General features: G+C 46.5%; 4 protein-coding genes and 1 pseudogene across 5 annotated transcripts in view; 1 reads left to right on the forward strand and 4 right to left on the reverse strand.

Annotated features, from left to right (window-relative positions):
• Positions 1-1616: 1616 nt before the first annotated feature.
• On the reverse strand, positions 1617-2643 carry EI90DRAFT_3135624 (uncharacterized protein; the record flags this gene model as incomplete). Its single annotated transcript, XM_039064736.1, has 4 exons — positions 1617-1937; positions 1988-2125; positions 2178-2330; positions 2377-2643. 4 exons carry the CDS (start codon positions 2641-2643, stop codon positions 1617-1619), a joined length of 879 nt encoding a protein of 292 aa, XP_038908766.1.
• A 23134-nt stretch (positions 2644-25777) lies between these two features.
• EI90DRAFT_t274 lies at positions 25778-25847 on the forward strand (annotated as a pseudogene). Its single transcript has one exon. The product of its transcript is annotated as a tRNA-OTHER (tRNA).
• Positions 25848-64415: 38568 nt separating this feature from the next.
• Positions 64416-64809, reverse strand: EI90DRAFT_3022152 (uncharacterized protein; the record flags this gene model as incomplete). Its single annotated transcript, XM_039057742.1, has 3 exons — positions 64416-64526; positions 64566-64666; positions 64692-64809. 3 exons carry the CDS (start codon positions 64807-64809, stop codon positions 64416-64418), a joined length of 330 nt encoding a protein of 109 aa, XP_038908767.1.
• A 2815-nt stretch (positions 64810-67624) lies between these two features.
• EI90DRAFT_3294112 (uncharacterized protein) lies at positions 67625-68022 on the reverse strand (the record flags this gene model as incomplete). The annotated part of the gene is made up of 2 exons (XM_039067412.1): positions 67625-67801; positions 67841-68022. 2 exons carry the CDS (start codon positions 68020-68022, stop codon positions 67627-67629), a joined length of 357 nt encoding a protein of 118 aa, XP_038908768.1.
• Positions 68023-70476: 2454 nt separating this feature from the next.
• EI90DRAFT_3159342 (uncharacterized protein) overlaps positions 70477-72089 on the reverse strand; it is a 2579-nt gene continuing 966 nt past the window's right edge. The window contains exons 4-9 of the mRNA XM_039066226.1: positions 71664-72089; positions 71467-71608; positions 71239-71410; positions 71085-71182; positions 70991-71031; positions 70477-70931 (exon numbers count right to left, since the gene is read on the reverse strand). The exon at positions 71664-72089 is cut by the window's right edge and continues 30 nt beyond it. Coding sequence (XP_038908769.1) covers positions 70658-70931; positions 70991-71031; positions 71085-71182; positions 71239-71410; positions 71467-71608; positions 71664-72089 — 1153 coding nt within the window. The 3' untranslated portion in view covers positions 70477-70657. The remainder of the gene's footprint in view (positions 70932-70990; positions 71032-71084; positions 71183-71238; positions 71411-71466; positions 71609-71663) is intronic.

Below are 72089 nucleotides of genomic sequence, written 5' to 3' on the forward strand. Positions count from 1 at the left end.
CGCATATTCTAACACAATCAACCCTTTTCAGTTATAAAATCGGAAACATGTATGGCACATCCATTCCACTTCTTCCAGAGTGGCTGCTGACCATCTTTGATCCATACATGTCGTCGATACTCATTGACATGAAATATACTTTCATCTTGATATACTGGTATATGTTCTTTCCCTGGGCAGGCCCACACCACGGATTCCATGTTGGGGCCATTATATTGAATAAATCTGAAATATTCAACATTCAATTGTGTCAGGGATTTGAAATCGTTTTCTTCCACTCACTGCCCAACACCCTTCTCACAGGACATTGCATCAATAAAAGTTTTGTGGTATGCAAGGACATCTGGACGTTCATGTCCATCAGTATTGTTAGAACGGGCAGATTTGGACGACTCCGGAGTGGAATCGGAGACTTAGCATGGAAGGACCTTGGCCTCAGCAACTCAGGTGGAGCGCTGTGCCATTGCTGGTTGTCCTGGGGGTCCCTAATTTCGCATCTAGCAGAGGGGAAGTCTCTTGGGGGAATTCAAGTCGATTTCGGACTGAGGTTACAAGTTACTATGTACATTGTATATAAGGAGGGGTCCGGAATCAAAAGGAACAAGGGTAGGACGAAAGGAGACAAAGGGAGATGGAAAGAGTAACAACACCGAGGGTCAAGGGTTTGACTCAATGGTGTTTCTCAAAGGAGGGATGAAGGGCCAAGGCCCAAGGCAGAAGGAAGGAGGATGGGAGTGGGGAATGGCCAGCTGACTGAATAGAAAGGAAGTAGCAGCCAAAATAGGAATGAGGGAGTATAGCGGAATTGAATGGAGCAATGCAATAGTTGCAAGGTCCGACATAAGTCTGGAAAGTCCGAACTTGGAAGTTAAACTCCGGAATATTGGCAAAGGTAATTAAATGGAATGAGCTAACCAATACAATGGGTATAAGTGGAGGTGGGGTCAAAGTCCGAGGTCAGAGCTAAGACCGGAGGTTCCGGAGTCAGGAGCATAGGTGTTGCGCACTTGTCTGGAAGGTGTTGAGGTTGAGGTCGGACCCGGGATGTTCCAGAGTTGGACCAAAGGTGGTGTCGGAGCTGGAGGTGGGATAACCTCTTGGGAGTCAGCAAGGAGAAGGTGACGGAAGGGAAGTAGGGCTCCAGAATCAGTTTTGGAGTTCCGGGAGCCCGGAGCGGAGGTTGGGATTGTATGGATATGACAAGTATATACACCCTTTTTTGACTCAGTGCTTCGGAATCCAAGCTTCCATAACCAGCGTCGCTCTGTGATTCTGTCCGGTCTCAAACTGGGGATGAGGATTTCATTAACATGTTTGGTAAGAAGGTGCGGAGTTATCTGACAAAATACCATTATTGTTAACTCTGGTAATGGGTTTCAGTACAATGAACTCACTTCTCCAAGCTTTTGTTCTGCCAGATAACGTCGAACACCCAAAACAACAGCCTCATTATCAAGAAAGCTCCCTGCCCCTATTTTCTTAAGTTTTGCCCTCTCAGGGAGTCGCCAATACTTCTGGATGTAAGGGATTGCTTCTCAAATCTTGCGTGCAAAAAATGGCCCTTTCCCCATGCGTGCCGCTATTGCCAGACTTGCAGTCTTTGCCGGCTGCTTCCTTCATCGTGCTCCAGTGTTTTTCCAAATTTGACACAGCTTCTCATATGAGATAATTGCAGTGGGCATCATGATGCTCTTTAAGGTCTTCTTTGTTGGGACCTTTGTCATGTGTTTCAGTAACTTGGTTGCAATAGCCAAAATGTCTTCATCTGGCTCATCTTCCATTAAAAACCCTTCAACAGACTCTATCACATTCTCTGTATTATTGACACATTGGTCTGGAATGGTTGCTTCCTCTGGCTCTGGAGCATCTGTGACATTTGCTGTGCCGATTGGCGCATATTCTGCATCAAAGTCTTCATCGCTGCTGATCTCTGTTGTCTGACATGGAGGTTATCATACTGCTCTTATTGTTAGTTGATCCGACATACATCTGGTTCTTCAATTGCAGATAAATCCAATGTATCGATCCCCTTGATGATTTTCTCCAACTTTTCCTCAAATTTGCATGCTTGAAGTTTGCGAGTTTCCTCCTGGGCATTCTTGCTGTCAGTATCTCCATGATTTCGCTTTGGCCAGGGAAATTTATTATCAGTATGTGCTCATTTTTGCACAGTTCACAGAGAAGCTTAACTGACGGCCTTTGGGCAAAGGCCTCAAATACATCACGGTTGCATTGGCAGCAGCTTCTTCAAGCTCTCTCTTGCACTGCCTTCTGTGACACTCTGATCGCTTGGACCTCCCAGTGGGAGGTGCACGGCCAGGGAACTTGGCCTATGGATATGTCAGTTTAATCAACAAAGTGCCCAACCCCACTTACATCCCAGATGCGTTCTTCAAGAGTTGATTGACTCTCTGGTCCCATGAAGATGTTGTAAAATCTCTCCAAGCTCTTGGCCGCATCTTCTTCCTGGAAATCATCAGTGGAATGGTTGCTGTTTGCTTCAGTTGCGGAGTCTGAGGTGTATTGATAATCGGAATCGGAGTCAGGAGTGACATCTTCAAGTCTAATGCGTTTCCCAAAGACCCTGGATCCATTTTTTAGCTGCTCCTTCACCTGTTGCTGGCGCGCATTTTTGGCAGGCATTCTGACTGCGACGTTGGTTTCACACCATGTGATTTCACTGCTGTCCGTGATGCTCAATGTCCAATATCACAATATAAGTCCCACCACCAAAGATGCTTTATTGGCATCATTTACTCACTCCTTCACCTTAAGAACACTCCATATCATGGTATTCTAGGACTTTCCTAATTAGGCAATCAACGTGGCCATCGTGTCGGTCAGAATCTTTTTTCAAAGTTCAATTAAGAAAATATTACTCTGATAAGTCAAAGGGGTGCTAGTAAAGGACCTACTTCCACTAGTTCAAGAGCCAGATAGTGGTGATGTGCGGGCAGTGAAGGCAAAGTTTGTCGGAAGCAAAAATAGGTGCCGGAATTTAGCATCCCACACTATAATAAAATAATTCCATAATAAATGTTACTCAATACAGGAGTGACCAAACTGCTCTTTCTATCGCTTAGAGTGTGTGCTAGTTATCTAGCAGGTTCAGGATCACTCACTTTTCTCCTGTGGTGTGATAACCAAATATTACTGAGAGATTATTCAATTAAGAAGTCCCTCCACCAAATTCTCACTAATTCTCACTATGACACTTTTGTTCAGCTGTGTCTAACTGACCCTAACTCACACTTAGAGTGACGTGTTAGTTTTATATTAGCTAACAACTAATATTTGCTTTTATCTTTTGGAGCAAATGAACCAACCACTGGTGAGGAGAATTAAACTTATATTTCTACCTGAGGTTTGAGAGGGGCCAGAAGCAGTGGCCTTTTATGCTTTTCAGAGGCCTCTCTACTCCCACACCTCGCACTAGTTACATGTGCTACATTTGTATTATAGATAGTTCTAGAATGATATAGGGGCTTGGTGTGAGAGACTGGAATTATTGTCAGAGACTGAAATACTGTCGGAATCTGGAATATTGTCAGAGTCGGGCAGACTGTCAGAAGATGGATGGAAGATGGTTTGGGTTTCTGTCTGAGTTGGGGTCAGAGATTGTGGCAGAGTTCTGTTGGAGCGTGCATGCGCAGATATGCAGGCGGAAATGTGCGGCATGTCCAGAAGCGCTGTTCAAGGTTAGCAGAGTGGGATTGCGGCCTCAGCGACTCAGGTGGAGCGCTGTGCCCTGAGCTTGACATTTGGGGGAGATCCCATATTTACAGACTGACACTTACAGCGGACTTCAAACAAGACTTGCGGGCAGAGTGGACCTGTAGGAGGAGCGCAGACTCCACGAGCACAGACTCAGAGGGGGGGAAGCTGTTAAAAACCCGGGTTATGGGAGAGGGGGATAAATGCGTGAGTCCGAATGCGGGCGGGGCTCAACTAGAGGGGGTCCGAGGGCTCCGGTAGTGAACCGAAGCTTCTCAGGGAGCCCGGTTCTGCTGGATGGTACAAGAGGCTCTAAGAAGGACGTGGCCTCAGCGACTCGGAGGGAGCGCTGTGCCTCCATTACGTCTCAGTTAGTCCTTGTATTTCTTATGTCTGAGGTATCTTGTAGAACGGGAGCGGAATTCACTCAGAGGGACTTTGGGTGGCATTTTAGTCGAGATTAGAACTGAGGAACTACAGGTTCTAATCTACGGGTATTTATAAGGGGGACGGGGAGGACCTAGTCAAAGTCCGAACCGACAAATGGGAAAACACCGAAAGGTACCGAATGATACCAAGAGGTACCGAAAGGTAACGAAAGGTCCCGAACGATATTAGAACGGGGAACCGAGGTGTCGGGCCAAGGAGGGTGGAGTTGAAGGCCAGAAAATGAATGTGGAAGACAAATGGACAAAGGGGGTTAGCCGACTGGATGGTAGTAAAAAGGTAGTCGTGCTAAGAATGGAAGGTGACTAATAAATGATAACGTGAGGGAGATCACCGAAGGATGCGGGTAGCTCCGAAAGCAGAGTTGCATATCCGAAGGATGTTAGGTGACTCAAATAAATGAAATGGGTGGAGGAAGGGTTCAAGGGCATGTCACGGGATATCGGAGGTCCGTCGGGGTATTGGAGCAAATCCGGGATCTCCGAATGTTCCGACTCGGGACTGAGGTTCCGGGATGGGAGTGGCCAAGGTTCGGTGTGCCGCAACCAGACTGGAGCTGAGACAGTCAGGAGGGAAGGTGACTTGGAGAGTGGGGAGGCATGGTGTAGGGGATGGTGAAGTTGTTAGGAAGGTGTGATGTGGTGGGAGTGCGCGGGGTCGGGATTCCGGGATATGACAGAAGCCCCCTTTGCAGAAGGAGGGACTCAGACCAGACAGGGGGGTACTCTAGTTGATTTCAGACTGAGGTCCCCAAAAGTATTTACAAGGTATAAGTAGGTAAGAGAAATCAAAAGAGGGACCGGTCGGTCCAGTGCAGAAATAAGCAGAAATGAGTGGGGACTTGCCAAACTAAACCAAGGATGAGAACCTGGGAAATGGGAGGCAAGGAATGAATAAAGTCAAAGCAGATCAAGTACCAATATTGACAGATTAAATGAATGAATAGGAAAGTGCAATAGCACATGGATCAAGTGCCAATATTGGCAAGTTAAGCAAATGAAATGGGTGAACATAATAGGCACTCGGCAAGGAATGAATGAATGCTGCCGAGTGGCAAAAGGCCAAAGGAAAAGCGGGGTCGGTGTGCGGCACCAACACAAGTCTGCGAAACGGGATGCGGGAATCAGTGCAGCGCTGATAAGTCTGCAACAGAGGGTGGTCCATCAGTGCTGTCACAAATGAGGACAGCATGATGGCCAGCAAAGGTATGGAGGGAAGTGTTGACCTGACTACAGGGTGTGGAGGTCAACCAGGAGTGGCAAGGGTGCAGAGGGTGCAGAGGGTGCAGAGGGTGCAGAGGTGGGCAGGGGTCCGGATGTGGGAGATGCATGGAATATGGAAGATGCAAAATATGCGGAGGATGCGGAGGCAGGGATGTGAGACTGAGTTGTGCTGTAGGCCTAGGAGGAACCAGAGGGACTGGATGCCAGGAGCCCAAAGGCTCAGGAACTGGAAGTGAAGTCAGAATGCCAGCAGGGTCTAGGGTCTGATTGTTGGCAAAGTCTCACTTGATAGGGCAGGGGGCCAGACATCGGATTGAGGGCTGGTTGGATTGGCTTTCAGGTCGGCAGATTCGCCTATCGGCACTGATTCGCTGCTGACGGAGCCCCAGGATTTGTCGGTCATGACACTTGGGCTGTGTAAGCTTAATAATGGACTTAGGACATGACTCAGCAATAAGTAATTCAGTTCTTTGTCTGTCAGGCCGATCTCAGCGGGGTCTTGCAGTGCTAAAGCTATGCTCTACACCGCCTTAATTACAAACGGTTATCTTTAGAAATGACTCAGCTATAAAGGAACTTTCTAGACTGTTCTCTAATTCACCCCCTTCTGTGAAGCTGCATCATTACCAATGTTCTAGAGCTTTCCCAATTAATTAACTGATCCGCAGACTTCTGAATCACTTTATGCTTATGATCCGAGATCCAGATCATCAATCATTCCTTTGTTCCGATTTATTTGAGCTTAAAATCAAAAAGTTTGGATGAATCATGGGAAAATACACAAGATCTGGTTTTTTAGCATTTTCTCCTCTTCTGATGCGATCAAAAAGTGTCCGTCTATGCCGGGGGATACTCTGCCATATGGTATTTGGTCCACCAGACTTCTGGGTGCCAATATATTTCCCTTGAGTCACATAACCTTTTGTAAGAATTAGCAAATAAATATATATGAATTATAAGGTGTTTTGCTGTTTGAGCGATATCTCCATCAGTTTTGAATGAAATAAAACCGTGGAGAAAGTTAAGAAACAGTCCTTTCAGATGGTAGAAAGATTACAGTCAAAAGTTTACTGGTTCCCAAGATATTCACATTTCTTTCCCAATGTTCCTTCTTATTCTGCCGTCTATGTGCTATTTTCTTGTTGTAGGGATATATTCTTTGAATATTATATTTTCCTACACCTATGCCAGGTTCTAGGCATGCTTGTAGTAGCTTAAATCTCATGCTACATGGGTGTGGATAATTATAATGATCCTCTGACCCACAGTAGGCAAGTGTATATACTTGCCTCTTGTTTATACATCATCTCTGACCCACAGTAGGATTGTGCCCTGGATAGGGCTGGCTAGACTTGAGGCTGTGGGCCATAGGGGAGGGTCATGGGGACCCGGGTGTCGTCCCCTGACATGAGGCAGGCTTGCTGCTTGCCTAAATTGAGATTCCCATGCCCACACATGCTTGTGACCCATGCTGTGCCTAACTTCTCCAACACATAACTCCACCAAATCTCCACCAATTGGGATGTTCTTGATATTGAGTTGTTGTGTGAATGAAAAATTCCAAAATGTAAACTGGAGACTCAATGGGAAGGACCTTGGCCACTTGTCCTGGGGTCCTTAATGCAGTGGTCTCAAGGAGGGAAACTCAAGTCAAGGGGGAAATCTCTAGTCGATTTCTGACTGAGGTTACAAGTAATTGTATATAAGGGAGTCACAAGGACAAAGGGAACTGAAAGCAGACAAGGGAGCTGGAAGGGGGAACAACACTGAGGGTCAAGGGTTTGACTCAATGGTGCTTCCCAGAAGGAGGTCAGAAGGGCAAAGGCCCAAAAAGGAAGGGGAGTGGGGAATGGCTAGCTGACTGAATAGAAAAGAGCAGCAGCCCAAATAGGAATGAGGGAAATAAGTAGGATTGAATAGGACAATGCAGTGAGGACTGCAGGGTCCAGAGTAGGTCTGGAAGGTCTGGACTTGGAGGTGAAAGTCCAATTGGCATTAAATGAAATGAGGTAAGCAATACAATGGATTTAAGTGGAGGTGGGGTCAAAGTCCAGAGATGGAGCTAAGACCAGAGGTTCTGGAGACAGAGATGCAAATGGGATTCCAAAAGCAGAGGTCCAGAGTTGGAGGTGGGAACATCACATGCTCATGTTTGTGTCAGGGTTCAGCACCCTGCCGTAGGGTGCCCCAGACTCCCCAACCAATCCCTTCCTTCCATTCCTTCATTGTTGCCTTGTTGTTGCCTTTCCATGTTGTGTATCTGCATGCACGGGATAGCGTGGGAACTTTCTGAGTGAGCAGCTTGCCCAGAATGTTCCCACAGGTCACAGCCACAGTTCTGGGTTACTGGGCACTGCCACCTGGATGTTCCCTCTGGGTCACACTACACAACTCTAGGAGCTGTATAGTTGTGGGCATGTGACCCATTCCTTTATATAGCAACCATGTGGGGAGATGAGACCTTTACCCTTCTTCTCATCTCATGCCCCACATAGGCAAGTGTATATATTTCACTCACTTTTACTATACATCTCATGCCCCGCATAGTGTGAGGACAGGATAGATGGGGGTTGAGGTCAGGGAGCCTCCAAGTCTGAGGCTGGGCCCTGACAGTTTGGGCAGTGTCAAGGATGGGGTCAGACCCAGAATGGACTGGAGTCAGACTGGAGGTGGGTGTCATGACCCGACATATCCAACACTTCCCTCTATGCGTCCTAGTGCCACTTGGCCCGTCCCTCCCGCTATCATCATCATCCGTCCACCCATCCATCCACCCGTCACCCTCATCCGCACTTCCTCCCTCGTGCGCGTACCTTCCAACCTAGGTTGCCCACTTCATTGTTGTCCGCCCCCAGCCAGATGGCTTGCTAGACGGCTGGATGGCCTTTTCTCTTTTGTCCGCTTGCGGACTATTGTTCCTCCTATTGTTCCTTGCTTGCCTTTTGTTGACCAAGTTTGCCGATATTGATTATTTGTTCCTTTCTTCATTCATTAATATCGCGCTTGATCCGCCACTCCTTCCGGGCCGGTCTCATTTAGTTACTTGTGTTTATAACGCGTGTAGGTTACACTGGATGTACCTCAGTTCGTATATCGACTTGGATTCCCCCTCTAACTCTTATCCTCATCGTAAGGCTTCTGTCTGAAATTGGGACACCAACGTAAGAACGAAGCGCAGCGCTCCACCCGAGTCGCTGAAGCTAAAAGTCCCGCCCCTCCGACCTTACGAGCCCGGACGACTTCGCGCGCCTTGCGAGTCACCTGGATACGCTTCTGGCACATTCCTGACAGTGGGATAACCTCCTGGGAGTTGGCAGGGAAGGGGTGATAGAAAGGGAAGGCTCCAGAGTTGGTTTTGGAGTTCCAGAGGCCTGCATTGAAGGTCAGGATTGTATGGATATGATACATCCATCCATACCAAGCCTTTGACACCAATCACAAGCTGAAATAAGCCTCTGGTTATGCAGAATTGTGCCCTTTCCACTTCCAATGCCTTTCCCATGGTCAAAATGCCAAAAAGCCATGGGTATTTGGCTCATCAAAGCATGGTGGGACACATTTTTAAAACTGATCCATACCCCACATGACATACATTGCTACATTGCCCCACTTTGGCACTTTCCAATGCACATTTAATTGTGAAAATTGGTTGAGTTTTGAGTAAGAAAGGAGAAAGTCCCTCATTTTCCCCTGAATTTTCCCTGACTCTTTTCAAGTTTTTAGAATCCCCCCTCAATTTCCCCCATTTCCATCCTCTTTCCCATCCATTTTCCCACATTTTCCCTAAGTAATTTCAACCCTATTTATGTCGCTAAATTTGGTCATTGGGTTGTATGCCCTTGGTGTCCAGTGCCACATCAGAGCTGAAAGTTTAGTAGAGTTTGTTCAGTTGGTGGACTTGAATTTGCCTGTCACATGACCCCATGGTCAAGCTTTTAAATTTTAAATTTTAATACTGGGTGAATTAACCATGAGCTCTCAGAGCTCTCATACCTCCCTGTCAGATTTGCTGATGGATTAGCCCTTCCAGTGTATCTGCTTCCCATGTCCCCCATTATCTGGGATCCAGCCAATAGCCTTGTTACAGTGTTGTGACAGTGACTCAGTTGCCACATCATCTGTGATGAATTTAATCAGATCTCCAGATCTCTCACTGATCAAAGTATGGCTCCATCTCAAAAATGCCAGCAGAACTAGGATCTTCACAACAGGTTGAGAGTCTGATCAGGGGTCACCAGTTCAACCTGATGTTGCCAGAAAAGTGGATCCAGATGAGTCTGGACAAGAAGATAGTGCAGTGTGCTCAGATCACCAAGCAAGCACTGATTGGAGTGAGAGAACTAGAGGTTTATGATGGTGACCAATTGAGAGTTCAACTTGAGGCCAAAATGCCTGGCTGATCCAAAACATCCCAGTGAAGCAGATCACTGAGGATGTTTACTACTATTCAGGCCTGCACCACCTATGACACTGGAATCTAGTTGTTAGGACTTCTTGGATCATAAACAACTAGGGATCAACACTAGCAATTACAAATCCCTTCCCCCAATTCCTTTCACCTGAGCTTGGTCACAGAGCTGCAAATGCCAACCATGGTCACAATATTGATGGCCAACATCAGTCAGTCTTTTGCTTCTAATACCTCAAATAAATAAATTTCAAGCCTTGCATAATAATTAATTCACATAGAATAACATGCCTGAGAAGCTAGTGAAGCTAGTGAACACTTGTGCTAAGAAAGTTAAATGAAGAGAAGGCAAGGTTGAGTGACTGCAGGGGTGAGCATGTCAAGATGGAGACATTAAAGACATGGCCTGCCAACATTTGGGACCTTGTCAAGCATCTTGGTCCATAATATTAACTTTGCATTCAAGTTTAATATCATTGAAGATATTATTGAGTTACAGGAGTGGCTTGGAAATCTTGTTGATTTCATAAAGACACAATTCCATCAGAGGATAAGCTTGCCCCTCCATACCAGCAACTCCTTGCCTGTCAGGGCACATACCCTGACTTAGCCCAGACCCAGACCTGCATCTGGACCCACTTCACTTCCCACAGGTACTTCCCACGCTGCATGCTCCAGTCCCCAGATCCTGTCTTCATGTGACATCCAGGTATCCCCAGAAGTTTTTGCCATATTGGGGCCACTGTGGGAAAGTGAGAAGTTAACCTTCTTCTCACTTTCTTACCCACAGTAGGTTGGGCTGTGGGCCATAGAGAGAGGGGTCATGGGGACCCGGGGATCGTCCCCTGACATTGCCATCAAGAGAGACTCTGACTGGCAGCCACAATTGTAGCCCTCCACCTCATTCTCTCCCAAAACTGATCCCACACCTGGAGTGGCTTCACAGTCAACCACCTTTTCAGGGTAGACCTTGAACTCCACAGCTTCCATAAGTTTATGCTGTCCGTCTGACTAATATGATGTCTGTGATCAGTATCTATGGAGGTACATACATTCAGAGGCAGAATGAGCTCCTTGGTCTGATATTCTCTAATTCCACATCAGATGCTAACTTCCCCTGTAATTAATTCTGTGGGACATTGTTGAAACCCAAAACTGCAAAGTCCTCATCACAGCTCCAGGAGCAATTGGATGCCTTCTGACCCAACTTCATCACTTGATTCATTGATCAGGACCATCATTTCAGCAGGGGTGCCGAAGTGTTTCTATCATGCTTCACCCATAGTAATCATTGTGTAACAGATTTTCCATCCAGAACCACCTCTAGGATGTCCTCACCCCTTCAGATGCCTAGGTTAGTAGCACCTGTGCCAGAAGCCCTTCTGATTATCCAGTTATTGGCTATGATGACATCATGTTCTATTGTGGTCTCCATGGTCAATCTTTAGTTGCCATCTCTAAACATCTTGAGAATAGCTCCCTCAGCTTCAATATCAACTAGGCTTTTGGAGGCAACACTTGCATGATCACATTCACATCTCTGCCAAATGATGAATTGCCATGGTCATCCTCTCCATCCACAATGTCAGCTGCAACTCAGGAAGAAGAATGGGGTTTCTGCTGCTCTATAATGTACTGGACTTGTTGATGGCATCAGGCATTTCACATGAGCCAACCTCCTTTGACTTCATTGTGGCCCTCCACAGGAATACCAGGGTCAATGAGTATATATACATTGAGGCTTCATTTAGCAACTCCAGGGTGTGCCTCCATTGGATGATGAGAGTGGTCACCCTTACATCTTTACAACTCCCTTCATTGAGTACATCAAAAAGGCATTCATCCCTCTGGAGTATGATTTGCTGGATCCACTGCTGCCAGCAGACCACTAAAGAGATTTCAAGTGACATTGTGGATGCATGGAATGAATTTGAATCAGTATGCTCAATCTTTTAGGTGCCATTCAATATGCTAATGAACCACAACAGTCTCTTTACCTTTCTGTTGTATTTCCCCTTGATGAAGGCACAGGACATTTCATTCAAGAATTGGGTTCCTCAAACCAAGTGGCTCTTGATGCCAGAAATTTACACAGGGTCCAAGGTGAGTTCATGTGAACCTAATCATGATCTGTTGGTGTGAATAGTCTTTCAGAACCATACTGATAAGTTGTATCCACTTCCTGAGTAGCTCAAAACCATGATGATTTCATATACAGATGTAAGTGCATTTGTCCATGGAATCTGAAACACTCTTTACCATCTGCTCAAAAAGTCAATGGGTGAGGAGGAGTGTCATATCCCAGACCTTCCATCCTCAATCTGCTTTAACTCCAGATGACTCCCAACAAACTGCTACTTGGTGGGATGTCCCTTCTCATGGGGGAGTCCTCTTGACCATCTGCACTATATGTAAGAAATCATAGGGCAAAGGGGACAAATAGAGATATGCCTCTATGGCAATGCAGAATGGCCAGGAAAATGATGGTGTCAGAGACCAGGTTCGAGACAAAGGAAAGTCTCCATGGCGGAGGGCTTCAGCCTCAGCGACTTATGCCAAGAGCGCTGTGCCTAGTAACACGTCCATGCCCTAACTTACTAACTGGCAACCAGAACTGAAGGGGGGTAACTCTAGTCGATTTTATTACTGAAGTGTAACCTATGTACAAGTTGGATATATATATGGTTACAGCGAAGACGGGTCCACAAATGGCGGAGCCGAACAGAGCGGAGCTAACAGGGTTAAACATTAGCCGACTGAATATTACTGATGAGTCGGGTCGTGGGGTTAACGGAAAGGCGGGCGATAACCCAGAAACAGAAAGGGGGGATAGGCCCGAAGGTGGGCTCTGCAGGGCAGGCGAGTGTATTGCCCAGCGGAGGTGGGAGTGCGCTAGCGGACGTCGGAGCTGTCCAGAAGTCTTCGGGGCTCCGTACTTAGGGAGGTGTAGGTAATAAATTGAAAGGAGGGGGTGGTGACCATCGAGGGGTACCGAGAGGATTGCGGAATACGGGGGCTCCGAGGTTAGTAAAGAAGGAGCGGAGGTAGAACGGAGGGATCGGAGGGACCGGAAGTCGATGGCTGGGAATGGATATGACAGATGGAAAGGAAACACAAATGAAGGCAATGAAAATAATATCCCTCCTAATTGAGCATCCAACAACCTTCCCCTGCCACTCTAATTGACTCTCCTCACTTGTAGCTTTCCAATGGTACTTTATCCAAATCCATCCAGTGGTTCCTGAGATATGCCTGGAATTGGGTGGCTGCTATGTTAATAGGCATGGGAATCAACTGTAGGGCTGGAAATGCACCAAAAAATAGGGAAAGGGTAGAAAGGGTATCTGGGACCATGTATAAGGTGTATCAGGTACAGGGTGTTCATCAGGGTATCAGAATTGTGATTTCTGGGCTGGTTTGTATGGTAGTGGAGACCTACATCATGGAGTGGGCAGGGGCCAGGGAGGAGGCTAGGGTCAAGACTCAGGCTCATGGTCATATATATGGATATATGTTGCTGTGAATGTGTGTAAAATGGCCATTGTCATTGCTCCAAAAGACATCATATACCTTTTGTGTTTACAAAAATCAGCACCTCGTTTATTGCTATTTACAAAATTTGAGGAAAATTCAAAAATTTTCACTTTATCTTTCATCTCATTTCTTGCTCAAAACTCAACCAATTTCAATGATTCTATTGGAAAGCACTGAAGTGTGGCAATGTAACCATGCATGTTATGTAGGGTATAAATCAGTTTTAAAAAAGTGTTCCAAATGAAAAATACTGCCCAAAGGGCAAACAAAAAGCTGATGTATCCTTCCAATATCATCCAAGCCTTTGACACCCAATTTCCCATGGTCAAAAAGCCATGGTTATTTGGCTCACCAAAGCATGGTGGTGTCAGGGCACACCCACCCAACCCAGCTCCACCAGCTCCCACCTGGTTCCACCTCACCTGGTACCCCCTTCTCTATTTCCTGTTCTTCATTTTTCTCATTCTTCCTTCCTGTTCTCCCTTCTTTCTATCTTCTCTTCTATTTCTATTTACATGGATGACCTCTCTCCATATCAATGTACTATTGACCTCCCCATGATGTGTGCACGACATGCCCAGCCCTGGACACCCTGGATGGCTTCATGGTGCAACCCAGTACACATTGCAAGCAGGGAGAATGGGGGAAGGCACACAGGCACAGACCTCTGAACCTAAGCAGACCACCCTCACACACACACACACAGGTAACAAAAGGGGAGGAGCAAAACCGCAGCATTGACAGACTCACTGGCAGACCTTCCTACTAGGTCTGAAACCCAAACTTCTGTCAAAAACCAACTAGACTTCCTGGTGGACCTTCCCTAGGGCCCTGCCTTCTCAACATCACCCTAAACCTAACTGAACTTGTTCACACTCCCAGATGCAGTACTGTTGGTCTGGCACTAAAGTAGGAAGGAGGAGAAGTGTCATATCCATCCCCAGCCATCGACTTCCGATCCCTCTGATCCCTCTGGTCTACTTCCGCTCCTTCTTCACTAACCTTGGAGCTCCCATATTCCGCAATCCCCTCGGTACCCCTCGATGGTCACCACCCCCTCCTTTCAATATATTACCTATGCCTCCCTAAGTATGGAGCCCTGAAGGCTTCCGGACAGCTCCGACGTCCGCTAGCACACTCCCACCTCCACTGGACAATACACTTGCTTGCCCTGCAAAGCCCACCTTCGGGCCTATCCCTCCTTTCCGTTTCTGGGTTATCGCCTGCCTTTCCGTTAACCCCGTAACCCGACTCATCGGTAATATTCAATCGGCTAATGTCTAACCCTGCTAGCTCCGCTCCGCTCGGCTCTGCCATTTGCAGACCTGCCCTCACTGTAACTATATATACTCAACTTGTACATAGGTTACACTTCAGTAATAAAATCGACTAGAGTTTACCCCCTTCAGTTCTGGTTGCCAGTTTAGTAAGTTAGGGCACGGACGTGTTACTTGGCACAGCGCTCCTGGCACAAGTCGCTGAGGCAGAAGCCCTCCGCCACGGAGACACTCCTTCATCTCAACCAGGTCTCTGACAAGAAGATCCCTTTTCATACTAGATACATGCTTGTATATAACCAAAGCTAATGTCCAAGCAATCCGACGGTGTTAGGGATGGACAGAAATGGACAGAACAACATAGAACAAAGAAAACAACAGAAAACATGATAAATATATGGGTGCGGCCTCACAATCGATAGAATTCAACGATTTCCACAACGGCTGCACCATATCTCCCGATGTTGGACTTGTTGGACTCGTCTTGACGGTAGCTTTCCAACGATATCAAGTGTGTCTGGATCGGAGAAGAACTGGGGGAGTTATGGCGAAAATACTGTAAAAGCGGCCCAATATGGAAACTAAGCTGGTCTGAAAAATATCAAAAAATACTGGGAAGATGGGGGAAGTGCAACGGGCTTTGGGGGCTGAGGGATTGTGTGTCAGGTCCCAGGTAATGTCTGTAGACCGTTATATGGTGCTGTTTGGGTACTACCAGCTCATCCCTCCTACAATGTGCATGCAGCATACACCCTTGGGATCCCCCACAGGGACACCTGGGTGACTGCGGCTGTATGCAGGGTGACATGGCAGACCTCATGTGACCCAAGCTGCATGTATATAAACATGGGAACCGAAGAAGTAACCTTCTTCTCACTATTCCCACTTCAGTCTAAGTGGCCAGGGACCATTGTCCTGCATCGGGCCTGTCAGTATGCATCCCTGCTCCACACCCCACAAAGGCCTCAGCACTGGGTGTTACATCCAGGCCCCCTCAACCCCAGATGTGTCCCTGACAGGTGGGAGGCTTTTTTAACACTAAAACATACATTGCTACATTTGTGTTAGAACTTGCGGATTCGGACGACTCCGGAGTGGAATCGGAGACTTAGCATGGAAGGACCTTGGCCTCAGCGACTCAGGTGGAGCGCTGTGCCATTGCTGGTTGTCCTGGGGGTCCCTAATTTCGGATCTAGCAGAGGGGAAGTCTCTTGGGGGAATTCAAGTCGATTTTGGACTGAGGTTACAAGTTACTAGGTACATTGTATATAAGGAGGGGTCCAGAATCAAAAGGAACAAGGGTAAGACGAAAGGAGACAAAGGGAGATGGAAAGAGGAACAACACCGAGGGTCAAGTGTTTGACTCAATGGTGTTTCCCAAAGGAGGAATGAAGGGCCAAGGCCCAAGGAATGAGGGAGAATAGCAGAATTGAATAGGACAATGCAATAGTTGCAAGGTCCGACATAAGTCCAGAAAGTCCGAACTCGGAAGTTAAACTCTGGAATATTGGCAAAGGTAATTAAATGGAATGAGCTAACCAATACAATGGGTATAAGCGGAGGTGGGGTCAAAGTCCGAGGTCGGAGCTAAGACCGGAGGTTCCGGAGACAGAGACGCAAACGGGATTCTGGAGCAGAGGTCTGGAGTCGGGAGCATAGGTGTTGCATACTCGTCTGGAAGGTGTCAAGGTTGGGGTCAGACCCGGAATGTTCCGGAGTCGGACTGAAGGTGGTGTTGGAGCTGGAGGTGGGATAACCTCTTGGGAGTCGGCAAGGAGAAGGTGACGGAAGGGAAGTAGGGCTCCAGAAGTCAGGTTCGGAGTTCCAGGAGCCCAGAGCAGAGGTCGGGATTGTATGGATATGACAATTTGGCACTTTCCAATGCACATTGAATTATCAAAAAAGTGATTTTAATTGTTTTCCGATTATTCCTAATTTCCTGAAATATCGCTCCCTAACTTATCCCAAAATTTCTGATTTTTCCCCTAATTTCCCTGATTTTTTGGGCATTCTCCTTTTTTGGAAAGTCCCCCATTTTCTGAATTTTCCTTAATTTTTCCCTGACTTTTTTTCAAGTTTTTAGAAACCCCCCAGTTCCCCCTCATTTTCCCCCTCATTTTCCCCTTCAATTTTCCCCTCATTTCCCTTCCATTTCCCCCCATCAATTTTCCCCCCATTTTCCCCCTCATTTCCCCCCCATTCCCCCATCCCATTCCCTGTCATATCCATCCACAGTCACCACCTTCCATCACCTCCAGCCATCCCGGATTGCCTCTGCTCCTTCATCTCCAACCTCGGAGCCTCTGGGTTCTGCAATCCCCTCCAACTCCCCCACTCATTTCAATATATTACCTACACCTCCCTAAGTACAGAACTCCAAAGGCCTCCAGACAGCTCCAACATCTGCAAGTGCACCCACCTCTGCTGGGTAATTTAGTTGCCTGCCCTGCAAGTCTACCTTCAGACTGATCCCTCCATTCCACTTCTGGGTCATAACCTGCCAATCCGTTAAACCCCATAACCTGAGTTGTCAGTATTATTCAGTTGGCTAACCTGTAACTCCGTTAGGTCCACTCTGCCTGGCCCTTGCCATTTATGGGCCTGCTGCCTAGACTCCCTCTGTAACTATATATGCCTAACCTGTAGATACGTTACACCTCAGCAAAAAGATCAACTAGAGTTTCCCCCCTCTTCTGGAGTTCCCTCTTAGTCCATAAATCAGGGCACTGATGTGTTACTGGGCACAGTGCTCCTGACATAAGTCACTGAGGCTGATGCCCTCCAATCACAGGGACATCTTCATTTGTCCCGAACCTGGTCTCTGACATTCCCCCCCTCATTCCCCCCCAATTCCCTCCTCAATTTCCCCACCATTCCCCCCCTCAAATTTCCCCTTATTTTCCCCCCCATTTTCTTTCAGATTAGTATTTATATCCCTAAATTTGGTTCTGATCCCCACCTTTGGATCTGACCTCACCTTCCATCCCCCTGCCAATCTCCACCAAGGTACAACCCCCCCATCCCATCCCACACCCTGACCTTGGACACCAATTGAACCTCCACTCCAAGATCCCATCTTGGTCCCTGACCTCAGACTTCAACCCCACCCCAGCTCAAATCCATTGCATTGGTGACATCATTTCACATAAACACCATTGCCAATATTTCTTGGACTTTCAACTCTACTTCTGTAAGCTCCAATACCCCTGAGCCCCACAGACCTACCTCAGCCTTTTTGCCATTGGTACTTGTCAGGGCACACCCACCTGACCCCACTCCACCTGGTCTGGCCCCACCTGATCCCACTGTCCTTACCCAGTGCCCCTGCTCTCCACCCTTCCCCTTTCCTCCTTCCTCCTTCCTCCCCTTTCCCTTTTCTCCTCTTTCCCTCCTTTCTTCTTTCTTCTTTCTTCTATTACATGGACAACTTTCCTTGCATCAATGTACCATTGACCCGGCTGCAGTGCAACATGCCTGGACCATGCCCGGACCTGGGCACACCAGGTGACCTCCCGCATACCAGACACTCTATGTGTGTAGATGATGTGGTGTCTGCCACATGGCCTCAGCTGCATGTATCCTAAGTGGGAACTGGGAAGTAGCCTTCTTCTCACACTTCCCACTTCAGCTTAAGTGGCTGTCAGGGCACACTGCATGCCACTCCCCTCCCCTTCTTCTCCCTTCTTCTTTCTCTCTTTCCTTCCTTCTTTCTCTCCTTCCTTCTTCTTCTATCCTTATACAGATGACCCCCCTTTTCTCCCACATCTGTAGCATGGATGTGTCTGACACCAAGCACCCCACATGGGTACCATAACGATGGACACGCCATGCATTCTTACTTGTGTTTCTCTTCTCGACACTGGGGATCGACCATGGAGCCACCCACAACAATCCAGCCTCATCCAGGGTGTCAGGGGACGACCTCCAGGTCCCCATGACCCCTCTCTATGGCCCACAGCCTAACCTATAACCACAGCCCATCTCAGGGCATAACTCTACCAGTGTGGGTAAGAAAGTAGATAGATAAATGGCAAGTAGTATACAACTTGCCTGCTGAAGGTGAGAAGGAAGCTAACTTCTCACCTTCCCACAGTGGCCACAATATAACAAAAACTTCTGGAGATATCTGGAAGTCACATGAGGCCCGAGACCTGGGGCCCAGGGTGCCACATGGAGTGTCTGGCAAGGGCACGCACAGGGGGTGCAACAGCTGGGTGTGGGTGTGGGTGCAGGTGCAGGTGCAGGTGCAAGTGTGGGTGCAAGTGCAGGTGTGGGCTAGGTCAGGGTGTATTCCCTGACACGGGGCTGATGTGGCACCTCCACATGACCCATTTTCACATGTATATAAACTAAGCTGAAGCAGGACTGAAGAAGCAGCCTTCTTCTCATTCCCACTTCAGGCAAGTAGTTCATCCTAGTTTAGCTTTCCATTCTAATAACAATACATTCCCACTTCAGCCTAAGAAGCCATAGGGACACAAGCCTGAGTGAGGGCTGTCCACCATACTGTCTCACCACCCCACTGCCATCTGGGCCACTAGTGCCAAGCGCTACACCACTACCCCTGTCTCTCTCAAGCTGTCCCTGACAGTGGCCAGGGACACCTGCCTACACCAGGCCCATTGCTATGCATGCCCACATCGCACCCTACTGGGCCCTCAGTGCCAGGCAATACACCTGGGTGCTCTTGACTGTGGGTCAGTCCCTGACAGTACTGTATCTGGGTTTCTCCCTCACCCTTATTTAGACAACTGCTTCTTCCTATTTAGCCAGTTAGTCATCCACCCATTTCCTCTCATCCTCCTGCCCCTCTGGGCCCAGAACCAGAGGTCATCTCAGTGTCCCCAGATAAAATGAAATAGACGTATTTGATATAATTGGTCAGCATGAGATCATCAAGTGGAATTCAACTATGGCATACCAGCATTGAAACAATAGCCAAAGTACCAGGCATGATTTCAGTTACCTCATATGTGCTGCCTAGTGCCTTTTGTGATCACATCCTTTGGCAGGCTCCCAATCCTCTAGCTCAGGAGATCCTGGAAGGGGGATGGAAGAAACAGGGACAATGTAAGGTTGGTTGAGGTTCCGACCTTGGTGTTGACTCTTGCTATCCTCAAGCTGTCAGAAGTTAGGCAGTATAGAGCTTTATTTCGACAGGGGAGGAGAAGAGTGAAAACCTGTTTCACCCTTCCCCGCAATTTATATACATTGTTTACATCGAGAAATAAAGAGAAATAAACAATGAATAAAGAAAGCATGCACAGCATGCATCACCACACATCCATTCCCTACAGACAATGAGTGCAGAAGGACCAAACACAATGACAATTATTGCCTTGTTGTAGCACTGTGAGTGGAATATTAAGTACCTGCATGTGAAATACTCACAGCTGCAACACTTTGTGAGCGAAACACATGCTGACAATGGGCAAGTGGTCGATTGGATTGGCAGAATCAGGATTCCTGAAGTTGTTCTGGAGTTGGGCCTTTAGCACTCATACACTTCCATGCCAAAGAGTTGGAGACTTGATTGATGCAACTGATTCATCATTTGTTGCCTTTGTGCACCAACAGCTGAAACAAACTAGTTATGTCTAATTGGTGAAAGCTGCAAGGATAATTTATGGGACATGAGTGCATGCCTTTACAGACTGAGGCATAGCCCCAGATTGGTCACTGAGCTCCTTAGTTAATATAGGATATTTCATTTCAAAGACTTTGTGAACACAGAATTGATTGAAATTTCCAACAGACAAAAACACTGTTGCTGGTGCCCATGAATGGAAATCACTGTCTAGTTCCACCATAAGGGAACCCTTCATCAAAAAGGGAGAATACAAAATAGCATAAAGAACTGCATATTTTGTGATTGCTGCCTTGATACTTTTGATGGTGGATGCATCACCAGGAGTAGGATCTTCACTATCACTGCCATTATTGGCATCTCCAACAAGTTGATCATCTGTTAGAACTGGGCGAGGGCAGACAATTCTGGAGGGGAACCAGAGACTTAGCAAGGAGGGACCTTGGCCTCAGCGACTCATGCAGAGCGCTGTGCCATTGCTGTTTGTCCATTTGGTCCTTAATTTCAGAGGCAGTGAGCAGGAAGTCTCTAGGGGGCATTTCAGGTTGATTTTAGACTGAGGGCCTAAAACGAGTATGTACAAGCACCTGAATATAGTAGAAAGACAAAAGCACAAGGAAATCGAAGGGGGTCCAAATTGGAACAAAGGCATCTGAACAGGGACAAAGGGAAGATGGAAGCGGAGTGGCACCAAAGGTCATTGGTTAGAACCTGTGGTACCAAAAGGAGATAGGGAGGGCGAAGCCCAGAGGGGCAGGAGGATGGGGTGAAGTGGGGATGATGACTAACTGGCTAAAATGGAGAGAAGCAGCAGTCCAAATAAGGATGAGGGGAAAGCGCGAAAGATACATTACAATTGGCGAAAGTGCCGAGTTTGGCCTGTGAAGCTTGGAGGTTGTGGAGGTTGCGGAGCTTACAATATATTGAATTGGAGAGGTGGTGACCATTGGGGGGTCAGAGGTGATTGCGGAAACTGGAGGCTCTGAGGTTAGTGGCAGAGGAGCAGGGGTAATCTGGAGGAGTGGAGGTGGTTGAGGGTGATGGCCATGGATGGATATGACACAAAGCCAGACTGTATGGGACACCATCAAATCCCTCTGCACCTGGAAAAGAATATCCTGGCCTACAAATATGAATACCTCACTCATAATGGCGACCCTGCTATGGACCTCAAGGACGAAGAAGGGCTCGCTAGACCGGGAGACTCCAGAGCCCTAAAAATCCTCATACTCGAGGGGGCATGGCAAATCTGGAAATTACACTGCCACAGAGTCATCAACAGCAACACCGATAATGAAATTAAAATATCAAGAACAGAAGCCCATAATATCATAAGATCTGCCATTAACGACAGACTACAAAGCGACAAAATACTAACTAACAAGAGATAATATGGCACAAAGGCCCTCCCAGAAAAGATCATGCTTGAGACATGGAAGAACCTCCTGAACACAGATGTAGACCTTCCTGAGAACTGGCTAAAAACCAACGGGGTTTTAGTGGGTATTCCCAGTCCTCCGGATCAGTGCAAGCCCCACACTCAAGGGACGATCCCAGAAAGTGCATAAATTCCCTGTGGTGGAGTCTCAGAAGGTGGTACTTAACACTAACAAGACCACAAGCAACAGGCACAACCTCTCTCCTCAGGGGACAACCCCCACACTCAAACCCCCAGGTAGCAAACCTACCCAGCGAAAGCTATGGGCAGCTCCACCAAAGAAAAAAAAAAATCTGAGAAATTCATGGTAATGTGGGAAAATAGTTTTACAAATGTACAAAATGAATGACAAAGAGAAATCGGAAGAAAATCAAGGAATTCACATAATGAAAAATGGTTGGGTACTGTTAGAACAGGGTGAGAGTGGACAATTCCAGAGTGGAACCAGAGACTTAGTAAGGAGGGACCTTGGCCTCAGCAACTCAAGGGGAGTGCTGTGCCATTGCTGTTTGTCCATTTGTTCAGACATGGCAAGCGAGAAGTCTCTGGGGGGCATTCTGGTCGATTTTAGACTGAGTGTCAGAGACCAGGTTCGAGACGAAGGAAAGTCTCCGTGGCGGAGGGCTTCAGCCTCAGCGACCCATGCCAAGAGCGCTGTGCCTAGTAACACGTCCATGCCCTAACTTACTAAACTGGCAACCAGAACTGAAGGGGGGTAACTCTAGTTGATGTTATTACTGAAGTGTAACCTATGTACAAGTTGGATATATATATGGTTACAGCGAATACGGGTCCGCAAATAGCGGAGCCGAACGGAGTGGAGCTAACGGGGTTAAACATTAGCCAACTGAATATTACTGATGAGTCGGGTCGCGGGGTTAACGGAAAGGCGGGCGATAACCCAGAAACGGAAAGGAGGGATAAGCCCGAAGGTGGGCTCTGCAGGGCAGGCAAGTGTATTGCCCAGCGGAGGCAGGAGTGCGCTAGTGGACGTCAGAGCTGTCCAGAAGTCTTTGGGGCTCCATACTTAGGGAGGCGTAGGTAATAAATTGAAAGGAGGGGGTGGTGACCATCGAGGGGTACCGAGAGGATTGCGGAATATGGGAGCTCCGAGGTCAGTAAAGAAGGAGCGGAGGTAGACCGGAGGGATCGGAGGGGCCGGAAGTTGATGGCCAGGAATGGATATGACACTGAGAGTCAATCGAGTATGTACAAGCACCTACATATAATAGAGAGACAAAAGCATGAGAAATCAAAGGGGGTCCAAAACGGAACAAAGGCATCTGAACAGAGACAAAGGGAATCACAGAAGCGGAGCAGTACTGAGGGTCAAGGGTTAGACTCTATGGCACATCCAAAAGGAGGTAAGGAGGATGAAGCCCAGAGGGGCAGGAGGATGAGGTGAAGTGGGGTTGATGACTAACTGGCTAAATGTAAAGAAGCAGTAGTCCAAATAGGGGTGAGGGAGAAGTGCAGACTATACACTACAAGCAGCGAAGGTGCCAAGGATGGTCCATGAAGCTCAGGGGTAGCTGTCAGGGATGCGTCCGGGGTCGAGAGGGCCCGGGGGTAATATCCGGCACTGAGGCCGTCGCGGGGTGTGGAGCGGGCGTGCGTACTGGCGGGCCCGATCCGGGACAGTGGTCCCTGGCCACTCAGACTGAAGTGGAGAATGTGTTATTATTATTAAAGGGGAAAACTATACTACTTACCTGAAGTGGAGAATGTGAGAAGAAGGTTACTTCTTCGGTTCCCACTTCAGGTACATTTATGTACATGCGGCTTGAGTCACATGACAGGTGCCATGTCATCCTCGGAGGCAGCCGCAGGCATCCGGGTGTCCCCGTGGGGGATCCCGAGAGCGTCCGCTACATGCGTGCGTGCTGGGCACAGCGGGAAGCCGTCCGGGGTGTGTGGGCCGGACGGGTCAATAGTACATCGATACAAAGGAAGGTGGTCCGTGTAGATAGAAAGAAATAAACAGGAAGAGGAAGATGAGAAGAATGAAATAAAGAAAGGGGAAAGAAGAGGGAAAAGAAAGGGGAGGAGAGGGAGGAAGGAGGGGGGAGGGGGATAGACAGCGGGGAGCGGGTGTGGTGTGGCCGGGTGGGCCCGGGTGGGCCCGGGTCAGGCGGGTGTGCCCTGACAGTAGCGGAGCTTATGGAGCTTGCAGAGGTGGAGTTGGAAGTCTGAGGAATATTGGCAATGGTGTTTATGTGAAATGAGGTCACCAATGCAATGGACTTAAGCCAAGGTGGAGTCAAAGTCCAAGGTCGGGACATGATGGGATCTCGGAGTGAAGATACAAGCAGTGTCCAAATATGGGGTACAGGACAGCGTGGAAGGTTGTAACTTGGTGGAGGTTGGTGGAAGAGGGATGGAAGGAGAGGAGGGAAGAGGAAGGTGGTGTCAGGTCCAAAGGCAGATATTGGAGCAGACAGGGATAGGGTAGGACTCCAGAGGTGGTGAGGAGGAGGGTCCAGAAGTCGACTTGGGATCGGGTATGTACAGATATGACAGGTACAAGGAAAAGATGAAAGGATGAAAATATTTATGGAATGGAAATAGGGAAAAATATGAATCCTTGTTGGTCTTAAAGAGTTGGGATATAGGTCTGTGTACAGAAAAATTTCATGTTAAAATCTGAAGAATTGAGGGAGAAATGGATTTAACAAGATTAAAACACACTTGCAGAGAAGACTGGCTCAAACGTTGTGGTAGAAACAGATGAGCTAGAAATGAAAAACTAAAGAGTTTGAGTCCAGGAACAAGGCATAATTAATCCAGAATTAATTGTAAGAAAATGGTTGAGTTAATGCCAAAGCAATCTGGAGAACCTTGAAATGAAATCTTGAAAAATTCATATCTTCATGAATAATCCTCATAGTTTACTGTTGTTTATACTGACAGGAAGCTACACCTTTAAGCTAACAAATAACCCATGACATGTCACTTAGAATAAAGTGAGTAAACAAGGGTAAATAAGGTCATGACAGGTGTTAGACAGTGCAATCAGCTGATTCCCACAGCTAAACTTCCAGAAAGTTCTAGAAGCAGGATGGGATGCTGATCGCTTACATAAGAAGATTACTAAGCTCAATACAAGATTACTCAGCAATGTAAAAAGAAAAGTGACATGTGAAAATGGAGCCCTTAGGAAAGGTATAAAAGACCTTGTTTTCTGGTCTGACCCCTCTTCCTTCTTTGTGCCTCTCCCCATGCTCTGGCCCATAGGTCATAAGGTGTCCTAATAAAAATCAAGTTTTATTAGTATAAGTGTGCAGTTCAGATCACATCTGAGTAAAAGTGATCAACCCTCAGTAGAAAGTTAAGAAGTTAAGAAATTGAGTCAAGTCAGTTGGAGTCACTCTGAGTTAAAAGTGACAAGACAGAGGTGAAATGACTGAAAACAGTAGGTCTATAGTGTGATTTTTGTTGGAATAATCAGGTAGACAAGTGAATTGAACCCTAAGAGTTACATACACACACAAATACTTAGTAACACATATAAATGTCTATACACAAAGCAACCAAAACACTACCGTGGTTGGCAATACTAACATATAAGTATCAGAAGAAAGAACAGCATTTTCTGTTCCCCTCCTTCAGCAAGGAGATTGGGATTCCTGCCTTTTTTCTTTGTCAAGTCTTTGTTGTTTACTGGCAGTTTTGTTGGCCCCAAATGGTTGCCAGCCACTCCAGGGACATTTTTTTTGGAGGGGGGGCTAGCATGCTTGCCTGTTACCTTTCAGTCCAGTAAATTTGGGCATGTTAGTTGGGTTCATTCATCTCATGGGTGGGGGTGATGTATTTTCAGGTGTATTTTACATGAGGTCTCAGGGGATTGGGGTTGCTGCTGCAACTTAGTGTAATTTTACCATATTATCAGGCCTGGTTTCTTCCATGTTGTAGGAGGGCACAGCAAGTACTATACAAACAGGCCAGAATCATGTTTTTTGAGGCTCCAATGAGCACCCTCAAGCCTCCAAGACAGTCCCAATGACCTTGACACATTTCCACATTTTTTCCAATTTTTTCCATGCTTTTTCTCAAGACTCATATTTCCACTTCCTGCACTCATTAAATGTCTGAGGTTTGAGGTTAGCCTCACTATGGTTGAAAACCCAGGTTTGGTGGTTGGTGAGACCAGGGATAGTAGCTCAATGGGTTATCACACTGTTGCACCAGAGGGACACAGGTTCAATTCCTGACTATTCCAATGTTTTCTGTGGGAAAATGTTTGATGGTCCTTACAACCTCCCACCCCCATTCTTCAAAGTACTGGACCCCACCCCAGGAGACATTTATTGCCACACTTGCAAAAGTATTTTCTCTGCATGCCCAATACATGAGCACCACATATGGTGGGAGCTTAACCCAGGCCCAGACAAACCCTTGACATCAGACTGGGCAATGCACCCCTTCCCAGCAAGATGCAGCCATGGCAGAGCCCCAGGTCATAACCATGGATGTTGTAAGTGTGCTAGGGATATAACCCAGCAGCAAACAGGAAAAGAATGGGGGGAAAAGAAAATCTCACTACCAGTAAGGCTGCACATTGTCAGAACATGGGTGGGTGTGTTCATTGACTTATCCTGGAAGGAGGATGAAGGGGGAGAAGAGGGGCCTTTGGCCTCAGCAACTCATGGTGGAGCACTGTGCCTACATTCTGTACCAGTGTGTGGCTGTAAGGAGTGGTAACCCCACCCCTTAATTCCTATCTTTATTCTATATGTGTCATAATAAATGTGTATAAACAGTGTATATACAATAATGTGGGAATTTGGGAAAAGGAACAGAACTCCTTTTCCTCCCCATCATTGATAATAATTAAAGCTCCATACAGCTCAACTTTATTGATGACCTGAGGATTGAGGAGAACTGGGGTTGGAACCTACACCAACCCCTTACAGTGGCCCTTACTAAGACAGAGGGCATGATTTCTGGGGGATTATGAATCACCAATTTTGCACTAAGGTGTCATCAACTATGGTACATGGTCTATATACATAAAATAAGACCAAAGGGGTATAAAGGGAAAATGGGACTGTATGTTACTGTTATAAAAATGGTGCCTAATTGGCCCATTTCTATAGCTTTTGGGTGCAGGGAGGGGCCATGACATCTTATATGGGTAGTATGGCAGATGTTGTCACAGCTGGGGGTTACAGAGACATTGACAATGGTGTTTTGGGTGATAGTAGTTCATTCAGTTGTCAATATATACATGTCACATGATATTGTGCTGCATAGAGCCCATAAGAGGCTAAAAATGGGAAAATCCCATTTCCATAACAGTTACCCACAAGCCAGGTAAGCTCATGAGAGAATCACCTTGTTAGTAACTGTGGAGTAATTACATGAAGGGTAGTATTAGCAACAGGGGGTAGTGGGAAGGACAATCCTTTGTAGACAGTGGAGGTTCCTCAGAGGTCCATAATGATTGAGGGGGGGTAGAAATATTAATAATTGTATAGGATAGGCAGAGGAGGTACCTGTCAGGGACAGCTCAGAAGGGGTGAGGGTCTCAGTGCAGTGCATGGCGCTAGCAGCCCAAGTGGCAGCAGAGTGTCAGGGTCCGTCCCTTGTCCAGAGGGGATGTAGTAATGAGGTCCAGGAGTGGCACTGGAGAGTCTTCTCCAGCCACTAACTCCTCAAAGTCGCTGAGGGGACTTGCCCTGGGCTTCACAGGGAATGAATTGAGAAGAAGGGTAACCTTCTCAACCCCCTGTGAGGCCGCTACAAAGGGAGCCTGAGAACTGTGCAGTTGTCAGGTCTTTCCCGAGTTTCCATATTAGGTACCGTGGGAAGATTCTGGGCGAGCTGCTCACCCAGAATGTTCCCATGGGTTCACGTACCTGTACCATTGTGGAACAGTGGAGGAAAAATGGGGGAAAATGGGGGAAGGGTGGTCAGGAGGGGGGAAGGGGTGTCTGAGGGTGTGTGGGGTCAAGGGCTGTGCCCTGACATGGAGTCGTGGACGTGTATGTTGGGTAGCCCTCACTCAGGCAAGCATCCCTATGGGCTTCTTAGGCTGAAGCAGGAGTGAGAAGAAGGCTGCTTCTTCAGTTCTGCTTCAGCTCAGTTTATATACATGTGAAAATGGGTCACATGGAGGTGCTACATCAGCCTTGGATGAAGCCAAGCCATCATGGGTGGTCCCACAGGCGATCCTGAGTGCCAGAGAAGAAAGATACAAGTAGGGATGTGTGGCATGTCCAGCAGTGCAGGTATTCCTGTGGGGTGCCTGGCATCAGATGTGTCCATGCTACAGATGTAAGAAAATGGGGAGTCACCATATAGGGGTAGAGAGGAAACAAAGGGAAGGGAGAGAGAGAGAAAGAAAGAGAGAAAGAGGGAGAGAAAGGAGGGAGAGAGGGGGAGTGGTGTGGCATGGTGCACCATGCCCTGACAGTACTGGAGATGATACTGGAGATTGGTAGTGCAGGTGGAGTGCAGGTGGACCAGGAGGTATGGTGGAAGTGAGGAGGAGGCAGATGGGAGTCGAACTGGAGTTGGACTGGAATGGTTGTGGAGTAGGTCAGTGTCAGGGGATGATCCCCAGGTCCCCATGACCCCTCTCTATGGCCCACAGCCTAACCTGTAAACACAGCCCATCTCAGGGCATAGCTCTACTGTGTGTCATGACTGACAGATCCCAGGGCTCTGTCAGTGGCGAACCAATGCCGATAGGCGAATCCACCGACCTGAAACCCATCCTAACCAGCCCCCAACTTGATGTCTGGCCCCCTGCCTTATTGCATGAGACTTGGCCAACAATCAGAACCTAGACCCTGCTGGCATTCCAACCTTACCTCCAGTTCCCGAGCCCTTGGCGCTCCCAGCATTCAGTCCCTCCAGTTCCTATGCCTGCCTTGTCTCCATCTGAACCACACTCATTGCTTCCTGCTATGTGGTCACAGCCATGCACCGCTTCCGTGCATTCTGCACCCTCTGCCCACTTCTGTGCCCTCTGCCCATCTCTGCACTCTCTGCCCACTTCTGGTTGCCCTTGACACTCTGGTCAGGCCAACACTCCCACTCCCCTCTGTACCTCTGTTGGCCTTCATGCTGTCCTTGTGTGACAGTACTGACAGATCAACCTCTGTTTGCGGACTTGTGTCAGCACCACACCGACCCCGCTTATTTGCGGACTTGTATCAGCGCCATGTGCTGACCTCCGCTTTTGTCCTCTGGCCATTTTTGTCACTCAGCAGCATACCATTCATTCCTTGCCAAGTGCCTATATTGTTCATCTATTCATTCGCTTAACTTGCCAATATTGGCTCTTGATCTGTGTGCTGATGCACTTCTTATTACCTGTCAATATTGGCACTTGATCCACTTTTGCTTGAGTTCATTGCCTCCCATTTTCTGGGCTCTTGTCCTTCATTCAGTTTGACAATCCCCGCTTATTTCAGCACTGGACTGACCGGTAAAGGAGCAGAGCTGGATCACCTTATGTAACCAGTTTCCTACGTCCAATAACGATATTAGAGTTTGTGCTGATTTGCGTACTGACCGTGTTTTGGTTGCCAAATATATAATTGTTCACTGTCTAAACAACAATAAACACCCCCCAACGATCTCACCTGACGTATAGATCGTCTACGGATAAAATTCTATATTGACTTTACTATGATTTCTAGTCAATATTACACCTAGATATACCACTTTTCAGTAGGATGTGATTTTCCTGATAATTTACTGAAGGAAAACTACTAATAAAATAATTCCGCAATAAATGTTACTCAATACAGGAGTGACCAAACTGCTCTTTCTATCGCTTAGAGTGCGTGCTAGTTATCTAGCAGGTTCAGGATCGCTCACTTTTCTCCTGTGGTGTGATAACCAAGTATTGCTGAGAGATTATTCAATTAAGAAGTCCCTCCACCAAATTCTCACTAATTCTCACTTTGACACTTTTGTTCAGCTGTGTCTAACTGACCCTAACTCACGCTTAGAGTGACGTGTTAGTTTTATATTAGCTAACAACTAATATTTGCTTTTATCTTTTGGAGCAAATGAACCAACCACTGGTGAGGAGAATTAAACTTTTATTTCTACCTGAGGTTTGAGAGGGGGCAGAAGCGGCGGCCTTTTATGCTTTTCAGAGGCCCCCCTACTCCCACGCCTCGCACTAGTTACATGTGCTACATTTGTATTATAGATAGTTCTAGAATGATATAGGGGCTTGGGCTGTGTAAGCTTAATAATGGACTTAGGACATGACTCAGCAATAAGTAATTCATTTCTTTGTCTTTTGGGCCGATCTTAGCGGGATCTTGTAGCGCTGAAGCTATGCTCTACACTGCCTTAATTACGAACGGTTATCTTTAGAAATGACTCGGCTATAAAGGAACTTTCTAGACTGTTCTCTAATTCACCCCTTTTTGTGAAGCCGCATCATTACTAATGTTCTAGAGCCTTCCCAATTAATTAACTGATCCGCGGACTTCTGAATCACTTCATGCTTATGATCCGAGATCCAGATCATCAATCATTCCTTTGTTCCGATTTATTTGAGCTTAAAATCAAAAAGTTTTGATGAATCATGGGAAAATATACAAGATCCGGTTTTTTAGCATTTTCTCCTCTTCTGATGCGATCAAAAACTGTCTGCCCGCGCCGGGGAATACTATGTCATATGGTATTCGGTCCGCCAGACTTCCGGGCGCCAATTTCCTTGAGCCACATTACTTTTTGTAAGAATTAGCAAATAAATATATATGAATTATAAGGTGTTTCGCCGTTTGAGCAATATCTCCGTCAGTTTTGAAGCTTTTAGAATGAAACAAAACCGTGGATAAAGTTAAGAAACAGTTCTTTCAGATGGTAAAAGGATTACAGTCAAAAGCTTACTGGTTCCCGAGATATTCACATTTCTTTCCCAATGTTCCTTCTTATTCTGCCATCTATGTGCTATTTTCTTGTTGTAGGGATATATTCTTTGAATATTATATTTTCCTACACCTATGCCAGGTTCTAGGCATGCTTGTAGTAGATTAAATCTCATGCTACATGGGTGTAGATAATTTATAATGATCTTCTAATGTCTGTCCAGTCTCATAAAGATCATGAGATCTGTTAAATGTCTGAACTTGTCACCTGTTCGTTGACTATTCTGATAGATCATTGTTTTATTCTTTGAATATTATTTCTCCTACACTGGCCCTTCTGTGTTTCCCTCCTGCCTATTTATATCCTGTAGATGTTAGAGATGGGCGGAAACGGACGACTCCGGAGTGGAATCGGAGACTTAGCGTGGAGGGACCTTGGCCCCAGCGACCCAAGCGGAGCGCTGTGCCATTGCTGTTTGTCCATTTGGTCCTTAATTTCACAGTAGGTGAGCAGGAAGTCTCTTGGGGGCATTTCAGGTCGATTTCGGACTGAAACAGACGAGTATGTACAAGCGCCGATATATAAGGAAGGGGCAAAAGCACAAGGAGAAACAAAGGGTGACCGAATCGGAACGAAGACGTCCGAACGGGAACAAAGGGTTAGAGGGAGCGGAGCGGTACCGAAGGTCATAGGGCAAGACCTGTGATACATCCGAAAGGGGGTAGAGTGGGCGAGGCCCAGAGGGGCAGGAGGATGAGGGGAAGTGGGGGTGATGACTAACTGGCTAGAATAGAAAGAAGCAGTAGTCCAAATAGGGATGAGGGGGAATTGCGAGAAATACATTACAAACGGCGAGAGTGCCGGAGGCGGTCCGCGAAGCTCGGGGGTTGCGGAGCTTACGGAGGTTACGGAGGCGGGGTTGGAAGTCCGAGGAATATTGGCAATGGTGTTCACGTAGTATGAGGTCACCAATGCAATGGACTAAGACCGAGGTGGAGTCAAAGTCCGAGGTATGGACTATGACGGAGGCTCGGAGTAAGGTACGAACGGTGTCCGAGTGTGAAGTACGGAACAGTGGTGGATGGTCGTAACTTGGCGGAAGGGTGGCGGAGGAATGAGAGAGGGGAAGGTAAGGAAGAGTAGTCAGGTCCGAAGGTGGATATCGGAACGGACGGAGATAGCGTAGGGGATGACGGGAGGGTGGAGGTGTGGTGAGGGGGGAGCGGGGTTGTAGGAAGGGTGGCGAGTAGGGAGATGTTCGGTCCGAGATGAGTATCGGAACAGACGGAGAAGGGGTCGGAGAGGTAAGAGGAGGGGTGTGTTGCCGAGACCGAAGGTGAGTATCGGAAAGGCAGCGGTGGGTTATGACTCCGGAGGTGAAGAGGGTGGAGGTCCGGAAGTCGGGTCGGGGTCGGGTATGCACGGATATGACAGTAGATACTTTCAGGGACCTCAGTCTGAAATCAACTAGAGTACCCCCCCCCCTGTTCTGGTCTGAGTCCCTCCTTCTGCAAAGGGGGCTTCCCCCCCTCTGAGTCTGTGCTCATGGAGTCCGCACTCCTCCTACAGGTCCGCTCTGCCCACAAGTCTTGTTTGAAGTCCACTGTAAGTGTCAATCTGTAAATACAGGATCTCCCCCAAACATCAAGCTCAGGGCACAGCACTCGACTTGAGTCACTGAGGCCACAATCCCACTCTGCTAACCTTGAACAGCACTTCCAGACGTGCTGCATATTTCTGCCTGCATATCCATGTGTGTGCGCTCCAACAGACTTCTGCCAACACCTCTGACCCCAACTCAGACAGAAACCCATCCATCTTCAGTCCATCTTCAGACAGTATGTCCAACTCTGACACTGTGGGTAAGAAAGTGTATGAATAGAAGGGCAAATAGCTACTGTGGGTAAGAAAGTGAGAAGAAGGTTAACTTCTCACTTTCCCACAGTGGCCCCAATATGGTGAAAACTTCCGGGGATACCCGGAAGTCACATGAGGTAGGATCCAGGGCCGGATCATGTGGCGCATGGAGCATGTGGCATGGGAAGTGCACACAGGGGAAGTGTAGTGGGTCCGGACATGGGTCCGGGTCCAGGCTAGTCAGGGTGTGCCCTGACAGTCAGAGGTTGGGTGGAGTTGGAATGGATATGACACACATGGTCCTGGTGCAAGAACACAATACTATTAATCACTGTACTCACCCCTGGTCCTTCTTGGACAGTCGTCAGGGAGTCATACAGAGCTTCTTTAACATATGGAAGGATTGCTCAACACCACAGTCTTTGTTCTATGGCTACACCCTACAGAGGTGGATTTCCCATAGGGTAATGTTAGTGTCAGAGGTTGGGTTTCTGTGTTGAGGTGATTCCCATGGTTGGAGTAGTCCCACAGAGTAGCTATGCATCTGCTTGCTAACTGAGATATCTTGTCCTCATGTAGTTTGGCTCTTTCAAAGAATTTTCTAAACAGTGACCCTTGCTTGAGGATTCTTAGAGTAATCATATCTTCTACCTTGCCTTTCTCATCTAGGTTAGCTCCAAGGCCACATAGGGAGATGACATATCTGGATTGGCAAAGTCAATTGCAATGAAGCAGACTGCTGTAGGAGAAATAATGGTCACCCTATGAAAACTCATTATGGAAATATGCCAGAAAAATCACAAAACCCCCATACAACAAGTAGAAATGAGAGGATAGGAGAACTTGAATTTTAACAAATTTCCATGAATTGTTACAGATTTTTATGACTACATACAACAAATATGAAGATAGAAAATTAATAAAAATACTTCAAGCTTAGCATCAACAAGATGGAATGCTTGGGAGGATTTATAGCAAATATCAAACTGGGAACGAGGTCAATCGGGTAAGATCTGACTATAAAACCAACCAGAAAACCTCCACAGAAACTGATTTCCCATGCCCACACACATAGCTGAGGCTGGAAGTACCACAGAACAAGGATTCTGTAGGAACCAATGCAAAAATCGATGTTGTGTTCATAATGAGGAATGTAAATGCCTTTTAGATAGACTCAATGAAGGTAATTTCAGGAAAAACTAGTGATAGATGACAGAGAAATAGCTGAAATCTGTGGGAAATGAGGACACTGTTCAAAAGACAAGTGCGAAGAACAACCAGTAACAACCGAGACGAGTTTGATAACTCATTGGAAAGGAAGGGATCTATTCTCAATCCACGCAAAATTTCATAGTAAAAGGTTCATGCATCAATGAGATATTCATTAACAGGTTCAGCAACATTGAAGTCATAGCTCAGGGAAAAGCTGATGTTCAAGCAAAATCCATATTTAAAACACATAACGAAATGTACATGTAAAATATGAAAAATCAGAAACTACCACAATGCAAAGTTTCAGGCCAATCGGCCCAGCCATTGTGAAGTTACACCAGTGATGGGAATAGAGTATTCCACACTATGTCAAAGGACATGTGAGGGTGGCAATGTGAAGGGAACTGGCTGTCGGAACTGAGATCCACACTTTGGGAGATCGTGAAGACCAATTTCTGGCCAAATATGGAAGACTCTGGTCAAAACAAAGCATGGAGAACGCAAAAACACCTTAGAACATGGTGGAAAAATCTGAAATAAATCATGAAAGCCCATAGTAAGGTTACAAATGCCTACACATACAATAAATCCTGAATAATTAAACAAAAACATTGCCCACATACAAACGAGTGTGAGAACAACACATGTGATTACCGATTGTGTGTGCATGTAGAGACCAGATGCGGGACAAGGGAGACGTCCCTGTGGTGGAGGGCTTCAGCCTCAGTGACTTAGACCAGTTACATGTCCATGCCCTAACTTACTAACTGGCAATGAGAACTAAAAGAGGGAAACTCTAGTCGATTTTATCACTAGGGTGTAACCTATCTACAAGTTATGTATATATAGTTACATAGAGGGCAGGCCCATGAATGGTGGGACCGCATGGAGTGGAGCTAACGGAGTTACATGTTAGCCAACTGAATACTACTGACAAGTTGGGTTACAGAGTTAGTGGAGTGGTGGGCTATAACCCAGAAACAGAGAGGAGGGATCGGCCTGAAGGTAGGCTTGCAGGGAAAGCAACTAAATTGCCCAGTGGAGGCAGGAGTGCGCTAGCGGACGTCAGAGCTGTCCAGAGGCCTTCGGGGCTCTGTACTTAGGGAGGCATAGGTAATATATTGAATTGAGGGGGTGGTGACCATCGGGGAGTCGGAGGTAGTTGCAGAATCTGGAGGCTCCGAGGTTAGTGACGAAGGACCGGAGGTAGTGGAGGGTGATGGCTGTGGATGGATATGACAGTGCAAACTTTTGCTAACTTGGCAAATACTGAGACTTAGAGTGCGACTTTAGTACCATTAGAAAGGTTGGAATAAATGTAAATTTATGATGCTGAGAACGTGAAAAACCATTAAGAAATGAGTGAGATATATGGACATGAAGTTGGTAACCTGAAGATGTGTGGGAAGACAACTTCTAGAGGTCCCAAGCCCTGAATAAAATTCATAGAAACATGCTATCATTGTGGATGACTTAGAATAACAATAAACAATACCCCCAGAGGATTAGGATGCAAGAATATGAATGGGAACGAGGAGAAATGGATGAAATACCATGAAAAACCACAAAACTATGACAGACCATGGCAGGAATTTTAGGGAAAAATATACTAATAAAGCAGAGAGCTCTAACACATTCATTTGATCAATTCTTAACTACTATCAACTCCTTTTGTTCTAAATTTGAACCATTTCATTTGTTTTAACATTTCAAATCACATTTCTACTAAATGTCACTGGATAAAAATAGAATAAATCAGCTGAAAGTCATAGCACAGCCATACATGCAGTAATGCGCAGTCTGAATTCAGAATGACTTAGTCATAGCAAACTTAATGGTAAATAAGAAGAATTTGAAATAAAAAAACTGTGACAAATGGGGTGCAGTCAAGTTCTAAATTGAAACATTAAAATAGCTTAGGTGAGGAAGGACAATGAGAATTCTAGGCACAGTCTGACCCCAGCAGGGCTGCAGTTCAGCACAGCTGAGTGCAGTAGAACTATAGTGTGAAAAATTCATTTTTTATTCAGTTTGAGGAAAATACACTGTAAATAAATCCACTAATTATGAGGTAGAGCATGAAAAAGGAAGGCAACCCAAGGAGTATAAAAGGGAGATGCGACTTTATGCCCCCCTTAGAGAAGTAAGAAATATTTTTCTCAAGCATTTCTGGTTATCACTCCAGTGCAAAAAAGTGAAATACAGTTAAGATTGCCACTGTAGTAAAAGGCAGCAATCAGGGAGAGATCAACAGGAGAGCTGGTTAACACTCCAGATTTCAAAGTGTAAACAAAAACAGTTATTTTTCTACTGTCAAAACAAGCAATAAAAATAGGACAAAAATAAGTCAAGGCCAAGGGACACTTCAGACACAATCTAAACCCATTGACAGAGTAGAATCTTTGAAAATTCACCAAGTAGAAGATTTACTTCAGGTTAAAATTCCAAATTTAACAATCCTATGCAGAATTATATCTAGTTGAGAAATTACACCAAGGGAACAGCTCTGCAGGGCTTTGTTCATCTGTAAGTCATTTCTCAGAGACTTTAGACTAACCCATAAAATAGAATTAGCCAAAACACTTGGATTAGTACTACATTTACAACAAATCTACTAGTACACTTCCCCAGCATTGAGCAGGTATGTTAGGATGGTTCTTGGGATAGCCCTCCATTGTGCAAGGCAGTCTTAACTGATGTTGGCCAGGATTCTTGCTGGGTGGGCCCCATGGGCCTGGAAGTTGGCCAGTTCACTGTCAAGGTCTATCTAGTTGTAGGTATTGTTCCCATCCTGGGGGTGTTGGGCAGCTGCAGTTACATGGTCTGGGGCATCAGCTATGGCTGGGGTCTGGGCAACTGAAAGGGATCTTACTTGTTTTGGGGATGGTACGTTCCGTTCCCCCATTTGCCTCAGGCCTCAGTTGGTCCGTCTAAGTATACACTTTGATGGGCTGTATGTAAAGGCTGATCCGCCTTTTACAGCTACCCCGAGGGTTTATATACATTCTAATGCATTCTTGGCACAAATAAATAGAGAAGCTTCCGCAACGCTAAATTAGCATCGCAACATAATTATCAGACAACACAGCATCAATTGATGTTGTGGGCGGAATATAGACATGGGCCGGGGCCTCATATCCTCCTCCCTTGCGATATTAAATCGCAGACAGGGTACAAGCATATATACACAAGGGGAAAACAAGCATTTTAAAGAAATAAAATTTTAACGTTCTACATACAAAAGATGTATGCAAATGGGGGCACACTCATTGCAGGAGGCTATAATAGTAGTTTGTAGGCAAAGCCCACTTAGAGTTTCTCCTGGAACATATGCACCCAGATCTCGATGACAGAGTTGTCGACAATGAAACGACTTTCTCGTCGTTGTGAGTTCATTAAATACCATCGTCAACAGTGACAATGTTGACAGTGGAGGCCGTCAATGAAGAGGAAAGTGAATAATCAATGACGTTGTCGTTGACGAAAGAGGAAAGGTACAATGCAGATAATCAACGACAGCATTGTCGTTGAGGAAAGTAAGAAGTTAATAATCAATGACAGCCCTGTCGTTGACAAAGGTGAGTAATCAACAATGGCATTGTCGTTGACGAAGGTAGGGATATGAGGGGATCAGTTCCTCATCCGTTTACGTGGCGCGGACCTGGATGGGCCAGAGCCAGATGGGTGATTCGATGTGGTCCTACGAGTCATCGTGGACCTTGCTGCGTCAACAGCAACATCGTCGCTGAGATAGTTGTCATCGTAGTGACGAGTCTCAATGTCAGCATTGTTCATGGACGAATCCTCGTCTTGATGACAGTGTGAGTAATGGGCATGGTGTGCAGGATGGCTGCGTCCATGGGAAGTGGAGGGAGCATGCCCATGCACTGGTGGTGCATGGGCGGATTCGTACACCAACGAGTGTGCATACGTCAGAGGGGGGTACTGTGGCGGAGGTGGGGCGTTCGAGTATGCCACAGGGTGTGGGCTCACGTACATCATAGGTGGGTTTGAGTACGACATTGGGGGAGGGTTCGAGTACATAAGTGCTCGTTCCTGATGTTAAATCTTATGACGTCATGAGCATCGTTGGTCATTGGTTTTATCCATTGACATGCGAGGATGCACATCTGTGCAATACGAGCCAGGGGGTACTGGTCAGGAAGTCTTTTCGCCTCCGTCTCAATGTCGTTGCATGACATATGCATTCGTGAGGTGCAGTTGTTTGTAGCCACCCTGTACCAGTCAGTACAGGTGTCAACGTCCTCTTGCGAGGGCTTGCCCATCTTGAACAACCAGGCAAGATGGTACATTGTAGCATAGAACCTCACACCTTCTTCAGTGTGTATGTAGTTTCGAACCAACTCGAACCACTTAGGTTCTTTGTCGTGGAGGAGCGCAGCCGTGTCTGGGAATTCGATTCTGTCAACATGGTCAATGTCATAGAAGTGGGTAGGAAGGGCCACCGATCAACAATATGTCGGTGGGGTAGGGGTTCGCCATGCACTTCAGTGAGTTTGGCGTCGTAGTACTCGTAGTAGTGGTAACCAGGTGGATGGTTTGCGACGAATTCCTCAAAGGGGGCATCAGGGTCAACGACCCATTCACCTTCCATCTCGTCATCATCAGACGTGGGAGCCCATCTCTTGGAAGAGGTGGTTTTTTTCGATGGCGCAGACTTGGCTGATGCAGGATCCACCAGGCCAACCCCAGGGATAACGATGGTTTGGGGGACAGTGGGCCATGATGACAAGGGAGCAGAAGATTGAATCGGGGTGGGTTTCAGAGATGCAGGGCATCCCCTTGCCGTGCGCGCGACTCTAAAGATGTCTTCGTTGAGTTCGTCATTGGCCTTACAGAGGGATTCGATCTGTCGATGAAGATGGTCGTTTTCAGAACGCAGGTCGTCAGCCTCATTCTGCAACATTTCATACTTATTCCTGAGCTCGTCGAGCTCATCATTCCTATGTTCATCTTCGAATGTAGTCTCCTTACGTTTCTCGAGTTTCTTCTCAATACAGGCCCACATGACTTCCATAATCATTTCGAGCTGATCGAGCCCTGTCTGTGTGGAACGTGGCAGGTGGGGGTACTTCTCACTCATGCTTACGCAAGTGGGCAGGACTGAAGGGTCCTGTTTTGGGGCAAAATGCCCGTGCTGGGTGCTTCAGGGGCGACAGTCTGAGCGACTGTGGAGTTATCATCCATTGACGACATGGCAGCATCCATGGTGGGACTTACAGGTGGGGAATTTGGGCTGGAGTCTACAAGGGCCTCCTTGATGGGGGAAAGGTCAAGGGAAGAATCAGCAAGGGGGGATTCAGTCGTGTTCATTTGAGCGATTTCAAATTTGATGGTAGGAAGCAGGATTTGATCCCGCTTTCGTCACATTTATCCGATATTATTCAGGTATCCCCAGACTTGCCAGTTTAGGCAACCCATGGCTTCAATGCATAGTTGGCCATGATAAGGCATTGATATCTGCTGGTATCGGACCAGTAGGTGACGTTCACGCTGCAGTTGTGATGGTCCACTGGATCTATTGTCCAGCGTCTGATCCTGTCGTTGACAGTTCAGTTCCTCAACGTTCTCTACCTGTCAGGGACGCGTCCAGGGTGGAGGGGGCCCGGCTGTAGCGCCCGGCAGAGGGACCCTCTCGGGGGACGAAGCGGGTGTGCGTACTGACGGGCCCGATCTGGGACTGTAGTCCCTGGCCACTTAGACTGAAGTGGAAAACGTGAATTGTTATTAAAAGGAAGAACTACACTACTTACCTGAAGTGGAAAACGTGAGAAGAAGGTTACTTCTTCAGTTCCCACTTCAGGTACATTTATGTACATGCGGCTTGGGTCACATGACGGGTGCCACGTCATCTACAGAGAGAGCCACAGCCATCTGGGTATCCCCGCAGGGGATCCTGAGGGCATCCGCTGCAGGTGCGCATGCTAGGCGTAGCGGGAAGTCGTCCAGGGTGTCCGAGCCGGACGGGTCAACAGTACAATGATACAAGGGAAGGTGGTCCGTGTAAATAGAAAGAATAAACAGAAAGGGAGAATGAAATAAAGGAGAAAGAGAAAAGAGGGAAAAGGGAGGAAAGGGAGGAAGGGGAAGAGGGAGGAAGAAGGGAGGAGGAAGGATGGGTAGCGGGGAGCGGGTGAGCAGGTGAGGTGGGCCCGGGTGGGCCCGGGTGGGACCGGGTCAGGTGGGTGTGCCCTGACACTACCCCTTGTACTATTAGGTAGTCATCCAACGCAATTAGATCATTTACGTTGACCAAGGGTTCCCAAGTAAGGTCACCAAGTCCCCATCGGACATGGAACCATAAAGACTTATCATCGTCCCACGATGGTCGATGATTTCCTTAACCTGGTATTCCCATTCTGGGTCATCGCCAAAGTCGTAAAATACTTCTACAGCGTGCCCAGGGAATAACACAGAATCATTCAGCTCATGAGGTGCAAGCCATGAGATGTGGAACTTTGCAAAGATATTTCTTTGCGTCAACACTGGGGGAAGCCTGAGGATGTAGTTTGATGAGTCCTCAAGTACCTCCAGTATTTCGATATGCGTAGTCCCCCTTCTTCAATTTGGGGGAATCAGGGCGCCGATGTCAGTTCACCTGGATAGCCTGTTCTACACGACTCTTAATAATAGCATCGTGAGTGGCCTGGATGGTGTCCAGGGCCCGCTGGGCAAAGGATTTTACCCCCGGCAATTCGGATGACGGCAGAGACACGGTCATCTGTGGGAGGTATCCATATACCAACTCAAATGGGGCGAATCCCATTGATTTATTCGCACTTGAGTTCAATGCGAATTCTACCATGGGTATATGCATGGCCCAATCTTGTTGATCAGGTCGGACGAATGACTGAAGGATCTGGACCACTGTCTGGATCGCTCGTTCTGCTTGGCCATCCCCTTGAGGATAGAACACAGTGGTTAACTTGAGTTTAACACCCATTAGTCAGTGTAACTCAGTCCAGAATTGAGACATAAACTTCGTGTCGCGATCTGACATGATGGATGTTGGCATGCCATGCAAATGCATGACATGTTGCAGGAACAAATGTGCCAGCTCAATTGTCTTGACCTGGGTCGTCACAGGCACTAGGTGAACCTGGCACATTAGACGGCACAAAACTACCCAAAGGTAGTTATAACTCAGGCTTGTCAGGAATGGTCCGATGAAATCCATGGTGATTGACTCCCAAGGCTTCTCAGGGACCAGGAGCTGGTGCAGCAGTCCCGGATATCTGAGTTTGCTTTTCTTGGTCGTCTGGCACATCCCGCAGGACATGCAGAATTTCTCGATGTCTTTTGACATCGAAGACCACCAGTAGTGTTTGCATACGTACTTGAGCGTCTTTTTGATGCTGAGGTGACCAAGGATTCTGTGTGCATGCTCGATCACGATGCCCATAATCCTCTCCCCTTTATGAATAGATTCAGGGAGGACAAGTTGTGGTTCACCTGAATCATTCAGATGAAAAATCAGGCCATTGACGATTGAGAACTTGGGGAACTCCTCGGGTTTTGTGAGGATTCCTTTCCAAGCAGTGTGCCTGGAGTAGCCATCTTTCACACTTGCGATGAAAGCACCACCCTCTACATGAGGACGTAGTTCTGCCAATGGCGGCAGTACATCTTCGAGGGAAAGCTCCCTCCTCCCTTGACGATCGCCAGGGGGATCGAGCCCGGATGCCTCAAGATCTCGTGGTTCCTGAGTGTCTCCGATAGAGTGAGATGCAGCCAGGCGTATGCACTGCAGTTTTAACCTGTGCAGGTGTAACAATTCTTGTGCTTCCTCAGCAGGCACCAAGGGCAAGTCGTCGCCCTCTTTATCAATCTGTATATCTGCGGATACATAATTGTCATAGTGGACATCCTTGTCTGACGAGGATTCATAGTACTGTGACAGGGCGTCAGCCACTTTGTTTGTGTGGCCCTGCACATACACGATGTCACAATTGAAACCGTGAAAGAAATTTTGCCAGCGAATGTGACACAGCACAGTATGGTTCTTCTCTTTGAAGTAAGTAAGAGCCTTGTGGTCAGTGACCACAGTGAATTTTCGCCCACCAGTCAGCTTGTCGAGCCATTTGGTGAGCACTTCCAGAATGCCTAGAGCTTCCAGCTCATAGGTGAAATATGCCCATTGAGTCAGGGTGAATTTCTTTGACATAAACGCAGCAGGGTTGGAGGTCTGCCACTCTTCACCCTGTGCGAGCATGGCCCTGACGCCAGCTGGGCAGGCGTCGGTGATGACCCAGACACGGAACTTGTCTCGGTCTTCAGAAGGAACTGAATCTGGTATATCCCAGATTATGGGCTTTAGAATCAGCGTCTTGCATGCGATTACTTTGATTTGCATGAAACACTTTTCATGTAGGGTGCTCCAGCAGAATGGCATATGGCTGGTACATATGGATTGCAACGGTCCAGTGTATGCACTGACGTTGGGCAGGAATTTTGCTAGGTACTCTATGAGACCTAGGAACCTAAAAACCTCGGTGTGGTTCTCTGGCGTTCACCAGTTCCTTATTTTGTCTAATTTATCGGAATCTGCATGGATTCCATTTGAGTCTACTTTACACCCTAGTATGTCAAGTACAAGGGCGAATGGCTCAAATTTTCTTGGGCTCACATAGAGCTTCTCATCTTTTAGACGAGTATATATCCACAAGAATTTTTCGTTGTGTTGCTTCACTGTCATAGTTCCATTGAAGATGTCGTCGAACCATATGTGGATGGCTCGACCAATTTGGTCCCTTAGGATCCAGGTCAAAACACGCTGAAACATGGAGGGGCCATTACAGTCCCCTTGTTGCAGCATGTTGGATATGAAAGTACCATATGGGGTACTCATCCCGGTGTATTGTATGCAGTCCAGTTCGATACGAATCTGTTCGTACACGTCTGTCATATCAATTTTCGATCGATAAGTTACCTGAGCCATACTGTCCATGATGAAATGCATGTCAGGCATGGGTGTGACATCGAGAATAGAGTTTGTGTTGCGATTTCTCGCATCGATTACAGTTCGCAAAGAACCGTCCTTCTTTGCAAGACAAAGAAGTGGAGCAGCCGTCGTGACTGCCTTGCGTTCCCACCACTTGGCTCGCTCATAACGAGTGATCTTTTCTCGAAGCTGCGGTTTGAGAGCTTGAGGGCACATAGCCCTCCTTTCTATATATTTTTTATTCGGATCAATCAAGTTGATCCGGTGGTTAACCTCCCTGAATGGAGGTAGGACCTCAGGGGCTGGTGCCATGACGTCCTTGAAACATTCACGCCACCAATTCCTGAGTGGCATGAATTCAGGGTCTGTCATTGGCAGCCCTTCTAAATGGGAACAGTTGGGAAGCCTGAGGTCTTTTGACCTCAGGCTCAGCCAGTGATTGGGCCACTGGGGGGTGTCTGCATCTTTTTGAGTGGACATGGCAAGTACGCATGGTGAAGGGTTTACAGCCTTCGCCGTATTGCATCATGCCGTTTGTTTAGATGACAGTTCGGTTCTCGGTGCACAGGGAAGTTTGGGGCAACCGCGTGCAGCTGCCCCCACGGAAGTTTTACCCCATTCCGTTAGGACATCAAACATTTTGATGTTGCCCATCTTTATGTGGACAGTGTGGGTTTTGAAATTGAGGGACGCTCCATTGGCATTCAGCCAAGGAGCTCCGAGAATGGCGTCGTAGCGGTCAATGTTAATGATGTCAAAGTAGTGAGTAGTCGTAACCCCATGAATGGTTACAGGAGTATTTGTGCCGTACATTATGCATGAATGACTGTTTTTGGTCCCCATCTGGAGAACCAAGGGGTTTGGCAACTCAAGCAGTGGAATGTGCACTGCTTGGACAAAATCTGGAGATAGGGCGTCTGTTTCAGCACCACTATCAAATAGGACAAAAGCGTTTACCCCAGCGATGTTAACCTCGCTGGTGAGCATCTGCCTTAAGTTGGCACTGCGGTTTTCAGATTTACCTGCCTCTCATGAGATTCTAAACTTTGCGTCGAATATTGGCGGGATTTTCTTCAGAAGCTTGTTAGGCACTGAAGAACTCATCACACTCTGCGTTGATGGTTTGGTGGATGAAGATTTAGGGACCGGTATTACACCGTCCCTTTTGTAAGATTTTACAGCATCGTCAACAAGCTCAGCCACTATCTGTTCATCAGATGGCAGTTTGTCTGCTTGCCGAGCAGACGCTAATTTAATAAATTTTCGTCCATGGGGTCCACAAACGTCATAGCACCGACAAACATGTCAGCGTCCACCTCTATGTACTCCTCCTCCGCCTCAGCGAGGAGGTTGGGGTCGTACAGGTCATCCACAAGTTTATCATCAAACGTTTCATCATTGGCCATACAGTCCTGCACCTCTGCAGGATCTTCAACGCCTTCCAGTTCTTCTACAGGCTCCGAGTCCTGTAGGTCTCGCTCATCAGACTTGACGGCTATGTTGTACATGTGCAGTTTGGGCTTGTTGTGATTTGGGCAATCACGTTGATACCCTACTTTCCCGCATTTATAACAACACGGTTTCCCATCCTTATCCAAGGATGGCATCGATTTCGTCATTGTAGACAGCATCAACTTTTCTGTCTTTGGAGCTGGCGAATAGCTCGCACGGAAGGTCGAGCATTGCCCACTCTTCTGAGTTGACATGTTCCCCCCAAAGGTGTTTTTGTACACTTTCTTGGTGGACGAGGAATCAGCAGCCTTTTTGGGTGCTGCTGCAGTATTGGTGTTTTGTTTTTGCGTTGTTTTTGACGCAGTTGGCGCCTACGATATGCAGAGATCGCCTTAATTGAATCATATGCATGGTCCAGGCGGAGCACGGTGGTCCACAACTCATCTTTTGTTGTGTAATCCACGGAAATTTCATGGCACATAACCATCTCCTGACACATTTCGCCAGGGATGGCATTCAGGAAACGTTCATTGAACATTGCCTGGTCGGGAGGCATGATCATCTCCTCAGCTGCACGATACATGTCAGAGACCAGATCGAGACGAAGGAATGTCTCTGTGGTGGAGGGCTTCAGCCTCAGCGACTTATGCCAGGAGCGCTGTGCCAAGTAACACATCCATGCCCTAACTTACTAACTGGCAACCAGAACTAAAAGGGGGTAAACTCCAGTCGATTTTATTACTGAGGTGTAACCTATGTACAAGTTGAGTATATATAGTTACAACGAGGGCTGGCCCATAAATGGCAGGGCCAAGCAGAGCAGAGCTAACGGAGTTACACGTTAGCTGATTGAATATTACCAACAAGTCAGGTTACGGGGTTAGTGGAATGGTAGGCGATAACCCAGAAACAGAAAGGAGGGATAGGCCTGAAGGAGGGCTTGCAGGGCAAGCGAGTGAATTGCCCAGTGGAGGCGGGAGTGCGCTAGTGGACGTCGGAGCTGTCCGGAAACCTTCGGGGCTCTGTACTTAGGGAGGTGTAGGTAATATATTGAAAAGAGGGGGTGGTGACCATCGAAGAGAAGCGGAGGTGGTTGCGGAATACGGGAGCTCTGAGGTTAGTGAGGAAGGAGTGGAGGTAGTCCGGAGAGTTCGGAGGTAGTGGAAGTCAATGGCCGAGTATGGATATGACAATACAGCTGATTATAGAAGTGTTTGATTCCTTTCATGGAATCGTATGAAAGCGTTTTGAACGCTTTTGTGGATGCTACCGCTGCAGACTTCTTGATGAAGGTGCAGATAAGGATTTCCAGTAGATCCCAGAATGGGGGAGTTACCCTGTTCTGCACTCCAATGCATATATAGTGCATTAGGAGGTCTTGCGCCTCGCCTTCAATGGCGGTTGTCAAAGTGTGGACGTGAAACTCGTTATAAGCTTCACCCTTCCACCCACACGACGACATATAGGCTAGCCAGGAGTGCAGCCAATTGTGGAATAACTTTGAGTTATTTTCTCCAGACCATTTGATGGTTGGAGTTAGTCCCTGCATCTTTTTGAGCAGTTCTGGATGGACATCTGCCGGCAGTGGCTGCAGGATTCGAACCTCTACACTTTGGCATGCAGATTCAAGAAGCTGAGCCATGAACTCAGATGGATCAGGCACTACTCATGCCACAGGTGCTGCGTATGAATGCATGGTTGAGTCAAACAAACTGGGTCGTACAGATGAGCGGTTTGGAAAGTTGGATGAAGGCTCCTGTTTTATCTCGGTGCCAAATGGGTCAAGGAATGGGGGGTTGGGCCAGGACGAGCCACCCTCGCCACCATCCTCATCATCACCATCCCCACTTGGCTGGCGGGGCCTTCTTCCTGAGTTAGACCTAACTTGGTCTACACGCCTCTTGCTCCCTTCTGGAGCTGCAGGCGGTTGTGAGAAATGGTGGTAATTATCCAGCACCTGTCTGAGTGCTGTGCTGTGGGACAGTCTTTCGGGGTTTTCACCATTTGCCCCACGACCCATGTTGTGTACGAATGCCACGTCTGTATCCAGATGGGCGTTAAAGTCAAAAGTGGATTCGCTGAGACTATGTTGTAGCGGGGATTTGCTGGTGCACCCTAAACGAGCCAAATCCCGCGATTCTACTACCCTCAGCAAGCACCTCACATCCATCACATGTAACCCATATCCACTCACACTCCTTACACATATTTCCTATTTTTCCTAATTTTTCTGATTTCATTTCCGGTGTCTAGAGCCCGATGTTTCCGTTTTCTTATTGTCATGTGATACTCTTTCCTTATTTATCTATCGGACTCTTCCGTGACCCACTGTACAGTAGCTATAGAGTCATCAGCACCACACTCTAGAGGACCAATATACCACCATTAACCTGACCCTCAGTGAGATTCCTATCCCCCCTCCTTCCTTTCTCGACTCTAGTTGGATAGACCTGTTACAACGTTCAGCGAAGATTGGTCTGACCTTGGCAGGCTGTCTGCCAATGTCATCTACACAATCCTGGATGTAGATCGGGCATTTTTTTCATGTGTGATAATCGTACGGAACACTGATGACTTCCGCATCACCGTCCTCCTCCTGTATCGTCTCCACAGTGGCCTTTATGCATTTGAGTAGCGTCAATGCATGGTATTTTCACCCCACTGTTCATGGGTTGCAATGACAGAATGAACGGTGCAGGCACACAGCCTGGCCTGAGATGGAGTGGGGAGTTCCACTCTCCCCCACAGTCGACGATCCAGCCAGTTGTCCTGGGTCGATCTCCCTACCTTTCCCCTTGGCATCAGTGGTTACTGTTAGAACGGGGCGGAAACAGACGACTCCGGAGTGGAATCAGAGACTTAGCATGGAGGGACCTTGGCCTCAGCGACTCAAGCAGAGCGCTGTGCCATTGCTGTTTGTCCATTTGGTCCTTAATTTCACAGTAGGTGAGCAGGAAGTCTCTAGGGGGCATTTCAGGTCGATTTCGGACTAAACCAAAATGAGTATGTACAAGCGCCGATATATATAATGGAAGGGGCAAAAGCACAAGGAAAACAAAGGGTAACCGAATCGGAACGAAGACGTCCGAACGGGAACAAAGGGTAGGAGGAGCGGAGCGGTACCGAAGGTCATAAGGCAGGACCTGTGATACGTCCGAAAGGAGGTAGGGAGGGCGAAGCCCAGAGGGGCAGGAGGATGAGGGGAAGTGGGGATGATGACTAACTGGCTAGAATAGGAAGAAGCAGTAGTCCAAATAGGGATGAGGGGAAAACGCGAGAAATACATTACAAGCGGCGAGAGTGCTGAAGACGATCCGTGAAGCTTGGGGGTTGCGGAGCTTACGGAGGTTATGGAGGCGGGGTTGAAAGTCCGAGGGATATTGGCAATGGTGTTTACGTAGTATGGGGTCACCAATGCAATGGACTAAGACCGAGGTGGAGTCAAAGTCCAAGGTAGGGACTATGACGGAGGCTTGGAGCAAGGTACGAGCGGTGTCCGAGTGCGAAGTACGGGACAGCGGTGGAAGGTCGTAACTTGGCGGAAGGGTGGCGGAGGAGTAACAGAGGGAGGAGAGAGGGGAAAGGTAAGGGAGAAGGAGTGGCAGAAAGGAGAGTAGTCAGGTCCGAAGGTGAGTATCGGAGCGGACGGGGGAAGCGTAGGAGGATGACGGGAGGGTGGAGGTGTTGTGAAGGGGGAGCGGAGTAGTAGGAGGGTGGAGAGAGGGGCAGTGTTCGGTCCGAGATGAGTATTGGAGCGGACGGAGATAGGGTCGGAGAGGTAAGGAGGAGGTGTGTTGCCAGGACCGAGGGTGAGTATCAGAACGGCAGCGGTAGGTTATGACTCCGGAGGTGAAGAGGGTGGAGGTCCGGAAGTCGGGTCGGGGTCGGGTATGCACGGATATGACAGTTACTGGCACCATCGACGGGGTAGGTGGCTTAGTTCCACTAAAGATGGGAACAAATCATCTGTTGGGTTCTTGTACCTCGATGGACGGGCATGAACTTGCCACCTCTGTGATGATGGCAGTGACAGTGGGGATCCCTTCAGGTACTGGGACCCCAATGATTGGCTGACCCATTTGATTAACGGGAACTACAGGGATCTCTTGGGGCACTTGCACCTCAACAGTGGGTTTAATGATTGGTTGACCCATTTGATTAATGGGGACTCTTGGGGCACTTGCACCTCAACAGGGGTTTTTTTCATCTGCTCAGAGACAACGATAGGATCCCCACCAGTTGATGGGTTTGCAGGAGGGTTATCCACCGTTGCTGCGGGTGGCTTTGGCTCGTCGCATCAAGAGAGTGCAAGGAGAATTTCATTTAATTTCTCGTTTAGTCTTTCTTCCACCTTAATGATGTTACGATCTAAACAAGCGATGTTATCGCTATTCCCAGAGATCTGGGTATTCATGTTATGGACATCACCCCTCAAGTCGGCAATGTCATCGTCGACTTGGTCGACGCAATTTCTTAGTACTCGCACCGTTTCAGACGTGAGGGAGTGGGTTGGGGATGGAGGATGCGATGCGCACATTGGGATGTATGCTGCAAGAGTCTCAGCATGAGGGCTTCAGATGTTGTGACTTGGTCAACGTCCCCATATAGGTGAGACGCGTCGCTGGGCCCTTGCAGGCCCAGATCACCACCATCACTTGAGGTGGTGTCGTCTTCCGCCCTATGGCCAGTGGAGGGGCCGGCCATGTTGGCAGGAGCATTAGACGTGCTCCTGGTGTTGTATCTCCACAACATCAAGAGGATGTGTCAAGTCATTCAACAAGTTCACATGAGAACTTGATCGAAGTCGCGCGTTGTCAGGGGCTGACAACGTGCGTGTTGCCAAATGGGGTTTTGGCACCAGTAATGCGGTGCCGAGAATGGAAAAGAAAATAGAGCATAAAAAAGTGAAAGGGATCTTACTTGTTTTGGGGACGGTACGTTCCGTTCCCCTGTTCGCCTCAGGCCTCAGTTGGTCCATCTAAGTATACGCTTTGATGGGCTGTATATTAACAGGGTAGAAGTAAAGGCTGATCCACCTTTTACAGCTACCCCGAGGGTTTATATACATTCTAATGCATTCTCGGCACAAATAAATAGAGAAGCTTCCGTGATGCTAAATTAGCATCACGACATAATTATCAGACTGTCATATCTGTACCTCCACTCCGGGCTCCTGGAACTCCAAACCTGACTTCCAGAGTCCTACTTCCCTTCTGCCACCTCCTCCTTGCCAACTTCCAAGAAGTTATCCCACCTCCGGCTCCAACACCACCTTCGGTCTGACTCCGGAACATTCCGGGTCCGACCTCATCCTTGACACCTTCCAGACGAGCACGCAACACCTATGCTCCCGACTCCGGACCTCCGCTCCGGAATCCCGTTTGCATCTCCATCTCCGGAACCTCCGGTCTTAGCTCCGACCTCGGACTTAGACCCCACCTCCGCTTATACCCATTGTATTGGTTAGCTCATTCCATTTAATTATGTTTGCCAATATTCCGGAGTTTAACTTCCGAGTTCGGACTTTCCGGACTTACCTTGGACCTTGCAACTATTGCATTGTCCTATTCAATTCCGCTATTCTCCCTCATTCCTATTTGGGCTGCTGCTTCCTTTCTATTCAGTCAGCTGGCCATTCCCCACTCCCTTCCTCCTTCCTCCTTGGGCCTTGGCCCTTCACTCCTCCTTTGGGAAACATCATTGAGTCAAACCCTTGACCCTCGGTGTTGTTCCTCCTTCCAGCTCCCTTTGTCTCCTTTCAGAGTACCCTCGCTCCTTTTGATTCTGGACCCCTCCTTATATACAATGTACATAGTAACTTGTAACCTCAGTCCAAAATCGACTTGAATTCCCCCAAGAGACTTCCCCTCTGCTAGATCTGAAATTAGGGACCCCTAGGACAACCAGCAATGGCACAGCGCTCCACATGAGTCGCTGAGGCCAAGGTCCTTCCACGCTAAGTCTCCAATTCCACTCCAGAGTCGTCCGAATCCACCCATTCTAACAGACAACACAACATCAATTGATGTTGTGGGCGGAATATAGACATGGGCCGGGGCCTCACAGCAACCCATAGGGGTTCAGGGAGGGGAGCCTCAGCAGTGGAGTTACTGGCTCTGCCATCTGTCAGGGTTCACATGTTAGTTTGTGATAAGAGTGTCCTGAAAACCTAGTCATTGCTAAAGCTGAGGTTCTACCCTTCAGTGGACATAGAGCTTATATGTACATGTATGACATAAGCAAACATGTGTGAGAGAGAGATAACTGGAAGCTAAGTTGGCTAATGGTAGACAATGAAACAGAATAGGAATAGGAAACAAAGGGAATGTCTGGATATAGGGGTGGTGTCAGGGACTGCATGTCAGTTCACAACAATAAAGGTGTTCCCAAGAAACCTAGTCATTGTTAATGCTGAAGTGCCACCTTCAGCAGAGATAGGAGTTATATACCACTGCTATCCACTAGAGCATGGCTACAAACGAGATAAGGAATAGCTGATAGAATGATGACATGAAAAGATAAGTATTCATTTGGGTAATTGTAAGCGAGGTGTGGGAAAGGGGTGACATGTGGACAGAAAATAGGAAGTGGGAGCTAAGCAAAATTACCTGCATTCTTCAGATTTCTCCAGATCATCTTATGGCAACTCCCTTCTGGCATAGGGGGTCAGGGTAGCTGGTTAGGCCATGCCCTGACAGGTGGCAGTGACATGTGGGAATGTATGATATGATAGGGGATATGCAGCTACATGTGGGCATGGCTACATACAATATCGAATAGGGGTATCAGAACACCACTTACATGTTGTCCCCTGACACCATCCACTGGGGGGGGATAGGGGAATGAGGCCCAGTCCTTGTATGTTGGCTGAGTCCAGGGATCTGTGACATTTCACCACACCAAGTATTGATGTGATGGAGGGGAGGGTGAACTAAGGTGATTTGAGGATAGAGATTCTACCCTTGGCAGGGGTGCTTTGGCAGAATGCTTCATTTGGGGGGGAGTCAATGTAGGTGGGCACAGCTGGTACCATGCAAACAAGCTGATTATCACAATTCTACCACCCATGTCAAGCACCCCACTTCCAAAACACATCTACCACTGTTCCAGATACCCCTTCCACATTTTCCATATTTTTTCCGATTTTTTCAAGCCATTCCTGACCATGGACAACCATCAGTTTCCAAATTGGGCAACTGTCACCCACATATTCTGCTGCTTCCTCCATATCTCCATCAATTCTCCACCGATCCGGACGAATTTAATATCGTTGGAAAGCCCTTGTCAACACGAGTCGAACGATGCTACGAGTGACGCATTTGGTTCAGCGGTTGTTCCGATTGCCATGGTTCTTTATTTCCTGAACAACGTCAATATTTCTTTGATATTACTTTTTTCTTACTCATTCCTTGTGGATCTGTTGCAGTCCTAAACCCGTCAGATCATTCAGATTTCCATGTATTTCTTTCATATTTATAGTTACCTTCTTCCTGTATTTACAAAAAGGACTCCCCCAACAGAGAGAGGTGCTCCCCAACAAACATGAAGTTTTAGCAAGAAGTTTACCAGCACCCAGAGTGGCAAATATGAAGCCAAAGGGGCTCAAGACATAGTGCAGGGGCAGAGTTCCCATTAGTTTGATTTTTAGTGAGATTTACAAGTTTTTCATTTTTATCACATTGCACCTGGACCATTTCTCCTCCCCCCTTCCGAACCTCCCCTGAGCATTCCCAACTCTGTGGCCCCCTCTCTTTCTCATTAGGGTGGTAGATCCCTTGCCCCCTTACATTGACCATCATGTCATCTTCCACATTGAATCTGGTGGACATGGGAGTAGTTGGGAGGTTTCTGTGCATGTTCATTGCTTTGGGGGGGCCACTGTGTAGGGTATTTATGGTATGTTATTGTATGTTATCATATTAGTTAGGAGCTGGCAGGGACTCACACCATTCTGGTGTTTTTCTGCTGGTAAGTTGTGAGGGATGAGTATGTGTACTTCATGGCAATGTTTGCCTAATCCTTGTGGGATTATCTGGGTATCAAAGACTATAATAGTTCTGCATATACCCTGCTCCTAGCCCCTGCCAGATTGGGACCCAATGTTGTACTATGTCAGAGACCTGGTCGAGATGAAGGAGTGTCTCCATGGCGGAGGGCTTTGGCCTCAGCGACTTGTGCCAGGAGTGCTGTGCCAAGTAACACGTCTGTGCCCTAACTTACTAAACTGGCAACCAGAACTGAAGGGGGTAAACTCTAGTCAATTTTATTACTGAAGTGTAACCTATGTACAAGTTGAGTATATATAGTTACAGCGAGGGTGGGTCTGCAAATGGCGGAGCCAAGCGGAGCGGAGCTAGCAGGGTTAGACATTAGCCGATTGAATATTACCAACGAGTCGGGTTATGGGGTTAACGGAAAGGCAGGCGATAACCCAGAAACAGAAAGGAGGGATAGGCTTGAAGGTGGGCTTTGCAGGGCAAGCAAGTGTATTGTCCAGCGGAGGCGGGAGTGCGCTAGCAGATGTCAGAGCTGTCCGGAAGCCTTCAGGCTCCGTACTTAGGGAGGTGTAGGTAATAAATTGAAAGGAGGGGGTGGTGACCATCAAGGGGTACCGAGGGGATTGCGGAATACGGGAGCTCCGAGGTTAGTGAAGAAGGAGCAGAAGTAGACCAGAGGGATCGGAGGGATTGGAAGTCGATGGCCAGGGATGGATATGACATACTAGGCTTAATGTGATTGCCTTGTCAAGGTCCAGGGGTCTTGTTTTTGCTGGTGAAGCCAGCATGTGATCCAGTTTGTGGTGGTGGATCCCCCTTTTTATTTTCATGCAGTCTTATGGATTTGGTATCTTATTTGTACTTAGGTGACTCTCTTCTCTCCCTAGTTTAATGATGTTGCAGTCACACACATAGGGTTTATATACATCTGCATCCACTAGAGACCAGTATATCAGGCAACCAAACAAGAAACTGAAAGAATCAAGATCCAGAGGGACAGATCAAAAAGGGACCAAGGTGTGGTGTGGGAAGATTGAAGAATCAACAAGTTAGAGTAAATAATGGACATGTGGCCACATGTGGCAAAGTTACTTCTAACTCATATATATACTAATTGTGCAAGGTGACCATTCTGATTGGCTCAAGCCCCAATATTTTTCTCCTCTAGTAGCCAGCCTGCTATGACCTTCCATATATGGAAATTTCCTTATAGGGTAGGTTCCCAATTGGGTAATTTCCATGTTTGGAAGGTGTCATATAAGGAAATTTCCTTGTATGGAAGGTACAGTCATCCATATATTATGACTGTTACAGCCTCCCATGTGCTTGTTATCTTGCTTTGTTAAAAGCTTTTGACACTGCAAGCAGGCTAGGAATCTAACCCCCTAAATGCAAGCAAATTCATAGGGAGTCTACTATGTCCCAAGTTGGTCCTGGGTTTGGTCCAGGTGCTGACAAAAACAAAACAATCACAAAAACTCCTTAAGAAATTACATACCCCTGGTCCTTGGACAATTGTCAGGGATTCCTTATAAAACTCAAGGAGTCAAACTTTTGTAGGTGGATCTCAGTACTACTGTCTCTCTGTAGTCAAAAGGGAGGTCACTTTTCCATTTCTATGTTTACAGGGTTTATAAACACAAGGAATGGCAATAAACTGGAAAAACAAATGAAAGGAAAATATGAAACCACAGATTGTAGTTAGAGCAACTGTGTAGATGGTTATGTATGGCCAATAAGTCCAATGCAGAAGTCCATTCAAGAGGAAATAAAAGAGATAAGTGGGTCATATCCACCAATAATTGCCATCCTCCATTTATTTCCCTCTCACACCACCCTCATCCATCTCCCCTGCTAGAGTGTGTGCTTCCACATGTGCTGACTAGCACTGCTGTTCAGCACCAGAAGTCATTTAGTTCAGTTCAAACTGGATGCTTATTTCAATCCTACAAAGTTCATGAAGGAGGAATGAAAATGATTGGTAAAGGGCAGGATGTATGTTACAAAGTGTTCACAATTCACATAAGAGATCAGACATCTGGAAATGCAGGGAAACTGTCAAAATGTAATGAAGATGGAAATGTTGACCATCTTTTGCAGCAATGTTCAAACCAGTGCTTCAGAAGAAGAGCTCACTGTTGTATTGGGCTGTCAACCAAGTTGTCCCTGATGATGTGCTGCTGTTCCCCATGAGGTGGTGTCAGGGCACACCCGCCTGACCCGGCCCCACCTCACCCGGTGCCCCACCATCCACTCCTCCTGACCTCCCCCTCTTCCCCTTTTACTCTTCTCTTTCTTCTTTCCTCTCTTCTCTCTTCTCTTTCCTCTTTATTCTTTTCTTATCACACGGACGACTTCCTTTGTATCAATGTACCATTGACCCGGCTGCAGTGTAATGCACCCGGACCCGGACACACTGGATGACTTCCCGCATACCAGACGCCCCTAGGACCTCTTATGGAGGTACCCGGATGGATGCAGCTGTGCGCGTAGATGATGTGGCGCTTCCCACATGGCCTCGACCACATGTATATAAACACAGCCTAAGTGGGAACTGAGAAGCAACCTTCTTCTCACATTTCCCACTTTAGGCAAGTAGCTTACATTTCCCTTGTTAATAACAATAACACATTTCCCACTTTAGCCTGAGTGGCCAGGGACCCTCATCTGCTTCAGGCCCATTGTTACACGTGCCTGCATCATACCTACCGGACCCTCAGCCCCGGGCGATATACCCGGGCACTCTCGACCCCGGGTCAGTCCCTGACAGGTGGTGACATTTGCATCCATGACCTGTTGCAGCTCTACATCCAAACCTGCACCCTCCCAACACTGCCACCACACTCCTTCCTACCCAAACTCCTGCTCCACTCCATGGCATCCCCTCCAAACCTAGCTTTTTTAAATGGCCCCTGGCCATTTAAATCCTTACCACTGAAGCTGATTGCAATTATCATCAAACCTGCATGATTTTTCATTGATGATTAATGATCAACAAATTTGCTCCCATGCCATGCCCTGACTGGTGATTGTTGTTCCAGCATTTAAGGTGCATGTGTTGCCTGTTGCTCTCAATATCCTTCTCATGATTTGTTTTTCCATGTTCTGTTTGACTACCTGTCATATCCATACATACCCGATCCTTCAACTCCTGGACCCCCTCTCCACCACCTACAGAGTCCTACCCTATTCCCATCTGCTCCAATCTCCACCTTCGGACCTGACACCACCTTCCTCTCACTGGACTCTCTCCCAACCAATCTCTGCTAAGGTACAACCTTCCACTCCTGTCCCATACCCCAAACTCAGACACCATTTGTACCTCCACTCCAAGATCCTGTCATGTGACCTCGGACTTTGACTCCACCCCAGCCTAAGTCCATTGCTCATTTCACGTAAATGCCATTGCCACTGTCAGGGCACACCCGCCCTCCCCAGCTCCACCTGCCCTCACCCGGTATCCCACTTATCTTTATTCCTCACCCTTCATCACTGTTCTTCATTTCTTGTTCTTCCTTCCTTTTGTTCATTTGTTCTTTCTTCTATTTCTATTTACACAGATGACCTCTCTCCATATCCATGTATTATTGACCCGCCTGTGACATGCACACGACACACCTAGCCCTGGATGACCTGGATGGCTTCACAGTGCAACCCAGCACATGCATGTGCAGCACACACCCTTGGGATCCCCCACAGGGACACCCAGGTGACTGTGGCGGTATGCAGGGTGATGTTGTAGGCAGGCACAGCTGGTACTGCACAAACAAACTGAATATTGTGATTTCCCCCATCCCTGCACATCCCCACTTCATGAAACACATCACAGATGTCCTCATATACCATTCCTACTCTTCCATGATTTTTTCCTATTTTTACAGACACATTCCCAGTCCTCACAGACCAAATTCCCACGCCCACCCAGCAGCGCAGCCACACTCAGACTGGATTTCACTTATCTCAGCAACCACTGCGCCGATTTGGACGATATTGGTACCGTTGGAAACGTGTCATTTAGGAGTACTAGGATCCGTGATTATCGGGAGTTGATTGGTGATGGATAGAGTTGGTTGGCTGGAAATCACCTATTGCTTTATTGTTTTCTTGATTATTGTTTTCCCTTCCTTTTTCCGATATTGTTTGTTGCCGATATGACCCACCTAAGCACATGGGACTCATCGGATATTTTCCTTCATTTTTATTTGATCATTTCTCATATATACCTGTACACTAGAGACCTTTAACCTGTGGGGTGCTCGTTCCTCACACACCCACACATTTAGCGATCTCTAGCTCCTGCGGAGGGCATCGGGGCTGCACTCCAAACCCCCCTGGGGCATTGCCCCAGAGCCCATGCAACAACATCCTTGTTATTATTGTTCCCCTTGTGCTAAAGAAATAATAAGATATATGGTAATTATGTATTTATGCACCAAGGGGCCAGCCCCTTGAACCCCTGCTCCTGCGGAGAGCCATTGGGGCGTTGCCCCAAGCCCCACTCCTGTGGAGAGCCTGGGGCTGCGCCCCAAACCCCCCTGAATATATTTGATTATTTTTTACACCAAGGGGCCAGCCCCTTGAACCCCTGCTCCTGTGGAGGGCCATCAGGGTGTTGCCCCGAACCCCACTCCATTAATTATGCACAGGAATGAGAAAAGCCATTCCCCCTCTTGGCAATGCACTGGGAGTGAGGCCCTTTTATTTGTTGTTTTTCTTCATTTTCTGGCCATTTCTGTCAACCCACCACCCCCCATCACATGAAATTTCTTAATTTTTTAGAGCCACCTTGCTTTTATTTTCTATGTTTTTATTCTATGTTGTCCCATGTTGCCGTAAATTTTCTGAATGTTAATTTGTATAGGATACCTTGGTATTAATTTTCTTGGTTTTCCCACATTGCTGCAATTTTTTCAGATTTTATTTAATATAGAATACTGTGTTTTGATTTTCTATGTTGTCCACATTACCACAAATTTTTCGGTTTTTTGTTTTGTCTTTGGCTCTGTTGTTGTTGGAAACTCTGCATTTTTTTTCTATTTATCTATTCACTAGTAGCAAAAATAGCGAAAACACAAAGAGAAATAAGGAAGTATTACTATTTAATCATACATCCCAATTTCGAAAACACAACAAAAAAGTAATAACTAATACAACAAAAACATTACTATTATTTATTTATTTACTGTTATTATTTATCCATTTTACATACCAAAGTCACATGGGAACAAAAAAGAGTTGCTCCCATGAGGGGGTTTGAACCGGTTTTGAGTGGGGTATTAGTACTTTTTCGCATATGTCTGTGCACGAAAAAAGTTGTGGGAGGTCAAACTCAACTACTCACGTGAATTTCCTCAAACTGAACATATACACATGATTTTCACACTAGAGACCTTTAACCCATGGGGTGCTCATTCCTCGCACACCCATGCGTTTAGCAGTCTCTAGCTCCTGCGGAGGGCATCGGGGCGCAGCCCCAAACCCCCCTGGGGCGTTGCCCCAGACCCCATGCAATGTCATCCTTGTTATTATTGTTCCCCTTGTGCTAAAGAAATAATAAGATATATGGTGATTATTTATGCACCAAGGGGCCAGCCCCTTGAACCCCTGCTCCTGCGGAGGGCCATTGGGGCGTTGCCCCAAACCCCACTCCTGTGGAGAGCCTTGGGGCTGCACCCCAAACCCCCCCCCTCTTAATCATGCCACAGAAATGAGAAAAGCCTATTCTTGTTATATTGTCCGACTTGTGCAAGTAAAGATGCAATGGGATATATATTAATCAATCAGAACATCATGATACACTACATTTGATGTCAAAGAGTCATGGTGTCCAGGAGGGAAAATGACTTTAATGTTTTGAGGAGAAGTAACGCTTGACAGTGCAACATAAAGTTGTCCATGACTGAAGCATGGTGCATGCAAATCAAGCCCCACATGCTTCACAGATTGTCCCTGTGCCTTGTTCACAGTCATAGCAAAGGCCAATGCAACTGTAAACTGCCGCCATTTGAGGATAAAGTTCAACTCCCCTAAGTCTGATGGTGTGAGGGTCATTCTTGGGATAAAAGCAACTTTCCCATGATGAAAACCTCCAAGGACATGGGCTTGAATCACTCTCCTTCCCAGATGCTCAACACGAAGGTGAGTTCCATTGCAAAGTCCATCCTGCACTGACAGGTTTCGGAGGAGAAGAATTGGGGATCCAACTTTCAGGGCCAATTTTGAAATAGGAACACCTGATGCATTGATGGAGTTGAGGTACTCCACTGGAATGGGATCAGGATGGTCAGCACCCTCTTCGTCCACAGCAGAATCAGCAGAGTCATAAATCATCTCCTCCCCAGGAAATTTGGCTAAGATGTGTTCATTGATGGAATGGACATCAGCATTATGTGGAGCAAGGATGATGTGATCAGAAAAGTATGGATCTGGGTGATTAGGAGTGGAAATATTGGGGTAGGTGACTTCGATAAGGTCTTCAAGTGTGGCACCTCTTGAAATGACCATGGATTCAGGAAGCCAAACATGAGTGGGCGAGTGTTGATTGCGGCCATGACCAACATCGAGCAGCCATCGAGCAAATTGCCTAACCTGAGGGTGTGCCCCATCTCCAAACGCATATTTTGTGTCAAATGGAAGACATCGAGCTCTCTCCAGATAGAAGACTTGCAGAGGGTCACACCAACAATGACCTCTCTTGAGCCTCTGGGGACAACTGGGAGGACTTGTTGGAAATCTCCACCAAAAACCATGGTCAAACCTCCAAACTGACGATTATTGTGGCATAACTCCTGCAATGTCCTGTCAAGTGCCTCAGGAGCATGACAGGACATCATAGGGGCTTCATCCCAGATGCAGAGGACATTTTGAGTAGCAAGAATATTGCCTAAAGGAGAATGGCGTTCAATTCTGCAGGTGGAATCCTCATGAATCTGGAGAGGGAGTTTGAAGGTGGAATGGGCTGTAGCGCCATCATGGAGAAGAATGGATGCCACCCCAGATGAGGCACTGCAAAAGACAATTTCACCACTGCTGCAAATAGTCTTGGCAAGGAGGTTGTAGAGGAATGTCTTGCCTGTGCCTCCAGGCCCATGGATGAAGAAGACACCTCCCCTCCCATTCCTAAATGCCTCAAGAATGGTATTGTATGCCAATCGCTGCTCGACATTGAGCAATGGAAGTGCGTCATGGACCTCCTGGTGCAGCAAGTTATGGTCATAGCGTCTGTGCTGAGCCAAGAGTGGATTTCCCACAATCCCATCCCAGTCAATCTCTGAACGTGGCATAGAGGGACAGATTTGAGCCATGTTTTTTCCACCTTGATGTATCAGCTGTTCAATCAGGTGTAGGCCATAGTCATAGACCTCTTCTTGGGTTGGTGCTTGGTGCAACCCCCTCCGAATCAGAGTTCTTTCCAGGTCATCACAGATGCTGGCACGGAAGTCATTCCACAGAGCTTCAGGCTGAGTGGGAAGACAGTGAAGGAGGATGGAAGCAAAGAGTTGGTGAAGGGTCCATCCAGTCTGAAGGTTAGCAGCTTCTCCCAGGCAAAGACGCCATTCACCATCATCCTCAAGCAGTCCAAGGGCAATGCAGGCTTGGCGAAAGGTTGGATGAACAACATGATCAACGGTCCTGAGACTTTCAAAGCCTGTAGCCCCTCGAACAGCTGTAAGGAGGAGTCTAAGGTAGAAGCGCTCGCCTGATGCTGGTGCAGCTGCATACATACAACCAATAGCAAAGAAGGGTCGAGTACGCAGCTTCCAAGCCTTTTCTTTCTGCATCCATGCATAGTGCTGTGGGAATTCTTGGTACAGAAATTGCCTTGAAAAACCTTGAATGAGTGGATCAGAATTGGCCTTTGATCAAAAGATTAGAGATTAATGGTGGACTGAAAAATGTAAAGACTTACTGCAAAGTAGGCAGTGAGTTTTGTCTGCTGATTCTGATTCAGAATCTCCTCAACATTATCTTCTTCATGGAAGACGATATGCTGCATATTCTCCTCATGCACAGGGAGGTGGATGATGTTGGGCTTGTGGACATGAAGCTCATACTCCATAAAGCGCCAGAATGCCTCACATGCACCAATCCACCGAGTGTCCAAGTAGATCTTGACTTCATCTGGGCCATTAAACATGACAGTGGCACAGTCTGGACCCTTTGCAATGTACTTGTGGATGTACTTGGTTGCTTTTAGTAGGGAAATTTAGCATTCACATAATATATGGCTGAAAAGGATATTATAACTCACCTGCATACATGTTTGCACAAAACTCTACATTGACATGGCATCCCAAACGGAGTAAGAGATGGGGGTTGTAAGGGACTACATGCCTGTTGTTGAGTTGTTTGCCAGCCTTCTCGACTATCCTTCCATTGTCTCGACGGCGATAGGTTGGGTAACCCCTTTCATCCATGGTTGTAGAATTAGTAAAGGCTTTGGGAAAACCTTTCTTGCAATGACCATGGTCATCAAGGCACCGCTTGGGATCACAGACATGGATCATGCACTGGACAACCAATGCATATAAGGCAGGCTCTGTCTGTGGATCAGGGATTTCAGCCCTGATGACGGCATCGATGTCATCTCCAACCCTTGGCTGATGCTCATTTTTGACCCAAATGAGGATGTGAGCATGAGGGAGGCCACGCTTCTGGAATTCAATGACGTGGACATGTGCAATGGTCTTGCCAAAGAGAGGGTCTTTGTAAAGATCTTTGACGAATGCACGTAACTTCTGATAGAAGACTCGACAAACAATGTCAGGTCTGTCAGAAGCTTGCTGGCCAGGTTCGAGAGCAGCTTGAACCTCTGGCCATTGTGGATTAGCAGTGACAGTGACAAAGTAGGATGCAAATCCAAAGAAGCGTGTGATAGCCATAGAATCCTGGAAGAGTTGGAGCATGTTGCGAGTACTGCCAGGATGGGAGGAAGGAAGGATGAGTCTCTGGCCAACTTCAGCAGGGTCTCGATTGCTGCGAGCAGCATCGATAAGACCTTGGTAGCATTCAGCACGAATGGCCTTTTGATTTGCCCTGACCCAATTAAGTCACATCTGCTCGTTTGCAGCCCAGTGATCTACCAAATACTGCAGGAATAAGCGGCCTAAAATAAGATGTGAGTGAAGCAATCATATATATGGTTTTAGAATTACATACCACCATGCAAAAGAAGGCTTGAGTCTGAGGCCCACTGACCATTCTGATTTTGGATCTCACGTTTGAATAGACGGTATGCATGGAATCGGGTGTGAGATACTTGGGAGACCTTCCTCCTCTGCACTACAGCAACGCCTGGTTCCTCGTCATCGTTGTCATCGTGGCACTCCCCATCATGATCTTCATCTGCAGTTTGGGCATTGTGGAAGGGAATCCCCACATGCCAACCAAACTCTCCATATGGAAAAAGAAGGACATAATGGAGTGGAGTGTAGGCAGGATGAATCTCAGAAATGCGCTGAAGTGGGCCACTGACTCGATGTAAAATGATGTCGCAGGTGTTGTCCACATCTGTACCATCTCCAGGAACAATGGCTGCAATCTCATCCACGACAGGAGCATTATAGCGCCGTTGGTCTTGCTGGATGTCAATATGAATGCGTAAAGGGAGGTCACGCTGATCAGGAGGAGTATCCTGCATTCACTCATGGCCATTTCTGTTTCACACATTTAATTAATCGTTCAAGTGCCTATTTTCTTTGGATAAGAGCTTACCTATACACTTGTACCCAAGGGTTGTGCTCCACCATCATGTCATGCAGATCAAGCATGAGCTGTGGGTCTTGGTCTGCATTTCGATCGATACGGAATTGGTTCATCCGGCGTCTTGCTGCATCATCATGAGGATCGTAAATATAGAGTTGGGCATACTTTGGTTGTTGCCCTTGTTGTGGCAGCAGCAAACCAATGCGATGGTAGAACTGCCCATGGACTTGAAAGGTGTATGGCCCAGCACCCGGGACTGGCTGGTTCATGTGATTGACAAAACCATCCTGGGCACGTATTCCACATGAGACGAAAGCAAGAGCAGCATTATAGCGACAAATGTGTTTATGAAACTCTTGGGCCTTGACCTTGAACGCATCTGATTCATGTGGGGAGTGAGAGTGGACTGTGAGGAGACGATGGAGCAGTGGAGGAGGGGGAAGTGGGTGGGGGAGTCGAACCTTTCCTTGCAGACAGCAAGAGCCAAAATGTGGGTGATTGACTTGTGAATTTGCAAGTCTCTCTCTCTCCCAGTGCAAAGCACCACAGTAGGGGCAACGAACATTCATTTCACCCAGATTGTCCGATGCAGTTTGTATGTTTGGACCCTCTCTATATGGGAGCCAATACTGCTGGACGATCTGATGATCTGGATGAAGGGGTACTGGGGGACGAAGTGGGGATGGAGGGAGATTGCGACCACGTGCACGTGGTGCTGGTGGAGGAGAGGGGAAGCGGCGGCCCAGTGATTGGGCACGGCTTGCGATACCACCTCTAGGACCCTGTTGTAGCCCATGCTCCCCTTGGCTTGGTAAAGATTGGCTATGAACATGGCCTGCTCGACCACGGGCCCTTCCACAGGGTCTTCCACGTGCATTAAGTGGCCGATGAGGGGGCAATTCATTGTAGGCTTGCAAGCGTTGATTGAGCTGCTGTACCCATGGATCATGTGGTGGGGGCTGAGGGACCTGAGGGGGCTGTTGGTCAGGAGCACGCCGTGCAGTTGGAGAATGGAGGCAGCGTTCGTTGCAGCTTTCTGAGCGGTGGGCACGACGAAAAGTTTCAGGGCTTGGTGTTCGTTGTGTTCGTACTTCAGGCCGTGATTGTCTTTCATCAGCCCTAAAGATTGGGCATGAAACACAGTTGATGATTGAGTTTAAGTGGGGATCTCACATTGTGATCACAGTTTTGCAAGATTTTGCCCAGAAGTGGCAACAGAGTGCTGAGTTGCTCAATATTAGTGATATCCCAAGTGCAAGAATGAGTACTATAGTTAACAGGGGTTGTGGAAAGCACAGAGAGTGTGTGTGAGGGAGAGGGAGAGAGATGTTGATCCGATCACGGATCAAAGTCACATGACTGTTCCATTCAATTGAAAGCTGGCAAAGTAGACAATTGCCATATATCTCACTTGATACTGGACCAAATGTCCTGAAAATTTGCGAACTATTCTATATAGTATCAACGCAAGTACTTGGCATTTTTACATATTTTTAAGACATCTATGAGGCACTGGGAAGCGTTTTCCCACGCACAAATCATGCGCATAGGTGATACTGTATTCGTAGCTCTGTCAATTTCTATCCGTTTCTTGTCGGGTTTTTTTCAACAGGCGCGTGTTAATGTTTTCTACAATGTGTACTATTACCCCAACTTGATATTATGCGATCTTGAGGGTGCCAAGTAAAATTTAATGGAATAATTTATCATATCTCGCTTAATCCTGGACCAAATGTCCTGAAAATTTGCGTGATATCTTGTATATTATCAACGCAAGTACTGAATATTTTTACATATTTTTGGGACATCCGTGAGGCGCTGGAGACGGTTTCCCACGCACAGATCATCCGCGGAGCTGGCACTGGATTTGTATCTCTGTCAGTTCTTCACCGTTTCTTTTCGTGTTTATTGCAATGGGCCCGTACTAACCCCCCTTCCATTTGTTACTGTTAGTGAAAGTCGTGAATCAGCATGTATGAGGAATTGGGACGTTTTTTCCACAAATAAAGCATGTACATTGGTTTCTCTGTCAATTCTTATTCGATCTTCGTCGGGTTTCTTTTAATGAGCTCTTACTAACCCCCTCGTAATTTTTTATTATTGGTAAAAGTCGCGAATGAGCGTTTATGAGGCAGTGGGACGTTTTTTCACACTTTTTCACAAAAGAAAACATGCACATTCGTATCTCTGTCAATTATCATTCGTTTTTCATCGTTCTTTTTTGTACATGCTCTTTATAACGTCTTCATTATTTTATATTATTGGCGCACATTGCGAATGATGGTGTATGAGGCGGTGGGACGATTTTCACATTTTTTCACACACAAAAGACATGTACATGCATATCTCTGTCAAATCTCATTCGTTTTTCGTCGGGTTTTTTTCAATGAGCTTGTATAAACAATCTCCTTATATCTTATTATTGTCCTTAGTCGTCAAATAGCCCGTATGAGGCCGTGGACACTGTTTCCCACGCACACACCTCGCGCTGGGATGGGCCACCACTCGTATCTCCCTCAGTTTTCAACCGTTTTCCATGGGGTTTTTTGCAACGGGCGTGTCATGGTCACCTCTCCATCTTTTATTATTACACCAAGATAGGTCATCTAGTACAATTGTTAACATTGAAACAGCTCCCACGGCTCAGAGAACTGCATTGCTTATGAATTTAATTTGTATTGATCAATACATTCAACCTCACTTAAGTATATACTAGAGACCTTTAACCCGTGGGGTGCTCATTCCTCGCACACCCACGTGTTTAGTGGTCTCTAGCTCCTGCGGAGGGCATCGGGGCTGTGCCCCGAACCCCCCTGGGGCGTTGCCCCAGACCCCATGCAATGTTATCCTTGTTATTATTGTTCCCCTTGTGCTAAAGAAATAATGAGATATATGGTGATTATTTATGCACCAAGGGCCAGCCCCTTGAACCCCTGCTCCTGCGGAGAGCTATTGGGGCGTTGCCCCAAGCCCCACTCCTGCGGAGAGCCTGGGGCTGCGCCCCAAACCCCCCTGGATATATTTGATTATTTTTTACACCAAGGGGCCAGCCCCTTGAACCCCTGCTCCTGCGGAGGGCCATCAGGGCCTTGCCCCGAACCCCACTCCTGTGGAGAGCCTTGGGGCTGCACCCCAAACCCTGCACCGCCAATCATACACAGGAATGAGAAATGCCTTTCCCTCTTGGCAATGCACTGGGAGTGAGGCCCTGTTTTCCTTCATTTCCTGCCCATTTCTGCAAACCCACCACCCCAACTGATCAAGTTTTGTCTGTTATTCCTTTGTAAGTTTATAAAACAGTGTTCCCCATATTGCCATGAATTCTTTTGGATTTTATTTTATGGAGAGCACCTTGCTTTTATTTTTCTGTCTTTTTATTCTATGTTGCCGTGAATTTTCTGGATTTTATTTTATATAAAATTTATTTTCCTTTGTTGTCCCACACTGCCGCAATTTTTTCAGATTTTATTTTATACAGAACACCTTGGTTTTATTATTTTTGGATGTTTCTGTTTGATGTTGTTCCAAGTTGCCATGAATTATCTCAAATTTTACCTTATATAGAACCCTCATTTGATTCTGCTCCGGATTTTAATTATTCAATTATTATTTATCTGTTTATTTTACATGCTAATAGCGAAATACATAGAAAAAAACAGTACCACCATTTATGATACATGCCAATTTCGAAAACATAACCAAACATAACTAATACAACACTACTATTATTATCTAATTGTATATGCTAATTAGCGAAAACAACAAAAAAAATAACCAATACAACAACAAAACTGCTACTACTACTATCATTATTTATTAATAACTAATTAGCGAAAACAACCAAAAAAAAAAAAAATAACTAATACAACAACTACTACTACTACTACTACTACTACTTTTATTTTATTATTACTACTTACGATTATTATGACCTATTTATTTACCTATCTACCTATTTTATCTATTTATCTACCTATTTTACATGCCAAAGTCACATGGGAGCAAAAAAGAGTTGCTCCCATGGGGGGTTTGAACCGGTTTTGAGTGGGGGTATTAGTACTTTTTCGCATATGTCTGTGCGCGGAAAAAGTTGTGGGAGGTTACGCTCAATTGCTCACGTGAATTTCCTCAAACTAAACATATACACGTGATTTGTCACATAAACCTATCATATCTCTGTCAGTTCTCATCCGTTTCTCTTCAGGTTTTTTTCCATGGGTGCGTCCCAATGTCCTCTACATGCTGTATTATTAGTCCGACTCGTCGTTCGGCGATCCTGAGGAGATTATGGTGATTTATCGCATTCCCCATGCACAAACTGTATAGTAATCTATTATATCTTGCTTGATACTGAACCAAATGTTTTATAAATTTGCGTACTAATTTATATATTATTAACGCAAGTTTTTGACATTTTTTTATATTTTCTTTGACATGCCATGAGGCGCTGGAAGACGTTTCCCACGCACAGACCACGCGCGGAGCAGACACTACATTCGTATCTCTGTCAGTTCTTATTCGTTTCTCCTCGGGTTTTTTTTAACGGGCGCGTATTAATTTCTCCTATAATGTGTATTATTACCCCAACCTGATACTTTGCGATCTTGAGGGTGCCAAGTGAAATTTAATGGAATAATTTATCATATCTCGCTTGATATTGCACTAAATGTCCTGAAATTTTGCGAGCTATTTTATATAGTATTAGCGCAAGTACTTGATATTTTTACATATTTTTAAAACATCTGTAAGGTGCTGGGGACCGTTTCCCACGCACAGATCATGCGCGGAGCTGACACTGGATTTGTATCTCTGTCAGTTCTTATTCGTTTCTCTTCGGGTTTTTTTCAACGGGCGCGTGTCAATGCCCTATACAATGTGTATTATTACCTCAACCTGATATCTTGCGATCTTGAGGGTGCCAAGTGAAATTTAATGGACTAATTTATCATATCTCGCTTGATACTGCACCAAATGTTTTGAAAATTTGCATGCTACTCTAAATATTATTAACGCAAGTATTTGATTCTTTTACATATTTTTAAAACACCTGTGAGGTGCTGGAGAACGTTTCCCACGCACAGATCACCCGCGGAGCTGACAGTGGATTGGTATCTCTGTCAGTTCTTGACCGTTTCTCGTCGGGTTTGCTGCAATGGGCCCGTATTAACCTTTTCTCCATGTGGTATCATTAGTGCAAGTCGTGAATCAGCATGTATGAGGAGGTGGAACGATTTTTCCCCAAATAAAGCATGTACATTAGTATCTCTGTCAATTTTGATTCGTTGTTCATCGGGTTTCTTTTAATTAGCCCGTACCAACCCCCTGGCTATTTTCTATTATTAATGCAAGTCGCTAATAAGCGTTCATGAGGCAGTGGAACAGTTTTTCACAATTTTTCACAAAAAAAAGCATATACATTCGTATCTCTGTCAATTATCATTCGTTTTTCACCGTTTTTTTTCGTACATACTTGTAACAATGCCTTCATTATCTTATATTATTGGCGTCAATCGCGAATGAGGGTCTATGAGGCAGTAAGACGGATTTTCACATTTTTTCACACACAAAAGACATGTACATGCATATCTCTGTCAAATCTCATTCGTTTTTCGTCGGGTTTTTTTCAATGAGCTTGTATTAACAATCTCCTCATTTAATATTATTAGCACGCGTCGTCAAACAGCCTGAATGAGACGTGGTCACTGTTTTCCACGCACACAACTCGTGCTGGCATGGGCCACCACTCGTATCTCCCTCAGTTTTCAACCGTTTTTCATGGGGTCTTTTGCAATGGAATCGCTCAAACGACCTCTCCATCTTTTATTATTACACCATGATAGGTTATCTAGTGCAATTGTTAACATTGGAACAGCTCCCACGGCTTGCAAAACTGAATTGCTTACGAATTTAATTTGTATTGAACAATACAAAAACTGAATAGAACAATACATTCAACCTGACTTAAGTATATACTAGAGACCTTTAACCCGTGGGGTGCTCGTTCCTCGCACACCCACGCGTTTAGCAGTCTCTAGCTCCTGCAGAGGGCATCGGGGCTGCGCCCCGAACCCCCTGGGGCATTGCCCCAGACCCCATTGGGGCTCCACCCCATGCAACGACATCCTTGTTATTATTGTTCCCCATGTGCTAAAGAAATAATAAGATATATGGTGATTATTTATGCACCAAGGGGCCAGCCCCTTGAACCCCTGCTCCTGCAGAGGGCCATCAGGGCCTTGCCCCGAACCCCACTCCTGCAGAGAGCCTTGGGGCTGTGCCCCAAACCCCGCTCCATTAGTCATGCACAGGAATGAGAAACACCTTCCCCAATCCACTGGGAGTGAGGCCTCTGCATTGTTTTTCTTCATTTTCTGGCCATTTCTCCAAACCCACCACCCCAACCACTCCCCATCACATGAAATTCCTTGTAAGTTTATAAAACAGTGTTCCCCATGTTGCCATGAATTTTTTTGATTTTATTTTATAGAGAGCACCTTACTTTTATTTTTATTCTATACTGTCCCATGTTGCCATGAATTTTCTGGATTTTAATTTGCATAGAATACCTTGGTATTATTTTTCTTGGTTTTCCCACATTGCCGCAATTTTTTCAGATTTTATTCTATATAGAATACCTTGTTTTGGATGTTTCTATTTCATGTTGTCCCACGTTGCCGTGAATTTTTCGAATTTTTACCTTATCTGGAACCTTAGTTCATTTGGTTCTGTTGTTGGAAACTCCGGATTTTAACTTACTTACTTCCTATTTATTTATCTATTTTACATGCTAATAGCGAAAATACAAAGAAAGAAACAATACTACCATTTATTGTACATGCCAATTTTCGACAAAAAACAATAACCAATACAACAAAAATACTACTACTATTACTATAATTATTTATTTATTTATTTACTATTATTATTATTATTATTATTATTATTTACGACTATTATGACCTATTTATCTACCTATTTATCTATTTATCTATCTATCTATTTCATCTATTTTACATGCCAAAGTCACATGGGAACAAAAAAGAATTGCTCCCATTGGGGGTGTAAACTGGTTTTGAGTGGGGGTATTAGTACTTTTTCGCATATGTCTGTGCATGAACAAAGTTGTGGGAGGTTACACTCAATTCCTCACGTGAATTTCCTCAAACTAAACATATACACGTGATTTTTACATAAATCTATCATATCTCTGTCAGTTCTCATCCGTTTCTCGTCGGGTTTTTTTCAATTGGCGCGTCTTGATGTCCTCTACATGTTGTATTATTAGTCCGACTCATCGTTCGGCGATCCTGAGGAGATTATGGCGATTTTACTCATTTCCCATGCACAAACTGTATGGTAATCTGTTATATCTCACTGAATATTGCATCAAATGTTCTATAGTTTTGCTTCCTATCTTATATATTATTAACGCAAGTTTTTAACATTTTTTCATATTTTCTTTGACATGCCATGAGGCGCTGGGGGACGTTTCCCACGCACAGACCATGCGCGGAGCAGACACTGCATTCGTATCTCTGTCAGTTCTCATTCGTTTCTCTTCGGGTTTTTTCAACGGGCGCGTGTCAATGCCCTCTACAATGTGTATTATTATTTTAACCTGATATTCTGCGATCTTGAGGGTGCCAAGTGAAGTTTAATGGAATAATTTATCATATCTCGCTTGATACTGGACCAATTGTCCTGAAAATCTGCATGCTATTCTAAATATTATTAACGCAAGTACTTCATATTTTCACATATTTTTAAAACACCTGTGAGGTGCTGGAGAACGTTTCCCACGCACAGATCACCCGCGGAGCTGACAGTGGATTGGTATCTCTGTCAGTTCTTGACCGTTTCTCGTCGGGTTTGTTGCAATGGGCCCGTACTAACGTTTTATCCATTTGGTATTATTAGTGCAAGTCGTGAATCAGCGTAAATGAGGAGGGGGAACGTTTTTTCCACAAATAAAGCATGTACATTAGTATCTCTGTCAATTCCCATTTGTTATTCGTCGGGTTTCTTTCGATGGGCTCGGACCACCTCCCTGGTCATTTGCTATTATTGGTGCAAGCCGCGAATGAGCGTGTATGAGGCGGTAGGACATGTTTTTACATTTTTTCACAAAAAAACCATGTACATTCGTATCTCTGTCAATTATCATTCGTTTTTCGTCGTTTCTTTTCGTACATGGTTCTAATCACGTCCTCGTCATTCTATATTATTAGCGTACATTGTTAATGAGGGTCTATGAGGCAGTAAGATGGATTTTCACATTTTTTCACACACAAAAGACATGTACATGCATATCTCTGTCAAATCTTGTTCGTTTTTCGACGGGTTTTTTCCAATGAGCTTGTACACACAACCTCTACATATCGTATCATTAGCCTTAGTCGTCAAATAGCCCGTATGAGGCCGTGGACACTGTTTCCCACGCACACAACTCGCGCTGGGATGGGCCACCACTTGTATCTCCCTCAGTTTTCAACCGTTTTCTATGGGGTTTTCTGCAATGGATGTGTCATGATCACCTCTCCATTTTATATTATTACACCACGACAGGTTGTCTAGTACAATTGTTAACATTGAAAACGCTCCCACGGCTCACAAAACTGTATTGCTTATGAATTTAATTTGTATTGATCAATACATTCAACCTCACTTCATTATGAGAATTCATTATGAGAATATATTTTTTGCGAGTCCACGAGGTATGAGTCTGGCAATATAACAGCATTTCAGAAATTATTGGAATGTCTAAGCACACCGGTATCAGAGCAACACTTGACCAAGTTCCGAAGAACAAAGCCAATTCCAGTATGCATTATTCCTGATAAATTGGGGCAGTTTAAGCCTCAGAGCAACTGCGCACCCAGTGATTAAAATTAACTCCTGATGTACAACATCTCATCGGCTTTATTATAAAAATGATTTTGCCAACCTTAATTAAACACAGTCCTATTTCCTGTTGCATTCATCACAAAGTGGATTATAGGGATTCTACCAGTCGATCTGCACCGTTCGCGGATCCATCCCAAATGCAGCACGCAGATTCACAACGCCACCATCAACACTCGAGTAACCATAACCTCGGAAAAATGCAGCATGTGACATTACGACTTGCTCAAGGATCCCCAAAACATCTGTGAAAAGCAGAGGCCACCCAACCATCCGTCTGTCGTCAGGTGTGAGGAGATCCATGATGAGGTTGGCATTATTTTCACGAAAGTACGTCAAGGCTTGTTTTGAGCGCTCATCCGTGGCCAGGAAGAACCTGTGCAGCGGGTAGGCAAGATTGAGTGTCATTGAGATTCTTGGGACGAATCTACTCACTTATCACCTTCACTCGGGGGAGAGCGTGTGAGAAAGAGGCGCTGGCTGTCACATTCGGAACGTTGTAGGTTGTCCAAGTTACATTATTCTTCACCATGTTCCGTAAGATCTTAGCCCCATGTGCTATGCTGGCTTTGATCCTATCGAATTGATGCTCAAGTGTATCCCCTGCTTGCCATCCCAATCGGACAACTATTTTGCTGGGAAAATCAATGGATCATCATGATGGCTAAACGAAAGAGACTGACAATCTCCACGTCGCATGTGTGCTGCAATCCACATTCTTCCTTCGTTAATGATACGCATCCTGTCAACGACATCCGCCGCGGTTTGGAGAATAGACGGGATAGGACGAAAATCATGCAATACCATGTAATCGAATTGATTCCGAGCCGCTTCGGACGTGAAATGAAGATCACCCTAGAGACGAATTGGACTTAGGGAAGGAGGGATGGCGGGCCAATTAAACTACTGACTGGTGGTCGATCCCCATGTGTAGCACCTCTGAGAAGAAGAACATCTTCTGTTGCGGCTCCATACTCATCCACGAAACCGCGAAGGTGCTCACGGCGCCCAACCTCCTTCGAAGGCTCAGCTACGCTCTTGTGGACTCTCGAGCTAAGGCGACCATGAATGACTAAGTTTACGGTCCGAACAAAAGGATGAGGCGCACCCTCCAAATGTATACAGTAAGACCCAACCCTCGGCCTCCAACAGATGTTCTAGTTCATCCTCGCCCTCCCATACCCTCAATCCTGCCTCTTTCAGTATCCTTTTCACTTCTTCGAAATCCAGTGTATGCCAAGCGTCGTGTTCTAAACGTTGAAGCAGCACAGCTGTAATTCGTGTGGTGTTGGTGGGTACCCCTGGCGGAAGAGGCGCCAGTCTGTCGACACGGACAACTTCCCCGTGCGGCCCATGATCGAATTCTCCGTTGGGAATGATGGAAATGGTGAACGGAGGCGCGATGGAGGCTCCAAGATATGCTGTCTCCCTGAACGTCCCATCCGTTTGTTCTAAAGAATTGTTAAGGCCATGGAGTTGCAGGAACTCGGAGGTAGTGATCACTGGGTGTAAGCGTCGGAGGTGGGTGAGATCA

Source organism: Cantharellus anzutake (genome assembly GCF_015039405.1).
Source record: "Cantharellus anzutake strain C23 chromosome Unknown EI90scaffold_141, whole genome shotgun sequence".
NCBI lineage: Eukaryota > Fungi > Basidiomycota > Agaricomycetes > Cantharellales > Hydnaceae > Cantharellus > Cantharellus anzutake.